This window comes from Diceros bicornis, chromosome 5, assembly GCF_020826845.1.
Source record: "Diceros bicornis minor isolate mBicDic1 chromosome 5, mDicBic1.mat.cur, whole genome shotgun sequence".
NCBI lineage: Eukaryota > Metazoa > Chordata > Mammalia > Perissodactyla > Rhinocerotidae > Diceros > Diceros bicornis.
In genome coordinates this window covers 95,452,324-95,524,412 of record NC_080744.1, presented here as the reverse complement: position 1 = coordinate 95,524,412, position 72,089 = coordinate 95,452,324, and the positions used below count along the sequence as shown (strand labels likewise).

General features: G+C 40.1%; 2 protein-coding genes across 2 annotated transcripts; both read left to right on the top strand.

Moving 5' to 3' along the window:
• The first annotated feature begins 12,244 nt into the window (after positions 1-12,244).
• On the top strand, positions 12,245-57,546 carry BTBD1 (BTB domain containing 1). The gene is made up of 8 exons (XM_058542552.1): positions 12,245-12,676; positions 22,567-22,723; positions 31,505-31,610; positions 37,343-37,540; positions 46,197-46,389; positions 52,704-52,791; positions 55,853-55,999; positions 56,493-57,546. Exons 1-8 carry the CDS (start codon positions 12,285-12,287, stop codon positions 56,649-56,651), a joined length of 1,440 nt encoding a protein of 479 aa, XP_058398535.1. The 5' UTR covers positions 12,245-12,284; the 3' UTR covers positions 56,652-57,546.
• Positions 57,547-62,342: 4,796 nt separating this feature from the next.
• Positions 62,343-68,940, top strand: C5H15orf40 (chromosome 5 C15orf40 homolog). The gene is made up of 5 exons (XM_058542549.1): positions 62,343-62,533; positions 63,543-63,669; positions 66,020-66,147; positions 67,543-67,634; positions 68,771-68,940. Exons 1-5 carry the CDS (start codon positions 62,420-62,422, stop codon positions 68,775-68,777), a joined length of 468 nt encoding a protein of 155 aa, XP_058398532.1. The 5' UTR covers positions 62,343-62,419; the 3' UTR covers positions 68,778-68,940.
• Positions 68,941-72,089: the final 3,149 nt, after the last annotated feature.

Below are 72,089 nucleotides of genomic sequence, written 5' to 3'. Positions count from 1 at the left end.
CAAACCTCCTCCTAGACCCTGGGAGGGGCCCTAGCAATATATTCACACCATGTTACATTTTTGTAAGATTTGCAAAATAAAGTATCTTAACTACAGTTGGTTAAGACTGCTCTTTCTGACAACCTTTCCTCCACAATTCCCCTATGTCATTGGGGGCAGTGGCGGGGCCTCTGGCGTTAAGGAGAAGCTGAGTGAGGGGAACATTTCATTAGGTTTAGTAGGATATCCTGATGTGGTTATCAGTCACTTTTGCTAGATGCCCATTATAGGAATAGCTTCCAGGAATACTCCTACTGCCCATTGTGCCAACTTATTCAGCATCATGACACAAAGGTACAGGGCCAGAACACTTATCATAACATAAATGGATCCTCTAGGACCCAGCCCCAGAAGTATGTGGGTAGTGGAGAAAAACAAGGTTAAAAATAAATAGCAACAAAAGCTAGTCTGTGGAAAATTTCTCCAATCCATCAAAGGATGAAGGATTTGGTTCTTATTAACACCTGGTCAAAAAAGAAGTCCTCTCTTGTCAGGAATATTCTTGATAATTCATTGATTACAATTATAGATAATCATACTGTTTTGTGATAGGAATCACACAAAGTAGAATTTATTGGAATTTCTGTGTTTGTAGGGGACAAATCTGTAGCAGTACTGTAAATGTCTCTTACAGCTTGTTCAGAAAAGAAATGTCAAAGTGGCTTTCCCAGATTTCACAGTAACCCCAAAAATGTACATATTATCAGTAACAAGTTCTGAAACTGAAGAGACTTCTCTAAATAGCCAATAATAAATTTTCTGATCCTGCTAGAGGAAAAACATAAATAATTTTTCTGTTCTCTCTCTAGAAAATGATGTTCCAAAATCATTTTCACGCAAAGAGAAAATCAAAGAGTATGATGCCAAAACTGCAGGGGAAAAGCATTCTAGAAGTGTTTCAGGCAGTTACTTAATAAAAAAGATTATGTTATTTTCTGGATTTGTGCTGTTTGTGATATTTATCAGATTTTTTAAAATGTGTGATTTGTTATAATTTTTTCTCATTTTAAATAAATACTCTTCTAACCAATTTATCTAATAATTTCAAACATATAGAAAAGTTTAAAAGACTTGTACTTTGTACTTGTAATGAAGACTCATATACCCTAATTTTCTATCTAGTTTTGCATTTTTTTCTTAAAAAGTACCCCCCTACACACACTTGTATAAGCTTCAAACCCATAAAACCTGGATCCACTCCTGACTCTATGATACTGCTTTTATTATGATCTGATAACAAATTTAGGGGTGAGGAAACTGAGGTAGAGAGAAGTCAAGGCCAAGAGTTGGATAATACATGTCACACAGGAGTATTGCTATCCACTGTAATGTCCTATTAAATTTTGTATGATTTCAGCTGTATAACTCATTTTATTTTTTTAATCTTCCTTTTTCACTGGACAATAAAATGTGAAGTGCTTCCATGTCAGTACATATAATACTACCTCATTCTTTCTAGTGGCTGTGTAGTGGTCCATTATATGAATATACCATAATTTAAGCGGTTCTCTCTTGATGGAAATTCCAATCTTTTATTATTACAAATGAAGCTCTCATGATATCCATGTACTTGTGTCATTTCACAAATATGTGAATATATTTGAATCAGATAAATATTCAAGAGGGAAACTATTGTGTCAAAGGATATGGACATGTCTTTTTTTGTTGTTTTTTTTTTAGTGAGGAAGATTTGCCCTGAACTAACATCTATTGCCAATCTTCCTCTTTTTGTTTGAGGAAGATTGTCCTTGAGCTAACATCTGTGCCAATCTTCCTCTATTTTGTATGTAGGATGCTGCCACAGCACGGCTAGATGAATCGTGCAAGGTCCACACCTGGGATCCGCCTGCAAACCCTGGGCTGCCAAAGCAGAGTGTGCAAACTTAACCACTATGCCACCAGGCCAGCCCTGGAGACGTCTTTTTGATACTTGGGTCAAGATGTCCATATTTGAAGTGGTAATTGCCAGTGCCATTTCTTTACATTGAACTACCTTCGAATTAACGTGAATAAATTTTACTTAGTTGTGGTTAATTATGCTTTTAATTAGTGCCAAACTGATTTGCTGTTACTTTATTTGAGATTTTCATATTATATTCATGTATGATATTGGCTGATAGTTTCCTTTCCTTGAGCTCTTTTGGTTAGGTTTTGGTATCAGAGTTAAGCTAACTTTGTGATATGAATTTGGAAATTCATCATCTAAGCTCTCAGTAGTGTATTTAGCATCTATTCTTTGAACATCTGAAGGCATTCCACTCCCAAATTTCTTGGCATGGAAGGATTTCCACAATGTATTAAGTGAAAAAAAGCAAGTTTCAGAACAATATGTGTAGTATGATACCATTTTTATTTTTAAAAAATTGTACTTAGGGGTATATGTGTTTATATGTATAGATAGATAGATAATGTTCTTAGGTATATAGGAAAAAGTTCAAGAGTGTAGGTATCAAACAGATAATGGTGGTGATCCCCGCAGTGTGGTTGTACAGGAAAGAAGGGCAAGAATTGTCAATCTTTACTTTCTGCATTAATCTCTATATATTCTTCTACAGGTTTTTCACATTTTATTTTCTTTCTATTGAGGTATAACTTACATATAGTAAAGGACACAAGTCTCAAGCATAAAGCTAAAAAATTGTTACATATGTAATACCTGTAGCCGACTGTATTTTCTAAAGATGATTTTACAATGTCTCTGATCCCATGTGGCTTTCTCACGATGTGACTTGCTGCTCCCCCATCAAGAGAAGAGTCTATATCCTCTCCTTTTGAACCTGGGCAGGCCTTTGTGACCACCTCAACAAGTGAAGTGTGGAGGTGATATGCTGTGTGACTGTGAAGGCTAGGTCATAAAAGGAGATAGCGCCTCTACCTGGCTCTCTCTCTCTCTCTCTCAGGCCACTTGCGCTTGGAGCTGCCATGCTGTGAGGAAGCCCAGTCTCATGGAGAGGCTCATGTGGAGAGAAACCAAGGTCCTGGGCCCTCAACTCCGACTGAGCTCCCAGCCAACAGCCAGAACCAATTTGCCAGCCACGTAAGTGAGCCTTCTTGGAAGTGGGTCCTCCAGCCCTCAGTCAAGCCACCCCAGCTGACTCTGGGTGGAGCAGCCATGAGCCTTCCCCACTAAGCCCTAACCACATTGCAGATCCATGAGAAAAATAAATAATTGTTGTTTTAAGCTGCTAAGTTTGGAGCTAGTTTGTTACACAGTAATACATAAACCAGAACAACACTCATGTAACTACCACCAGTTCTAGATATAGAACATTTCTGCTACCCCAGAATTTTCCCTCATGCGCCCTCCCAGTAAACAAGCCCCCAAAAGGTAACTGCTATTCTGATCTCTAGCACTGCATGTTAGTTTTGTCCATCGTGAAGTTTCACATACATGGAATCGTGATGTATTCTTTGTGTCTGGCTTCTTTTGCTCAACATGTTTATGAAATTAATTCATATTGTTACAGTATTAGGGTTAGTTCTTTTTCATCCATTGTAGGAATATACCACCATTTAGCCATTCTAAATTTGGTCACTTATCATGAGTAAAGCTGCTATGCACATCCACGTGCTTTCTCTTTTTTTTTTAATATATAAGAATCGTTATATTTATTTATTCCGCCCCCCCCCCAAAGCCCCAGTAGATAGTTGCACATCCTTCTAGCTGCTGTATGTGGGACGCGGCCTCAGCATGGCCGGAGAAGTGGTGTGTCGGTGCACGCCCGGGATCCGAACCCAGGCCGCCAGTAGGGGAGCGCGCGCACTCAACCGCCAAGCCACGGGGCCAGCCCCCATGTGCTTTCTTTTGGTGGGCATAAGTACTAGTTTCTGTTGGAAATACATCCAGGAGTGGAATGGCTGGGTCACAGACTATAGGTACGTTTAGCTTTAGTAGTGGGGTGGTTTTTAAATATGTCCACAAATTCTTTGATACTCCTCCATCAAGATGTGCTGTCTCTGGCCCCACCCACCCTTTGAATCTGGACTGGTCTTAGTGACTCATTTGTAACCAGTAGAATGCAGTGGATATGACCTTGCATGACTCCTGAGGCTAGGTCCAAAAAAGTTGAGTAGCTCCACCTGGTTTTCTTGGGACACTTGCCCTGGGAAATTTCCAGCCAGTATTTCTTCAAATACTGTTCTGTCTCATTCTCTGTTCTCCTTCTAGCACTCCACTATACATGTGTTAGTCCTTCTCATTTTGTCTCATATGATTAACAGACATATGTTCTTTTCTGTCCTTTTTTCTCTCTGTATTTCAATTTGGATATATTCTCCTGACATCTCCCAGCTATACTAATCATCTGCTCTGCTGTGTCTAATTTGCTATTAAAAACAAATTATTTAGGAGAGTGACGTCAGCATCATGGCGGAGTGAGCTTTCCCGTGAATTCTTCCCCCACAAAATACAACAAAAGTAACAGCCACAGACCAACAACGGAATCCCAGACAGTCAAAAGCTGGAGCGGAGGGATCCACACAGCCGCACATCTGAGAGCGGAACGTGCTGGGCCCCCGGAGGAAGTGGGGAGAGGTAAGGAGAATTCCGCTCCCTCCCCATCAGATCAGCGATCCGGTCCGCGCGGCTCCCAGAGAGGGGGGAGGGGCGGCCCTCGGCGGGAAACTGTAGCTCTTCGGGCGCTCTCAGCCAGTGGGAAACTCCCGCACAGAGGGCTCAGAGGAGCCACAGGGCTACCATCAACATCTGAGCAACCCAGAGAGCGGATAAAGAGGGGCAAACGAGAAGCCTCCCACGTCAGGGACCCAGAGGGCAAAAGAGAGAGCTCCCCCCTCCCCGCAACCCGGAGTCTGCAGCTCGACCAGATCTAGCGGTCCGAGGCAGACCTGAATAAACTGGACTGGACCCGTGGATCGCAGTGGGGAAAAGAAACAAAACAAAACAAAACAAAACAAAACAAAACTGCGGATCGCAGCAGAAAAACTGGGGCAGAGCGCAGGGGGCTTAGACTACACAGCCCTTTACCACCACACAGTGGCGGCAGGTGGAAATTGCAACCAGAGACTTCCAGGATGAGGAAAATCAAAACCAACACAGGAACCACAATGCAAAAATATATGAAATCACCAGACCAGAAACAAAATGACAAGCAACCAGAAATCAACCCCGAAGACACAGAAATCCATAAACTAAATGACAGAGATTTCAAAATAGCTATCATAAAAACACTCAACGAAATACGAGACAACACAGACAAACAATTCAATGAGATTAGGAGTTTCTTCACAAAAGAGATTGAAATCATAAAGAAAAACCTATCAGGGCTGATGGAGATGAAGAACACAATGGAGGAGATAAAGGAGAATCTGGAATCTTTAAAGAACAGAGCTGACAATATGGAGGAAAGAATTAGTACTTTAGAGGATAGGAATACAGATATACTCCAGATGGAAGAAGAGAGAGAACTAAGACTAAAAAGAAATGAAGAAAGACTCCGAGAAATATCGGACTCTATTAGAAAATGTAACATAAGAATTATAGGTATTCCTGAGGGAGAGGAGAGGGAAAGAGGAACAGAGAGCCTATTCAAGGAAATAATAGCTGAAAATTTCCCAAATCTGGGGAAGGAGCAGGAAATACCAGTAAGCGAAGCCAACAGGACTCCTATATATATTAACAGACAAAGGCCTTCACCACGACACCTAGTGGTAAGGCTAGCCAGGGTCAACGACAAAGAAACAATATTAAGGGCAGCTAGACAAAAACAAAAAATAACGTACAAAGGAACCCCCATCAGGCTCTCAGCGGATTTCTCAACAGAAACTTTTCAGGCTAGAAGAGACTGGAATGATATATTCAAAATACTAAAAGACAAAAACTTTCAGCCAAGAATAATCTATCCAGCAAAAATATCCTTCAAATATGATGGAGAAATAGTAACTCTCCCAGATAAACAAAAGCTAAGGGAGTTCATGGCCACGAGACCGCCACTACAAGAAATACTCAAGAAGGCCCTCAGGCCTGAAAACAAGAAGAGAAAGGGAACACAAAGCTTGGAGTAAGGAGAAAAGTAGGTAGACAAAATCAGAGAAATAGTAGATCTTTACCGGAATAGGTTAGCAACCACTTAAATACTAAACTCAAAGATCAAAGGAAGAAATTCACCAAAAATAAATTTAACCTCATCACTGTAAACACACAGCCACAACACAAGATAGAATAAGGTATAACAAGAGCAACTTAGAAGGGGAAGAGGAAAGTGACTGAATTGACTTAGTATAAGGAAATAGGAGGCTATCAGATAATGGACTATCTCATACAGAAGATTTTTCGCCCAAACCTCAAGGTAACCACTAAACAAATAATCAAATTAAAACCACATATGATAAACAAAGAGAAAACTAGAAGAATCATAAGACAGAACAACCAAACTGAATTGGCAGTCCAAAACAAATGGGACAAGAAACAAAGGAAATGCAAAAGAACCAGAAAATAAGTGACAAAACAGCAACATTCAACCCTCATATTTCAATAATTACCCTAAATGTAAATGGATTGAACTCTCCAATCAAAAGATACAGAGTGGCAGGATGGATTAAAAAGCAAGACCCAACAATATGCTGCCTTCAGGAAACACATCTTAGCACTAAAGACAAGCACAGGCTCAGAGTGAAAGGATGGAAGACAATACTCCAAGCTAATGACAAATAAAAACAAATTATTTAGGTATTAATTTGTTATAGTACTTTTCAGGTCAAGAATCTCCATTTGACCCTTCTTCACAGATTCCACTTCTCTGGTGAAATTTTTCATCTTTCTTCTATTTTCCTTATCATATTAACCACAGTTATTTTAAAGTCCTTGTCTGATAAATCTAATATCTGAATCATCCATAGAACTGATTCTATTCTCTATTCATTCTCCTTCTCTGACTCTCCTTTTTAGCATGATTCATAATTTTTATTTTTTCCCCACAACATTGTAAAATAAAAAATGTCGGGTCTCTGGATGATATAATTTTCTTCAAACAGGATTAAGTTTACTTACAGCAGCTTGTACAGATCACCTTGAACCTGTCAAGGACTGGTTTTAAGCTGGTTAATTTTGCTCTTACTACTAGCATGTAACCCTTACTTTTAGAGCATGTCTCTATGGGATCTCAACCAAAAGTCCTTTGTATTTACTAAGGCTTCTCTGTCTTGGTAGAGCTCGAACTACAACCTCCATCTCGCCAGCACCGTGCAGCACATGTGAAGTCTCTACTTGTCTCTCAGTCTCTCAGCTGCTGTTGTTTCTCCTTGTACATGTGCAGTTTAGAAGTTATCCAATAGCACGAAGTTAATTTGTACGAAGATTTTGGGGTTCATTTCTCTGTAGTTCCCTCTTTTCTAGGACTTTGCCCCAACTACTTTGGCAGTTTCATACTCTGTCTCCGGAGTTCTTTCTGCTTGAGAAACACCCAACAAAATAGAAAATTCCGGGGCTGGCCCCGTGGCTTAGCAGTTAAGTGCGCGTGCTCTGCTACTGGCGGCCCAGTGTCGGATCCTGGGCGTACACCGACACACCACTTGTCTGGCCATGCTGAGGCCGTGTCCCACATACAGCAACTAGAAAGATGTGCAACTATGACATACAACTGTCTACTGGGGCTTTGGGGAAAAGAAAGGAGGAGGATTGGCAATAGATGTTAGCTCAGAGCCAGTCTTCCTCAGCAAAAAGAGGAGGATTGGCATGGATGTTGGCTCAGAGCTGATCTTCCTCACAAAAAAAAAGAAAGAAAGAAAGAAAGAAAATTCCCTCAGGGAAAAAGCAAGAGTCAATCTCACATGCTTCCCTATTCTTAAGGACCATAGTCCCTCAAGTCTTGTCTGTATTGTTTATTCTTTAATACTGACAAAGACTCTCTTTGACCAAACTGTAGTCAGGCTCCCCTGAGTCTTCTAGGCCTTCAACTAGGCCTCAGCCTTGGCCCCAGGCCTATCTTTGACCTGCCTCACCCATCTTAGCAAGAATCCTGCTCAGTTAGTTTAGTGAGAATGCCCTCACTGTTTATCTGATTACCCTTGATATCTGATCAAGTTCCTCATACCCCACCCTTGATAACTGATCACCCTGGCTTGCCTTCAGCAAGAATTTGAAGTCAGTTTAGCAAGAATCCCCCTACCCTTGACATCTCCTCATAGTAATTTTCCATCTACTGACCCCCTCACTTTGCTTGTTGGCTATAAATCCCCAGCTGTCAGTGCTGTATTTGGAGTTGAGCTTGATTACTCTCACCTGTTGCAATGCCCCCATTCGATAGACTCGAATAAAGTCTTTCTTACTATTTCTTTTGTGTGTGTGTGAGGAAGATCAGCCCTGAGCTAACATTCATGCTAATCCTCCTCTTTTTGCTGAGGAAGACTGGCTCTGAGCTAACACCTATTGCCAATCCTCCTCCTTTTTTTTTTCCCCCAAAGCCCCAGTAGATAGTTGTATGTCATAGTTGCACATCCTTCTAGTTGCTGTATGTGGGACGCGGCCTCAGCATGGCTGGAGAAGCGGTGCCTCCGTGTGCGCCTGGGATCCGAACCTGGGCCGCCAGTAGCGGAGCACACTCAACTGCTAAGCCATGGGGCCAGCCCAAAGTCTTTCTTACTATTTTAACAAGTGTTTAAAATGTTTTTTGTTTAGGGCCGGCCCAGTGGTGTAGCGGTTAAGTTCGCGCATTCCTCTTCAGCAGCATGGGGTTTGCTGGTTCAGATCCTGGGTGTGGACCTACTCACCACTCATCAAGCCATGCGGAGGCAGTGTGCCACGTAAAAGAACTAGAAGGACCTATAACTAGGATATACAACTACGTACTGGGGCTTTGGAGAGAAAAAAATAAGTTTTTTTTTGCTTTTCTAGCAATTTGTCCATTTCAGCTGGGTTATCCAATTTTTTGGCATACAGTTGTTCATAGTACTCTCTTAGAACCCTTTTTATTTCTGTAGCATAGGTGGTAATGTCCCCACTGAGATTTCTGATTTTAGTAGTTTGAGTCTTCTCTCTTTTTTCCTTAGTCCATTTAGCTAAAGGTTTATCAATTTTGTTGATCTTTTCAAAGACCTAACTTTTGGTTTCATTGATTTTGTTTTGTTTTTCTAGTCTCTATTTTGTTTATCACTGCTCTAATCTTTATTATTTCCTTCCTTCTGCTAGCTTTGGGTTTAGTTTGTTCTTTTTCTAGTTCCTTAAGTGGTAAAGTTAGCTTGTTGATTTGAGATCTTGCATGTTTTTTAAGGTGAGCCTTTATAGCTATAAATTTCCCCCATAGCACTGCTTTCACTGTGTCCTATAAGTTTTGGTATATTGTGTTTTCATTTATCTCTAAGTATTTTATAATTTTCCTTGTGATTTCTTCTTTGATCCATTGGTTGTTTAAACGTGTGTTGTTTAATTTCCACAATTTTGTGACTTTTCCAGTTTTCCTTTTGTTATTGATTTCTAACTTCATCCTGTTGTGGTCAGAGAAGATACTTAGCATAATATCTGTTTTTTCAAATCTATTGAGACTTAATTTGTGTCCTAATATATGGTCTATCCTGGAAAACGTCCCATGTGCGCTTGAGAAGAATGTGTATGCTGCTGTTGTTGGGTGGACTGTGCTGTATATGTCTCTTAGATCTAGTTGGTTTATCGTATTGTTTAAGTCCTCTTTTTCCTTACTTATCTTCTGTCTGGTTGTTCTATCCACTATTGTGAGTGGGATACTGAAGTCTCCAACTATTATTGTAGAACTGTATATTTCTCTCTTCAATTCTATCAGTTTCTGCTTCATAAATTTTCAGCCGTTATTTCTTCAAATATTCTCTCTGCCCTCTTCTCTCTCTCTTTTCCTTCTAGGACTCCCACAATGTATATGTTGGTTCATTTTATGGTGTCCTATAGGTCCCTTAGGCTCTGTTTGCTTTTCTTCAATCTTTTTTATTTCTGTTCTTTGCCTTGATAATTTCTATTGTCTTCAAGTTTTCTGATTCTTTCTTCTGCCTGCTCAAATCTTCCTTTGAATTCCTCTAGTGAATTTTTCATTTCAATTATTGTACTTTTCAGCTCCAGAATTTCTTTTTGGTTTCTTTTTAGGTTTTCTATCTCTTTATTGATATTTCCATTTTGTTCACACATCATTTTCTTGACTTTCTCCACATCTTCCTTAAGTTCTTTGACCATCTTTAAGACAGTTGTTTTAAAGTCTGTGTGGTATATTTGCCATTAGGTCTTTTTCAGGGACAGTTTCTGTTGATTTTTTTTTCCTTCAAATGGGCCATACTTTCCTATTTCTTTGTACGCCTTATGATTATTTTGTTGAACACTGGACATTCGAATCTAGCAATGTGATCACTCTGGAAATCAGGTTCTCCGTCTTCCCCAAGATCTGCTGTTTTTTTGTTATTGTTTTTATATTTTTGATTGTTGTAGGCTGTCTCTGTGCCAAGGATAAGCCTGAAGTGTAAACTTAAGGTCTTCTCAGGTCTTTTTTCAGCCTTTCCCTGGGTGTGGATGGTCACTTTCTAATTTTCCCCATCTTATATGAGGTTGTTTTTAATCTACTAGTCTTTAAATGTCTGGTTCCCAAAAGATGAAAAAGTGAAAAATGAAGGAGGGGAAAAAGGGTGCTGGTCCTTTAAATCCCATGGAATTCACTTCAGCTGGGGGGAGGGAGGCTTGCAACAGCACCAAGAGGTGCAACAACAATGGTTACCCCTCTTTGTCTACACCTGTGTTCAGAAGCAGACATCAGAGCACAGATCCTTGATATCTAGAGGACAGGTTCCTTTTTGCCCACCCTGGCTCCCATAAGCTATGTGCAAGCTGCGCCAGGAACATGTGTACAGCTGCCTGCCATGGGGCTGGGGGTGAGGGACAGGTAACTGCCACTGTGCAAACTGAAAATCACAGCAATTGACTGTCCAAGTCTTCCTCTGGAAGTCACCAGCCTTCAACATACTCCACAGTTCCAAAATAGAATCAGACAGATTCTGCCAGTGCAATTGTTGTCTAGGTGGGAAGACAGATTCCTGGTGTGCTTCCTACTCTGCCATCTTCCCAGAATCCTCTATTTCATTATTTTTATTATTTCCAGTTTACTAAAGTGTTTTTGGCTTGTGCTTGAGCTCAGCTTTGACTGCATTCCATAAGTTTTGATATGTGTCCTCCTATTTTTTGCTACTAAATTATGATTTTATTGTTTTGTACCAGATAATGCCACCTGTACCATGTTTGCTTTGGTACATTTGAAGGTTTTTTTTGAGATTTAAAATATGGTCTGGGCTGCCCAGTGGCTTAGCAGTTAAGTGGGCGCACTCCGCTACCGGCAGCCCAGGTTCCCCGGGCCCGCACGGACACACCACTTTCCAGCCATGCTGGGGCCGTGACCCACATACAGCAACTAGAAGGATGTGCAACTTTGACATACAACTGTCTACTGGGGCTTTGGGGAAAAAAAAAAGGAGGAGGATTGGCAACAGATGTTAGCTCAGAGCCAGTCTTCCTCAGCAAAAAGAGGAGGATTAGGACGGATGTTAGCTCAGGGCTGATCTTCCTCACACACACAAAAATAAATAAATAAAATATGGTCAATTTTTGGTGACATTAAAAAAAAAGAATCCATGAGTCCACAATGATACTGGAAAACAGACAGAATAGAGGAAGGGGGAAAGAGAAGGGAGGGCTCTTTTTTTACAGAACATCAGCTGTTAGATGTAGGGGGTTCCAAGCTCAGATCCTGGGATTACACAAGAGCAGCGGCCCTCTGGAGTGGTGACTTGGACATCACTGGGGTTGGGGGGCTGTGAGGAATCATGCCCTCCAGCCCCCTCCACTTCCAGGCGAGAAACTCCTTGAGGCATAGTCTAGGGACCTGTCTTAGGCGCTGCAGCTGGCGATGAGTGCCTGAGGGAACAAAAGGGCAGAAGCTTCAAGGGCCCGCAGGTCTGAGGAGGAGCCTGGGGCTTGGGCCTGGCCGCATCCAGCTCGGGGCTCACACTTGCTCAGCGCGCCCGGCACGCGACTCATCGATGGAGCCCGCCTCCAGCCCCAGCTCGGGGGGCCGCGCGCGCCTCCGCACCCCGACCCGGCGGGGACGCGCCTGGCGCGGGGACGCGCTCCCCGCGACTCGGAGCAGGGCGGGGCAGGCGGCGGCGCGCGGCTCCGGAAACGCCTTTTCCGGAAGGCAGGGGGGCGGCGCCAGCCTCCGGGGCGGCTTCGGCTATGGCGGCTGGGTCGCTGGAGCTGTCTCCCTAGCCAGGCCCTGCGCCGCCAGAGGATGGCCTCGCTCGGGCCGGCCGCTCCGGGCGAGCAGGGCCCGGGGGCTGAGGCGGAGTCGGGCGCCGCGGCGCCGGCGTCGCCATCGTCTCTGGGGCCCCTGCTCCCCCTGCAGCGCGAGCCGCTCTACAACTGGCAGGCGACCAAGGCGTCGCTGAAGGAGCGCTTCGCCTTCCTCTTCAACTCGGAGCTGCTGAGCGATGTGCGCTTCGTGCTGGGCAAGGGCCGCGGCGCCGCGGCCGCCGGGGGCCCGCAGCGCATCCCCGCCCACCGCTTCGTGCTGGCGGCCGGCAGCGCCGTCTTCGACGCCATGTTCAACGGCGGCATGGCCACCACGTCGGCCGAGATCGAGCTGCCCGACGTGGAGCCCGCCGCCTTCCTGGCGCTGCTGAGGTGAGCGGCCCCGGCCGACGGGGCCCGGCCGCCCGGACTCCCCGGTGACCTTGAGCCGGGCTCTCCTGACCCGCCCCGGGCCTCTGTCCTCCCGAGCCGGTGATGCTCCGGAAGGTCGAAATCAGAATCCGTCAGGCGGGCGGCCGCCGCCGGGTGTTAGGGCGAAGGTTAAGGTCGGGGTCCCATTAGCGTGCGCTTTGCCGTTGAGAGGCGCCTTCGCGTTCCAACAGCGGATTATCGCCGAGGCTTCAGAGTTAGAGAAGTGGGAAGGATAGAGTGTGGGTCAGGTTGTCCTGATGGCCCGTTTGCCAAATTTTATGTTTTTTGAGGGGAGAGGGGAATAGTTGAAAAGTCTTGTAGGACCTAGGGCCTTTTTTTCTTTTAAACTCTTACTCCTATTTCATTAGCATAAGTATTAGTTGTCAAGACCCAGGAAAGTGAATACCAAAACAATAAGTGTGGCTTGACCTGCCTTGCGTTTCTGCAGGCAAGGTCACACTAGCCTAAAAACGAATCCCTCCATCGGTGTTCGAGTTTGCTTTTTGATTATTTGAGGATAGTAGATTGACTTCTGATTAATTTTATTTAATGGAAGGGAGCTAATAGTTTGCCATTATTAGCTTTTAGTCACAAAAGTCCAATTAGGGAGGTATAGGTCTTGTTTCCCACAATTTTACAAATGGGACTGAGGCCCAGAAGAGTCAGATAACTTGCCCAAGGTAACAGAGCCAACTCACACGGAAGACCGTTTGTGTTTCATTATACCAAAATGGTTTTAGCTGCCTGAGTAGAATGTGTTGTTATTAGTAGCAGAGTCTTGGGTGGTACTGAGGCAAAAACAGGTAGGTCAGGGAACAGATGACAGCCTGCAAAGGCTCACAGCTCAATCAGGAAGATAAATAGGAAATTGAATACAGAGTTAACCCAAGGAGGAAAGAAATGCTAAGATCCTGTTAATAAATGGATAAAGGACAAGATAGATAGCTTAGGGAAAGAAGAAAATACAACTAATTAACAAAGAATGTTTAATCTCGTTAGTAATTAGAGAAGTGCAAATTAAAAGTAAAGTACTTTGCGTCTTCTGTTAAACCATCAGAGGAGCCCTCTCTTGCAAAGGTGGTGGTAAAACACTTTGGCACCAAAGATTTTTTTTTACCACAGATAAGAAGTATTCAAGTACTGAAAAAACAGTCTACAAAAATTTTGCAGCAGGATTATTTATAGTAGTGATGAAGTAGTCAACTGGAGGGAATGGTTAGATATACAGTGATAGGTCAATTTGATGGAATGTCATGCAGCTACTAAGTATGATGCTTATCAAGACAAGGTAGTAACATTAACATGGAAAATGTGTATAATAAATAGTATTTGAAACTGTGCACACTGTGGTTAAAGAAACAGAACAAACATGTACCTAGAGATAAGGATAGAAGGAAACAGCAAAATGTGAACCGAAGTTGTGTTGGATTGTTAAGATGATATTGCCTTTTTTTTTTCTTCTTTTCTCTTTGATGCCCATATTTTCTGTAATTTAGTTCAATTACATTTATAAAAGGAGAAGAAAACAATTCAAAAGCTAGGATCTAGGTCATTTTGGTTTTTGGTTTGAAGTTGACCAGGAGGATTGGTTATAGCTTGTTTAGATTTTCTAGACTGGAAGTGTTTTAAAATGATCTGTTGGTCCATCTGCATTGTAATCTCCCAGAGTACTTCTTGAATTTGTAGATCCCTTCTTCCCTCCTTACAATATTGCAGTGTTTTGAGGTAGAACCTCAAGAGCATTTTTAATATTCTCCCAAAATACTAACTGGCTAAATTTGAGAGCCAGTGATCAAAAAATATTGTTGGGTAGCTTTTCCCTTTAAAAAATATTGAGATTGCTAGGATAAGAATGTAGAGGGAAAAATGCTTATTTCATATTTTCACTGAAGCTATTAATCAGTCTTTTCCCATCAATAGAAAATAAGTGAATTAATTCAGAGTCCCTGAAATTTTCCTATTTTCAGTGTAGTCATGGCATTTGTCCTTCTTCAGGTAGGTTCCAGTCGTTATTCTATTCTGAAAGTGATATCTGGACTGAGTTTAACCTAGATATTGGCTGGCTGTGAAACGTAGATGCTGAACCTACTATTGTGTGACAAAAAGATGTTAGCACTTGCTGAGTTGGAAAAGCAGATTAGCTTGGGCATACTTTTATTATGTGCGCAACTTGAATTAGTTAACATTAGTTACAGGCTTTTGAACGTGAGTTTGAAGCACTTTAAGAAACTGCTCAGGGCAGGCCCCGTGGCTTAGCGGTTAAGTGCCCGCGCTCTGCTGCTGGCGGCCTGGGTTCGGATCCCGGGCGCGCACCGACGCACCGCTTCTCCTGCCATGCTGAGGCCACGTCCCACATACAGCAGCTAGAAGGATGTGCAGCTATGACATACAACTATCTGCTGGGGCTCTGGGGGGAAAATAAATAAAATAAAATTATTAAAAAAAAAAAAAGAAACTGCTCATTTTTATCTGCCTGACCTTTAAGTGATGTTCATCAGCTGTTCATTTGAGAAATACTGTGTTCCTCCCTTGTGCCAGTCGCTGTTTTAGATGTTGGATATAGCAGTGAACAAGAAAAAGTCCCTGCCTTCATGGAGCTATAATCGAGTAAGGAGAAACCAAGATAGAATATAATGTCAATATAATATACTGTCGAGTTCTGATAAGTGTTTTGAAGAAAAATGATCAAGTCATGAGGGAAGGAGCATTCTAAGCAAGGAAAAGCATGTTTAAGGCCCTAAATTTCTCCTGTTGGAGGAGCTGCAGGAGTAAATCAGTGTGATTTGAGCAGAGTGAATAAGGGGGAAAGAAGGAGAAGATGAGGTCAGAAAGATAGGCTGATCAAGATCCTGCATGGCCATTGTGCCTGGGATGGCCTGTGTGTTTCTTGTGGTGTGTGGTGGGAAGCCTTTGGAGGGTTTTGAACAGGGGAGTGACATGATCTGATTTACATTTTAAAAACTCATTGTGGCAGTTGTTTGGAGATTAGACTGAAGAGGGAGTGAAATGGGCAGCAGGGAGTTGAAGTAAGAGGCTTTTGCAGTAGTCGAGGCAAGAGATGATGGTGGGTTATACCAGGGTGGTAGTGATGGCCTTGATGAGAATTGGTCCAATTCTGGATATGTTTTGAAGGTAGAGCCAAGATTTCCAAGATACCCAAGGAGGGATATTAGAGTAGTCAGTTAGAAATATGAACCTGGAGCTTAGGGAAGAGTTTCTTGCTGAATGTAAATTTGAAAGTTAAGGGTGAGTGGTATTTAAACCATGAGACCAAATGAGATTACCTAGGGAGGGAATGTAGATTGTGGAGAGAAGAGAGGTACAAGGATGTGCCCTGGGATCCTCCAACATGTAGACTTGTTGCAGAGGAGAAGGAGCATAAAATGAGACTGAGCTGTCAGTGGAATTAGAAGAGAAAGCAAGGCGTATGGTATCCTGAAAGTGAAGTTGAAGAAAGCATTCCAGTAAAGAGGGAGTTGTCAACTATGTTAAATGCTGCTGAGAGTTGGGTAAAATGAGGACCGTGACAAAATGGAGGCTATTGAAAACTCTGGCAACAGTGATTTCAGGAGCTGGATTAGAGTAGATTATGGAGAAAATAGGAGGTGAAGAACTGGAGACAGCCAGTATAAATAATCCCCTCAAGGAGTTTTCTTGCAAAGAGGAGCAGAGAAATGGAGTGGTGACTGGAAGGAAACATGGGGTAACTGTTCTTCAGGGTTCTGTCTTGAGCTGTCTCCTTTTCTTCCATTAACCCATGCCATTGTGTACTCCGCCAGCTATATTGCCAGTCTTCTACTCCGCTCCAGAACCCAATTTGCAACTGGACATTCACAAGTGAATGTCTAGTACCCGTGCAGATGGACATGTCACTAATAAAAATATCTTACATGTAAGGAGGACTTACTGTGTGCCACTTATTGTTCCTAACCACCTTGTGTGAACTCACTTAAATTTCAGAACAGTCTTTGAGTCAGGCACACTCATTATTATGCCCTGTATTAGTCAGCTTTTGCCACAATAATGCTGTAAAATACTCAAAACTCAGAGGCTTAAAAAAAACAATCATTTATTCTTGCTCATGAATATTCTTGCTCTGTGGGTCATTTGGGGATTGACTCAGATGGCCTTGATTCCAAGGCCATCTGTAGTTTGGTTCCAGTGTGTTCCACCTGTTTCTCATCCTTTTTGGACCAGTCATGAAGGTTCTACTCCCTTCTCTTAATTTTTTTTTGGCATTTCTTCAACCAGACCACTGCCTTTAGACTTAGCTGTGTCCATTCTTCACACGGTTAACAACGCTGTCTCTCTAATATCCATGTATTCTCATATGGTTCCCCTGAATCTTGTAATGACTTCTTTTTGCGTATAGGGTGCGGCTTAAACACTTTAGCAGGTACACAAGACCTTTATGATTTGATCTCCATTTCCTCTTCCTCTGCATCTACTCAGTGCCCTAACCCTCACTGCTGATGGCCGCCTTCTTATTTTAACACCTGCGTTTGTACTTCTCAGTCTTTCTGCCTTGAAGATCTCCACACTTAATTACTACGCTCCAGATAGACTTCAGGCTTTACCTCTTCTATAAAACATCACCGAATATTACCTGCAGGCAGAATTGTGCACTGCCTCATCTCATCTCTCATAGCAAGTTTTGTATCTATTGCTCTAGAACAAACTGCTCCAACACTTAGCGGCTTAACCACGGTTTTATTATCTTCCCCGTTGACTGAGGTCAGCTTGGTGGTTCTTTTTTTTTTTTGTGAGGAATATCAGCCCTGAGCTAACATCCATACCAATACTCCTCGTTTGGCTGAGGAAGACTGGCCCTGAGCTAACATCCGTGCCCATCTTCCTCCACTTTATATGGGACGCCGCCATAGCATGGCCTGACAAGTGGTGCATCAGTGCGCGCCGGGGATCCAGACCCGGGCGGCCAGCAGGGGAGCGCACGCACTTAACCACTACGCCCTGGGGCCGGCCCCAGCTGGGTGATTCTTATGGCCTCTCCTTCGGGTCTCCCGTGCAGTCGTAGTCTGAGAGCACTTGGCGCCAGAGTCATCTGGAGGTTTGATGCAGATTCTGGGATGGCTGAGCCTTTTCCCCTCTCTCCGTAGCTTCTCCAGCTGATCTTTCCAGCAGGGTAGCTGGACTTCTTGGATAGCTCATGGCTCCTGAGAGCACAAAAGCAGGCGCTGCGAGGCATCCTCAAAGTTTAGGCCCCAGACTGGTATAGTATCACTTCTGCCATGTTCTCTTGGTTAAAGAGAGTCACACAGGACCAGCCCGGATTCATTATGGGACAAATCTACATAAGGGCATGGATAATAGAAGGCATGATTTATTGGGGCCATTTTTAGAGATTAGTTATCACCTCATGCCTAATGTATAATTCTGTTATAATTATGACATTACTTTTGAATCATTTCATTGCCAAACCGTAAGCTTTTTATGGGCAGAATATGTTACCCATATTAGTATTTCTAGGACCTATCACAGTGCCCGGTATTATATAGTCCCTTTAAATTTTTTTATTTATTTATTTTTTTCCCCCAAAGCCCCAGTAGATAGTTGTATGTCATAGTTGCACATCCTTCTAGTTGCTGTATGTGGGAAGCGGCCTCAGCATGGCCGGAGAAGCGGTGCGTTGGTGCGCGCCCAGGATCTGAACCCGGGCCGCCAGTAGTGGAGTGCGCGCACTGAACCGCTAAGCCACGGGGCCGGCCCCAAATTCTTGGACTTTTAAGTAGCCTTTTTTCTTATTAGAAATGAAAATGATTTCTCTATCAGTGTTACACAGAAGACTGTACTAAATCGTCTAGTCAGTTAACATGTATTTATTAAGTTTTAGCCATGTGCCCACACTGTGCCTGGTGCTGTAGGAAAGATGTAGGAAAAAAAAAATATAAGAAACACAGAGTTCCTTTTCTTATGGTTTATAGTGCAGTATTTATTTATAACTTGCGTTGCTCCAAAAAGAAATTTAAAATGTCTTAAAAGAAGCACAAGGGTAAGAAATAAAAGAGAGCCAAGGTGAAGCTAATACAAAAATGCATGCTATAGCTAAGCTACAAGCTTAATTTTAATCTTTTCAGCAGCTAATGCAAAAAGAGAAACCTGGCTAGTCAGTTGTAATTCATAGTGTTCATCAGATTAAAAACAAACCAACTGCATAGGAGATGTACAACTCTATCTGATAATAAGACGAGTAAAAAACATTCCTGATGAGGTCCCCTCATAAAGAAGGCATTACTGAAATGAACAGTGTCCTCAATCTATGTCTTTAGATATAGATATAGATGTTTCTTTAAAATATTCCTTGATATAAGCCAAAGATATATTACCAAAGTATAATTTAATAAGAGCAATTTCAGTGGGGCTAGGTGTCTCATATAGAATAGTCTAAAAACACAGTTCTCTCTATTCCTGGAATGTTCTTCTGAACCTCTTTTCATCTTTTAGATCTCAAGTGGAAATTCGTCTAGGAAGCTTTTCCAGATCTCCCTGTCAGAGGCCCCACTTATAAATTTTATGGAACCATGTACTTCAACTTTATGGAACTTGTTTCCTTAAGATTTGAATCTACTCAGATACAAAGGCAAATGGTAATAAAGGCCCCACATTTCTGCTCTATATTTTATAACTCTAGTAATTTTGCCTGAAAAAAAATTAAGCAGATGTAAAGACTTCTTTCTACCTTGCCCTTGAAGCAAAAACTTCATAGGTTTCTAGTTGAGGAAGGGAACTGAGCATGATGTTAGCCTTCTCTCTCTCCCACTTAAAATGACTATAAGAAATACAAAAGAGAAGAAATGCATTACGGTGAAGAGAAAAAAGGGACAGGAGTTGGAAACCAACAATGTAGAAAAGAGACAAAGCAGTCAGAAGCATGTTGATGATGAAATGGAGTAGATGAATCTGGAGCCCAGAATCCAGAGCATGAGGAACCGCAGTGGAGGTGGGAGCCCACCTTTCCTGGCAGAATCCCAGCAAGGCTCTAGGCTGGGAGTTGGGAGTGAGGAGGGTGAAAATGAGAAGGTAGGGCTAAAACCATGGGAATTAACTTAACACCTGCTTATGGACCATCCCTCACCCAGCTCTTGCAGACTAACTCCCGGTGATAACTGACAGGCTCCTCTTTAAAGAAACTGAGCAAACTGCCTGGGGAGAACAAGGATGCTTATATGGCCTAGGGACTCCAAGGTAAAGGCATTGAGGGGGGTCCTTGACCCAAAGACTAATTTTCCACTCTAATGCAAAGTGCCAGGCAATAAGCCTCCCACATAAACAGAGCTCCCAGCCAACCTGTCCATTTTGGAAATGGTTTTAGCTGGAAAACAGACCTACCTACACAACAGCAAAGAAAACATACCAGCTACCAGAATACTGAACTAGAGACAATCATTAATCATTTGACATATAAGGAAAATTAGAACATGAATGACAAAGACCCAGAACAGCTGATTTTCAAGGAAATAGGTAATTCAGGGAACAGAAGGAACTTTTAAAACTTTGATTAATATCATCTTGGAGACTTGAGAACATTTTTGCATCCATAAAACTGGGACATGATGCTGTGAAGAAAAAAAAGGAACAACAAAGAAAGAAGCAAGAATTCTTAGAAATTTAAACATTTGATTCCTGGGGAGAAAAAGGGAACAGCTAGAAGATAATGGCAAGGAAATCTAAAACGCGGAGGAAAAGAGAAATAAAAAACGAGCAATGTAAAAATAAATAGCAACATTTACTGAGGCTAAGTATTTGTCAGGCACTTTTCAAAACACTTTATGTATTTTAATTTATATTAATCCTCACCAGAGCATTATGAAGTAGATACTCTTATCTCTTTTCAGAGAGGAACACAATGATAATAATTTGTTTAAAGTCACATAGCTGGCAAGTGGTGGAACAGGCTCAAACCCAAGCCATCTCTTCCTGCGTCTGCAAAAATTAGAATGGCCCTCACCTGCTTGGCCTGGTAGTACTGTAGCACTGGATGCAGTTGGAAGTCCAGAAATGACGTATTGTGGTAAACAGCTCCTGGGTTTCCTCACCCTCTGTCTCCACATCTGTAAATGCAGGGAACAGCACCTGCCTTCCTTGTGGGAGGATTAAATGAATTGGCATCAGTCACGTGGTAGACACTCAACAAGTGTTAATTTTCTCTTTTTTCTTTTTATTCATCCCCCTCCCCCTGACTAAAAGGGACTGTGCGTTACTTGGTTTTTAATTCCCTGTACTCATCACAAAGTGTGGCACATAACATTAAGTGAGTTTTTTGAGGGTGATACAGATGGCTGGCTTGAGTCTCTAAAAGGAGGTTTTGGAAAAAATATTTTGAAACAGTGTAATCCTGGAAAACAGCAACCTTCATTTTGAACCTGAGATATAGAGGAGGATGAGAATGAACAGCCTCCACTTGAGGTTATGGTAAGGACAGTGGTCATTATTAGAGGAATGCTAGCCTTTGGTTAGGTTGGGAAGTTAGGCGGGTGAACAGGCTCGGGTTTCATCTTGGGTGGTGATTATGGCCACAAGTATAAAAGAAGAGGAAGTTGAAAGGTAGAGGGTAGGAACATGAAATAGAACTTACTTTCCTCATGCACTTCACTGTAATACTGTGTTCTGAAAGAAGTTAATGAGTTTTCTTAAACACTTATTTTACCACTTGGGCCCTGGGAATATAAGTGTAACAAGTGTTCTAATGTCTTTAGTATTGCTAAAATGAAATACTTATTCTTAATGCCATACCTCTCCAGCACCCTTGGCTATCCTGAGTATAGTTGAGAACTGGGCTACTGAGGAGTGGGCCACTGGGCCACCTAGGGGTCTCTGAGGAGCCACAGAGGGGGCCTAAGGTTGATATGTAAAAGCCCCGGGATAGTTTAACAAGAACTGCCCAGGCCTTTGTTGAGAATCTTACACTTTATCTGCAGTTCTATGAAGCTGAATTATCTAGTGACATAGCAGTTAGAAACAGCGAACTGGAAGGAAGGCAATATTGGGCTGATGGTATTTTGAGAGAAAATTGGACTTAAATACCCAAAAGCACATAGCAGCGTGTGGTTATTCAAGATATTATTAAATCGGGGCCGGCCCGGTGGCATAGCGGTTATGTTTACAAGCTCCGCTTCGGTGGCCCAGGGTTTGCAGGTTCAGATCCCCGGCACAGACTGATGTACTACTTGTCAAGCCATGCTGTGGCGGCGTCCCATATAAAGTAGACGAAGATGGGCATGGATGTTAGCCCAGGGCCAGTCTTCCTCAGCAAAAAGAGGAGGATTGGCAATGGATGTTAGCTCAGGGCTAGTCTTCCTCACACACAAACAGATATTATTAAGTTGTTTTATTCTCCAAAGCCCCAGTACTCTGGTTTTTGGTCATAATGCTAATTCTGGGATAACAATGAAAGGTTAAAAGATTCTCAGAATAAGAAGACACCATTATCGGGAAATAAATGAATGTTTTGTCATTTAAAGATGTGAACTTCAGCCATCTGTAGATTTGCTTAAGTGAACATCCTTTGATGAAGGAGAGATAAGTGAACTATGTTGTCCTAAGTTGCCATAGGGTACTAAAAGACCCCTGCACACTTGGTCCAGAGACGTGGGTCTGTCTCATGATCTTCCCTTAACTTCAATTTCCTCTGTAAAATGGAGACCAACTACCTCTCAGGATTGAGTAAAGATGAGATGTTGTATGTGCAAGTGCCCTGGAAAGTCTGATGTGCATTTCAGGTTATTTTTCAATTTTCTCGTTATCTTTTAAAATATTCCTTAGAAGTTTAACTCTGATGAATTGCTTATCAAAAACATTACTGACCATCTCTGCAATTTCTAATTGCTTTACAGATTTCTGTATTCAGATGAAGTCCAGATCGGCCCCGAAACAGTTATGACCACTCTTTATACTGCTAAGAAATATGCAGTCCCAGCCTTGGAAGCACATTGTGTGGAATTTCTCACCAAACATCTTAGGGCAGATAATGCCTTTATGTTACTTACTCAGGTAAGTAAATGTAGCGAAGATATATATCATTGTAGTTTTAAAAATTGAGTGTAACTATATATGAATATTTAGTATTTCCTGGAGAATTAGTTCTAGATCATTATTTTAAAATATATGTAGAAATAAAAGGGATCCAAATTGGAAAGGAAGAAGTGAAACTCGCACTATTTGTAGATGACATGATTTTATATATAGAAAACCCTGGGGCCGGCCCCGTGGCTTAGCGGTTAAGTGCGCGCGCTCCGCTGCTGGCGGCCCGGGTTCGGATCCTGGGCACGCACTGACGCACCGCTTCTCCGGCCATGCTGAGGCCGCATCCCACATACAGCAACTAGAAGGCTGTGCACCTATGACATACAACTACCTACTGGGGTTTTGGGGGGGAAAAAAAAAAAGGAGGAGGATTGGCAATAGATGTTAGCTCAGAGCCAGTCTTCCTCAGCAAAAAGGGGAGGATTAGCATGGATGTTAGCTCAGGGCTGATCTTCCTCACAAAAAAAAAAAAGAAAAGAAAAGAAAACCCTAAAGAATCCACCAAAAAACTTTTAGAAGTAATAAATGAATATGGTAAAGTCACAGGATACAAAATCAACATACAAAAATCAGTTGCATTTCTATACACTAACAACGAAGTAGCAGAAAGAGAAATTAAGAATACAATCCCATTTACAATTGCAACAAAAAGAATAAAATACCTAGGAATAAACTTAACCAAAGAGGTGAAAGATCTGTACACTGAAAACTGTAAAACATTGCTGAAAGAAATTGAAGAAGACACAAAGAAATGGAAAGATATTCCATGCTCTTGGATTGGAAGAATTAACATAGTTAAAATGTCCATACTTCCTAAAGCAATCTATAGATTCAATGCAATCCCTTTCAAAGTTCCAACAACATTTTTCACAGAAATAGAACAAAGAATCCTAAAATTTGTATGGAACAACAAAAGACCCCGAATAGCTAAAGGAATCCTGAGAAAAAAGAACAAAGCTGGAGGTATCACACTCCCTGATTTCAAAATATACTACAAAGCTATAGTAACCAAAACAGCATGGTACTGGCACAAAAACAGACACACAGATCAATGGAATAGAATCGAAAGCCCAGAAATAAACCCGCACATCTATGGACAGCTAATCTTTGACAAAGGAGCCAAGAACATACAATGGGGAAAAGAAAGTCTCTTCAACAAATGGTGTTGGGAAAACTGGATAGCCATATGCAAAAAAATGAAAGTAGACCCTTACCTTACACCATACACAAAAATTAACTCCAAATGGATTAAAGACTTGAACGTAAGACCTGAAACTGTGAAACTTCTAGAAGAAAACATAGGCAGTACGCTCTTCGACATCGGTCTTAGCAACATCTTTTCAAACACCATGTCTGACCGGGCAAGAGAAACAATAGAAAAAATAAACAAATGGGACTACATCAAACTAAAAAGCTTCTGCACAGCAAAGGAAACCATCAACAAAACGAAAAGACAACCTAACAATTGGGAGAAGATATCTGCAAACCATACATCTGATAAGGGCTTAATCTCCAAAATATATAAAGAACTCATGTATCTCAACAACAAAAAATCTACCAACCCAATTAAAAAAATGGGCAAAAGACCTGAACAGACATTTCTCCAGAGAAGATATACAGATGGCCAACAGGCACATGAAAAGATGTTCAAAATCACTAACTATCAGGGAAATGCAAATCAAAACTACAATGAGATATGACCTCACACCCCTCAGAATGGCTATAATTAACAAGACAGGAAACAACATGTGTTGGAGAGGATGTGGAGAGAAGGGAACTCTCATACACTGCTGGTGGGAGTGCAAACTGGTGCAGCCACTATGGAAAACAGTATGGAGATTCCTCAAAAAATTAAGGATAGAACTACCATGTGATCCAGCTATTCCACTGTTGGGTATTTATGCAAAGAACTTGAAAACACCAATGCATAAAGGTACGTGCACCCCTGTGTTCATTGCAGCGTTATTCACAATAGCCAAGACTTGGAAGCCACCTAAGTGCCCATCAAGGGATGAATGGATAAAGAAGATGTGGTATATATACACGATGGAATACTACTCAGCCTTAAGAAACGATGAAATCCAGCCATTTGTGACAACATGGATGGACATTGAGGGTATAATGCAAAGTGAAATAAGTCAGAGGGAGAAGGTCAAATACCGTATGATCTCAGTCATTAAGTAGTAGATAATAACAACAACAAACAAACACATAGAGACAGAGATTGGATTGGTGGTTACCAGAGGAGAAGGGGGGAGGGAGGAGGGTGAAAGGGATAATTCGGCACATGTATGTGGTGATGGGTTGTAATTAGTATTTGGGTGGTGAACATGATGTAATCTATGCAGAAATAGAAGTATAATGATGTACGCCTGAAATTTATACAATGGTATAAACCAATGTTACTGCAATAAACAAAAAATTTAAAAAAATACATAAAATATATGTAATTATTCTTACGGTACCATTCAGGGAACCATATCAGGTTCATATGATTTTGGAATAGAAAAGCAAATTAGAGTCAATACAATATAACCTAGATAAAGAAACTGAAGCCTTCTGTAAGTAGGGTATTATGACTCCAAGTTCTATAGCTATTTAGGGTTGGAGTTGGGGTTAGGATCTCGAGTCATTACTGCTGTGATTGAGAGTGTGGAAGCAGGAAGTTTTCTGGACGTCTTTGTTCTCAATTTTTGTTGGATCTGAAATAAAGATTGAGTATTTCAAGTCCAAAAACGTTCTAAAATTTACTCTCTTTGGACTTGTATCTGTAAGCTTGCTGATCCACTTCTGGAGGAGTTAGAATTTAAGGTTTATATGAAATACTCTTTCTCTGACATTTAAAAAAGTTTTCACGAAGTACAGGATACATACAGAAAAGTACACATATCATAAGTATACAGTCTAATGAATTTTTACAAACTGAACACACCTATGGAACCATTAACCAGCCCTTAACATATACTATTTAGCATTTGTTAAATGCTTGTAATCTGAGCTTTATACTTTAGATATAAATAAATTGCTGCTTTTCTTTTTAGACAATATTTTAATACCCTTGTACAAGTTGTTGTAAAATTTCCAAGCTAGCCTATAACCATGTGTTATGGATTGAATTGTGTTTGCCAAAATTCATGTGTTGAAATCCGAATCCCCAGTACCTCAGAATGTGACTTTATTTGGAGATAGGGTCTTTATAGAGGTAAGCAAGTTCAAATGAGGGGGAAAAAAATTGTAAGCTGGTGATAAATAATCGTATTGAGTATTAGTACTGGAAATAATCATGGACGTCCCCTAGCTCAACCCTCTCATTTTCCAAATGGATAAACTAAACCCTGGGCTGATTAACTACCTGCCCAAAGTCTCACAAGAGGCTAGGTGAGGCCAGAGCCCAGCGCTCGTGTGTCCCAGTTCTGCGTCCATTCTGTCACATAGAAAATGTCTGATGGCACCGTTTTTTTTTTTTTTTTTTAAGTCTTCTATCATCAAGTATTTGTAGTTATAGAAGACAGAACATGCTGGTGTCGCCTTTTCTTGGACATAATCACAAAACTCCATGTCTGTATATGTAGTATGTCAGACACTAAGCTAGTCCCTTTTATGATTATCACATTTACTCCTCACTACAGCTCTGTGATGTTGCTTACTATTATCCCAATTTTATTTTTATTTTTAATTTTTTTTATTATCCCCATTTTAAAGATGAAGAAATAGAAGCTTAGAGAGGTAAATATATAACATTAGACAGCAAGTGGTAAAACTAAGGTCTCAACTGTAAACCACTAGTTCTTAAGGTGTGATGTTATTGATGATAATAATAGCAAAATGTAATGAGTGATTATTGTGTGCCAGGCACCATTCTAAGTACTTCGTACGCATTAGTTCATTTAATCTTCACAACAACTTTAGGAGGTGTAGGTGTTCTGGTAACGGTTTTCTTATTCCCCATTTTATAGATAAGGAAATTGAGGCACAGAGAGGTGAAATAACTTGACCAAGGTCATATAAGTAATGCAAGATAGCTCCCTGCATTTTTTTCCTCTTTTGAATTTGTGATGAAAATCGAATAAATAAGTTGATATTCCTAAGATTCTTTTTATTTATTTGTTGTTTTTTTCTCTTTTTTTTTTTTTTTGGTGAGGAAGATTGGCCCTGAGCTAACATCTGATGCCAATCCTCCTCTTTTTTGCTGAGGAAGATTGGCCCTGAGCTAACATCCGTGCTCACCTTCCACCACTTTATAGCCACCACAGCATGGCTTGACAAGCGGTGCGTCGGTGCGCGCCTGGGATCTGAACCTGCAAACCCCGGGCCGCCAAAGCAGAGCTCATGCACTTAACTGCTCGCACCACCAGGCTGACCCGTCATAAGATTCTTTATTGTCCAAGGGGTTTTATTATGTGTAGAGAGGATCACTTCACTCCTGTTATTTAAAAAGTTCTGTCATAAAATTCAGAAACCAATAAATTAAACTTTGACAATATACACTTTCTAGTTCAGTAGGTCCAAGGTGGGCCTGAGAGTCTGCATTTCTAACAGGCTTTCAGATGATGCCGGTGCTTCTGGACCACACTCTGAGTAGCATGGGTTAACAGGTGTCACTGTGAGAAAAAAAGGAAATTTCAGGACCTTATGTGTCTGAGAACCCAATATTACCCCACATTTTTCATTGGTAGGATCATGTGAATTAGCCCACAAATTATCTTGTGAACTTCTTGTTCCTACCCAGTGACTCATTTGAACTGAGCTTGTTCATTTACGTGAAAGGACCTATGCCAGCTTCACTGTAAAACAAAGAGCCAGTAGACTGTACCAGCATGATTTATAGAGGGAAAAACACTTCATGAAGTAATACAATCTTAGCGATATTTTATCAGAGATAATGGTAGACTCAAACTAAATTTTGAGAAAATTGATTTTATTTTAAGTAGCAGCAACAGATTCCATAGGAAACTTGATATTGCATATATAATCTGAGTGACTGAATGTTGCTACTCTGAATAAAATAATTTTTATAAAAAATGATTTTTGTTAGAGTGAAAGATCAATGTTTACATGAACACTAACTAAAAATATAGTTGAGTTGGCCAATTAAAATATATGCTGATATTAGAATTTCACTTGTTAAAAATGTAGTATTTTTCATGTTTTAAAAAATACATTAACTGTGATCCTAGACTAGATCCTAGACTAGATCCTATGCTAGAAGAAAAAGTGTTATGAAAAACATCATTGGGTCAATTGAGAAAAGTGAAATACAGACAATAGATTACAGAAAAATATTGCATTGTTATTTATCAAAGTTAATCACTATGGTTATGTAAGAGAATATCCTTATTCTTAGGAAATATACACTGACGTATTTAAGGGTAAGGGCTATATGATGCATGTAATTCTCAAATGGTTGAGGGCCCTCCCCCACACACACATTATTGCCGTTTTCTTATATGTTACTTATTTTTTTTTAAACATTTATTTTATTTATTTATTTATTTATTTTTGTGAGGAGATCAGCCCTGTGCTAACATCTGACAATCATCCTCTTTTTTTGCTGAGGAGGACTGCCCGGCGCTAACATCCGTGCCCATCTTCCTCCATTTTATATGGGAGGCCGCCACAGCATGGCTTGCCAAGCAGTGCATCAGTGTGTGCCTGGGATCTGACCCTGCGAACCCCGGGCTGCCGCAGTGGAGCGTGCACACTTAACCGCTTGCGCCACCGGGCTGGCCCCTATGTTACTTATTTTTGATCCTTAACGAAACCTCTAGGTTAGATAAGGCAGACATTATTATCTCATTTATATATATATGTGTGTGTACAAAGAGAGCAAATGGTAAAAAAACAAATGAGGCAAAATGTTAGATAAATAACATTTGGATAGATAAATCTGGGTAAAGGGTATATGGGTGTTCTTTTTACCTCCAACTTCTGTAAATTTGAAATTATTTCTTTTTTTTCCTTAACTTTTTTTTTTATAATTTTATTTATTTATTTTTTCCCCCAAAGCCCCAGTAGATAGCTGTATGCCATAGCTGCACATCCTTCCAGTCACTGTACGTGGGACGCGGCCTCAGCATGGCTGTAGAAGCAGTGTGTCGGTGCGCGCCAGGGATCCAAACCTGGGCCACCAGCGGCAGAGTGCGCACACTTAACCACTAAGCCACGGGGCCGGCCCTGAAATTATTTCTAAATAAAGAAATTTTAAGGGAAAATTGCATGAGAGTTAATATTTATTCTATTTTTTTTTTTAAGATTTTATTTATTTTAATTTTCCCCCCAAAGCCCCAGTAGATAGTTCTATGTCATAGCTGCACATCCTTCTAGTTGCTGTATGTGGGACGCGGCCTCAGCATGGCCGGAGAAGCGGTGCTTCTGTGCGCGCCCGGGATCCGAACCCGGGCCGCCAGTAGCGGAGCGCGCGTACTTAACCACTAAGCCACGGGGCCGGCCCAATATTTATTCTATTAGTACAGATTTTGTATTATTATTTAGGGCTAAAGTTTACTGAAAATTTGATTAAACAAATTAATATAAACAAGCTCAGTATATAATCTAAGAAGAGCATTTTCAAATGTATTTGAGTATTCTATACTTTTGTGTGTGTGTGTATGTGTGAGGAAGATTGGCCCTGAGCTAACATCTGTTGCCACTTCTTCTCTTTTTGTTTGGGGAAGATTAGCCCTGAGCTAACATCTGTGCTAATCTTCCTCCACTTTGTATATGGGATGCCACCACAGTATGGCTCGATGAGTAGTGCGTAGGTCCGTGCTTGGGATCCGAACCTGTGAACCCTGGGCTGCCAAAGCAGAGTGCACGAACTTAACCACTATGCTACTGGGCCGGCCCCCCTGAGTATTATATAATTTTAAGAAGTTTTCTACTAATTAAAAAATATATTTTTATATAGTAAATATAATTATATATCATATATGATATATATTTTGAATTTAAGTTGGTGTGTTTAATGCTCTCTTCTATCCCCCATAAAACACAAGATAACCATTTAGGTTAGGGATGTTTATCATTTTTTCAGTAGTTTCTGAGTTATTGAATCCTTTGAAAATGAATTTTACTTTAAAATTAAATGAAGAGTCATCAGCCATGCCAAATAATGGTGTCTTTTATGGTATGGTTAATTAATTGGGAGTATTCTCAGCAGGTTTCTGTACAGCCCAGCATGAATACCTCTGTGCATTTCGTCCCTGCTGTTAAATGTAAACAGAACTGACCCTAGGCCAGAATGAAAAATTGGTCATTGGCATACCTGTCATCACTTCTCCTTTTTCAATGTTATGGTTTTTTAAAATCTCATTTGAGTTTGGATTCCACTTTCTTCCTCTCCCCACCCCTTGGCTTTTTAAACTTGTTTTTTTTTGAATTATAATATGCATGCTGATAAAGCACATATTATAAGCTCAACTTTGACTTCTAACTTCTTAAAGCTTAGATTAGCTTTGCTGAAGTCATACAGTATATACTCTTTTGTGCAGTATGTACTGTGGCTTCTTTTGCTTTTCATTAAGTTTGTGGGATTCATCCATGTTGTTGTGTATAGTTGTAGGTATTTCATTCTCATTGTTGTATAATATTCCATTGTGTGAATTTATTTATTTGCTCTTCTGTTGTTAGACATAGTTTTTGCTTAGGTTCCCAGAGCGTTCATGCTCTAAAATTCTTTTTTTTTTTTTTTGATGAGCAAGATCAGCCCTGAGCTAACATCTGTGCTAATCCTCCTCTTTTTTCTGCTGAGGAAGACCGGCTCTGAGCTAACATCCACTGCCAATCCTCCTCCCCTTTCTTCCCCAAAGCCCCAGTAGATAGTTGCTTGCCATAGTTGCACATCCTTCTAGTTGCTGTATGTGGGACGCGGCCTCAGCATGGCCGGAGAAGTGGTGCGTCGGTGCATGCCCGGGATCCAAACCCGGGCCGCCAGTAGTGGAGCGCACGCACTTAACCACTAAGCCACGGGGCCGGCCCCCATGTTCTAAAATTCTTTTACTTCATTCTCTCTCCCTAATCAAAACAAGAAATGGAAAAAAAAATCTGATCTGTTTGTACTGGTATGCTTGACAATTGATATTTTCTTTCAGTGAAAAGGTCATAAGACGTAGATTTAAGTATTGACTTTGCAACATAACTAGCTAGGTGATATTAGGCAAATCAGTACACCTCTCTGAGCCTCTGTTTCTTCATCTGGAAAATGGGAAAATAATGTCTGCCTTATCTAACCTAGAGTGTTCCTTAAGGATCAAAATAAGTAATGTATAAGAAACTAGACAATGTACAGTTATGTGTTGCTTAACGATGGGGATACATTCTGAGAAATGCATCGTTAGGCGATTCTGTCATCGTGTGAACATCATAGAGTGTATGGTATAGCCTAGATGTACAGCCTGCTATATGGTACTGATCTTATGGGACCACTGTTATATATGTGGTCTGTCGTTGACCGAAACGTCATCATACGACGTGTGACTGTATATAAAAGCATATCAAAATAAAAATAACAGGGTTGTTAGTGGTGATGTGAATTTGTCATTATCTCAGCAGGGCATTTGTGCCTTTTTGGCTTTTCATTTCTGATTGTGGAATGAAAAGTTTTAAGACTGTATAGACATTATAATTGTATTTTAAGTAAATGTTTTTACATAGTTAGCAATTATAACTCTTTACAGTATTGACTTTGAATATGTACAGCCTCAAGGTAAAATAACTATGAAAATAAAATAACTATCTTTTTATGTTTAGGCTCGATTATTTGATGAGCCTCAGCTTGCTAGTCTTTGTCTAGACACAATAGACAAAAGCACAATGGATGCAATAAGCGCAGAAGGGTTTACTGATATTGATATAGGTAAGTTCATTGTGAATTGAAATTTTGTCTTTTAAGTACAGTAACACCTTACTAGTCAGCCTTGTTGGTGGATGAACTGTTTTTAAGTTAGTGGTTTTTCCAAATGTTTTAAGTCTGCTTCTTTAAGAGTTTTCTTTCTTTATTTTGGTGAAATATTCCTAAAAGTCTTAACTACCTCATTGCCTTTTAAAAGATGTCAAATCAAATAAATACTCATTGAATGCTCACCATATGCATGACACTATACTAGGGTCCTATAAGAAATACAAAGAAGGGTAAGATGTGATTTTTCTTAAGGAAACCATCATCTTATTAGAGAATCAAGGAACAAATTTGTGAAAGTTAAGATTTAAGACGCTAATAGAAGAGATGGCATAGGGCAAAATGTGATTTTTGCCTTTTCTAAACTAAATACATAGAAAATAATTACCATGCAAATCCAAAACGTGGAGAGATTACCTCAAATTGGAGTAGTGTTAGGAAAATCTTGACAGAGAGGTTCTGACATTGGGCTTAAAGAATGGATCGTATTTGAATAATTAAAAGGGGAGGGCATTAGAGGCAAGTGGACCTGCGTGAAGAAGTGTATGTAGAGGAAGGGAAGTGCAAGGCAGTTTTGAACCAGATTGTGGAGGACCATCTAATGACAGGAAGGAGTTTGAATTTTGTCTTGTAGGAGAATAGAGAGAGCTGATCCAGGCCTATGGCTTTAAATATTATCTTCGTTGTAATGAACCCAAAATGTTTATCTTCAACCCTCTCTTCTTCTGGGCTCCAAATTTATACACCCAGCTATTTACTTAACATCTTCATTTGGAGGCATTTCAAACAACACAGCCAAAAGAGAGCCATTGAGTCAGATCTTTTCTGTTCCTTTCCAATTTTTTTCACTCTCAGTGATACCACCATGCATCTGATTACTCAAGCCAAAAACCTAAAAGTTAATCCTAATTATTCTCGTTCTTTCATATCCCACAGGCAGTTTATCAGCAAGTGCTCCCAGCTCTGCTTTCAAAATGTATCCTAAATCTGACCATTTCTTACCATATCCACTGCTACCACCTGGTCTTAGCCACTCTTCTCTTTCACCTGGATAACATCTGTGGTCTCCTGTTGTCGCCTTGTTTCCATCCACTCTTGCTTTCATACAGTCCATTCTCTACCCGGCAGCAGATTTAAATCCTAAATCAGATTGTATCACCTCTTTGCTTCCAATGTCTTCCCCCTGCAGTTATAATAAAATTCAAACTCCTTACAAAGCTTACAAGACCCTACATGACCAGGCCTTGTATTAGTCAGGGTAGGCTAGGTTTGGCTGTGATAACAAATAGACCCCAAAAATGCATGCTCAACACATTTGCACAGATAAACCCAAAAATGCATACTGTTTCAAACACAATAAAAGTTTATTTCACACTCACATAACAATCCCAAGATAGCTAAGTTCCTGGCTAGCGAGTAGCTCTCTTCTGTCTGTGGCTCTGCCATTCCCTAGGGCCTAGTTATTATCTGTATCTTGCTGGTAGATGGGAAAAAGCATGTGCATGAAAAACACCTCCGTGTTAAAAGCTTTGGCCTTAAAATGGCGCCCTCATTTTGGCTCTTATTTTATTGTTTGGAATTCAGTCACGTGATCCCACGTAACTTCAGAGGAGGCTAGGAGATGCAGACTAATCACATCCAAAGAAGAGAAAACAGACTTTTTGTAAACAGTTGGCAATCACTACCTGCCTCCATCTGACTATCTCCTACCATTCTCCCTCTCATTCACTATGTTCCGTATAGACTGGCCAGGGTTATTTCTATTAAGCCTTTGTATTTACTGTTCCCTCTGATTGGAATCCTTTTCTCTCTGAATCCTTGCGTGGCTACTTCCTTTTGATCATTCAGATCTCAGGTTACATGAGACCTGAGACAGGCCATCTCAGACCTACTTAGTTACAGTAGATACCATGTTCTCCTAAATAATCCCTGTTCTGTTACTCTGATTTATTTTCCTCATAATACCTATCACTATCTGAAATTCTCATTTATCTCTGTGTTTGTGTTGATTGTCTACCTTCCCCGCCTCAATTGTAGCGCTTTGATGGCAGGGACTTTGTCTAGTTTACCACTATATCTCTAGCATCAAAGACAGTAGAACATAGTACATGTTCAGTTAATGTTTGTTGACCAGCTGGACTGACTGACTGTCTAGAATGTTGCCTTTCCTTCCCACCTTGGCTAGTTCTCACTCAGTCTTAATGTCTTAGCTCCAGTTGTACTTCTGCAGTGACTCCTTAAGAACTAACACCCCACCCTCTTCCATGACAGTTCGTCTGTTTCTCTGTTCAAATAACATCCCATTGTTAGTTTGCCTGTCTGTTGCACGGTACCTTGGGAAGGATTTATACTCATCTTGCATTGTCCTGAAGGGCAGGCACTAGATCGGGGTCCTCCCCAGTAGACATCATGTGCCACTGAATGTCTGTTGAGTTACTGGATGTTTGAAGTATTATTTAATCCTAATTTCCTTCCCTTTAAGGGGTTGTCAAGTGCTACATGTATACTTCAGTCTGCTCTCATTTGAAATAATACCGCCTGCATCTGGGTGACTTACTCCTGAAAGTTGTTTTCTAAATAGCTCTTACATTAGGCATGCCATTGGAGCCTGGGAATTTTGAAGTAGGTGCCTTGCACAGAGTAAATACCTATAAATATTGGTTGATTTGATTTGACTCACAGTTGTTTATATTAAAGTCCAGTATTATATTTATAAAACATAATCTTAGGTGTTTTTATGATCTTTATTAGGCTCTCAGCTATAATTTCTTATTATAACATATCTGCCAATAGAAGACCTGTGTATTTCCACCCCATAGTCTAGTTTGCCTCAAATGTGCTTGGTAAAAATTAGGAATGAAAGAGAAGTCTAGGAGCTGAGAGAAAGAAGGGCCTGGCTTCAGGAGCTTTTTTTAAAGCTATCTTAGATTCTGGGGGTGCTTTTTCTACTCTGGGATTTGAATATGTGTTCTGGAGGGATGTGCTTACCGTTTTCCAAGTAGAGAGAGACTCTTTTTCTCTTAAGCTTTTTGCTAAAGAAGAAGATAATATGTCACACTGATAGAACAGAATGAATTTACATTGTGCCAAGGGCAGTGTAATGTGCCCTTTTTTGGTCATATTTTAAATTTCTATGTTTGCTGAAGTTATTAGCATACAAAGTAGAGACATGTAGGTCCAAAGTTGTCTGTTTTTCCATTGAATGATTAAATGTTATGCTTGTTGTGTATTCCTAATCCTACAAGTATTGAGGTATAGTGATTTACATTCATTTACCTGTGAAAAAGCTTCATGGAGCCTTAGTTTATACTCATCTGCTCAGCCACAAGAGAAGGAAAAAAAGCTTGAGGATTTTTTTTAAAATCATGTTTTTGTTTTTGTTTTTTAATTTTTATTTATTTATTTTTCCCCCAAAACCCCAGTAGATGGTTGCATGTCATAGCTGCACATCCCTCCAGCTGCTGTATGTGGGACGTGGCCTCAGCATGGCGGGAGAAGCAGTGCGTAGGTGCACGCCCGGGATCCGAACCCGGGCCGCCAGCAGCGGAGCGCGCGCACCCAACCGCTAAGCCACGGGGCCGGCCCTAAAAAATTATGTTTAACCTATTCATTTTTAACATATTGTTGACCCCCTGCTATGTTCTGGGGACTGTGCTATCTTTGCTGGAGTGATAGCTATGTTTGATATTGGCCAAATACTTGGTTCTAGTATGAACGTGTAGACCATTGCAGAACAGAATTTTTTTAAATACATTTTTCTTAGATATGTATTTCTGGGTAATTCGATCATATTTAATGTTTTCATTGATTTCTGCTATGTATAAGTATGGCATCCTCATTTTTATTTAAATTTAATTTAAAGTATAACTGTTGGATATTTTATAATGATGCCTATTTTATCAAGATTCTTTAGAAAATAAGGTTCCATAAAAGTAATTTTCCCATATATCTAGAACAATCTTTTTTAAGAACCAAGGTATTTATTTTGGCCATTTGAGAAAGATATCTAAAACATATTTTACTTCACCTGCCTTTGTTAAACAATATGTGTTGCCTATAATTTAGGATTCTTGTGATTATTAGTACTCATTATCATGAGTCTCAGTTATTGTACAGTGAAGCCCTCAGGCCTCTGTGGTGGTGGTGGTGGTTTTTTATCTCTTTCTCTTTGTATGAAGGACTTGCTTGTGGTGCTCTCAAGTACTTAGGTCTGCTTGTCACAAATTTCCTCTCTTCTCTGTCCCTGTTAGGTTGCACCCTGTTATTTCATTCTAGTATGTTGGCCTCTAAAGCCTGTTTCTCTGAACTTACTGCTTCTGGTCTACCAGAGCTTAAAAATAACTGGGCTTATTTTAATTTTGCCTATGATAAGAGAAAAAGGATTCTGAGTGAGGGCCTGAGTTATAGGCATGACATTTATACTTGGATGTCAAATGGGGATTTCAGACTTTGTATGTCCAGATTTAAACTTGAGAACTCCCCTCCCCCCCCAAACCTGTTCCTCATCTCAGTCCCTCCATTGCTTAAACTATAAACTTTGAAATTATCCTTGACTCCTGTCTATCACCACCTATATCCAGTCTGTTAGGAAATCTTATTGAGTCTTCCTTCAGAATACATCCTGAATCTGGTCATTTTTCACCACTTCCTCCTGGTCCAGACCACCATCACCTCTGACCTGGATCAGTGCAAGAGCCTCCTGACTGATCTTGTTTCCACTCTTGTCTCCACTACACTTTCTTCTCAACACAGCTGCCAGGGTGATCCTTTTAGAACATAAAGTGTCACAGCTCACAACCTTCCAGGGGTTCCCTTTTTCACTCAAAGTAAAAGTGGAATGATCTACTGGGTGCTTCATGATTGTAGCCTACTTCCCCCCATGTTTCCAGCCTCATCGCCTGCTACTTTTCCCCTCTTGCTCTCCACCCTATCCACGCTGGCCTCCTGGCTGTTCCTCAGATATGCCTTGCACACTTTCATATGAGAGCCTTCGCACTGGCAGTCCTGGAATGCTCTTTCTCTCTAGGTGTCTATTTGGCTTATTCTACCCCTCCCCCACCTTCTTCAAGTCTTAGCTCACTCGAGGCCCACCTGAACCATCCTATTTTAAACTGCACTTCTGGTTCCCCTACCTTGCTATTGTTTCCTAGATTTGTCGTCTAACATAATTTACTTGTGTTTCTTTAATCTGTTTCCCCCCATTAGAATGTAAGCTCCCTGAAGGCAAGGGATTTTTTACTTCCTGTTCGATGATGTATCCTCAGTATTTAGAATATTTCTTAGTAAGAAATATTTGCTGAATGAATGAATGAATTGTAATCTGCAGACTTTATGAATTTGTGTATGTTACGAATTTGGAGGCTTTTTCTCTGACTTATTATTAATCTTGTTCTGGACATTTGAGTTTGTTTGATAAATGGCATGAATATGTAAGGAGACAATATATCTAAGCTTCCATGTATCGTAAGTAATAAGTTGAATGTTAACCTTATAGTGATTTTTTAAAGAAAACTTTGCAGTTTAATTCTTTTAATTCCTTAATATTTTTAAGTATAGAGTCTCTAGTTTTAAGTATCTAACCTATTTTTTATTGAGATTTGAAAACTTAATATGTATAAGCATGTTTGTCAGTTGTTTTGTTAAAGAGCAAAATATTCCTAATTTGATTTATTTTTACGTTTTACCTGTAGACACGCTCTGTGCAGTTTTAGAAAGAGACACACTTAGCATTAGAGAAAGTCGACTTTTTGGAGCTGTTGTACGATGGGCAGAAGCAGAATGTCAAAGACAACAATTGCCGGTGACTTTTGGAAACAAACAGAAAGTTCTAGGAAAGGCACTGTCCTTGATCCGGTTCCCACTGATGACCATTGAGGAGTTTGCAGCAGGTACGGCTATAACTTCACCAGAGTCTATTTGAAACTATTTTAATGGGCAGTCAGTCAGTCTCCCTGTGCGAGAGAAGAAAAGAAGCTGTTATTTATTGAGTGCTAGTCATTCTTCTAATCTCATGACATATGAATGTGTTTGTGTATATAATTTCATTTAATTCTCCTATTAGCCCTTTAAGATGCTATTATAGGTTATATATATTATATATTTAAAAATTATATATATATTTTATTTTAAAAATATTTTATATATTATAAATATATAAAAATTATACATTTTATAGGTTAGAGAATTGAACCTGAGAGAGGTCAAGTGCCTTGCCCAAGGTTATAATGACAGATCTTTCTGATTCCTAGAGTTGATGCTTCTGATTTAAAATCAGACAGACTTGGTTTTGAATCTTAGGTCTATCACCAGTTCTCATTACTCATATCAGCATTGAGTGTTACCTGCTTTTAAGTCATGGCCAATTTGATTTAAAAGAAAAAAAATCTCATGATTGCTTAAAATTATATTTCTTTATGTTTATTGTCCATTTGTATTTTTTTTCTTAACATTCATGACTTTTGTTGTTCTGTTGGGGTATTCAGGTTTTTTTAATTGATTTATCATATATGTTTCAATTTTCTCCCAAGTTGTTTTTGTTTTTGCTGGTCAGACTCAATGTTTGTTTTTTCTTTTTATAAACTTGTTTTATTGAAATATACATATAGTAAAGTGAGCAAATACAGTGAACACACCTATTTAACCACACTTATATCAATTTATAGTATATTGCCAGTACCCCAGAGGCCTCTGTCATGTTCCTCCAAGTCATTAATCTCCCTCCTGAAGGTGACTACTTTCTGGCCTCTATAAATTAGTTTTGTCTGTTTTTGAACTTAAGATAGAGGAAATCATACATACGTGTGTTCTTTTGTGTGTGGCTTCTTTCTCTTAACCTCATGTCTGTTAGATTCAACCACGGGTGTGTGTGATAGTAGCTCATTCTTTTCATTGCTGTATAATCTGTTGTATGAATGTGTTGTTGGACATTTGGGTTGTTTCTATTTGGGCACCATTAAGAACATTCTTGTACGTGTCACTTGGTGTACATATGTGAACATTTCTGTTGAGTATATAGGAGTGGAGTTGCTAAGTCATAGAGTGTGCGTACGTTCAGCATTGGTAGATCCTGCCAAACAGTTGCCCTAAGTGGTTGTAACAGTTCACACTCAACTGCCAAGTTAAGAGAGTTAAGAGTTTCTTCTAGTTGCCCCATATCCTATTCAAAGCTTAGTATTATCAGTTTTTTAGTTTTAGTCATTTGGAAGTATAAGGACATATTTCATTGTGGTTTTAATTTTGTGTCCCTGATGATTAATAATGTCAAATATACCAATAATTGGATATCCTCATTCATGAGATGTTTATTAGGTCTTTTGTTGTTTCTTTGTTAATTTGGAGGAGTTTTTGTATATTCTGGATACAAGTCAGATATATGTATTGCTAATATCCCAATCTATGGATTGCCTTTTTATTGTCTTAATGCTATCTGTTGATAAATAGATCTTAATTTTACTGATGTTAATTTATCAATCTTTTCCTTTAAGGTGAAGGCTTTTTGTGTCCTCTTTAAGAAATTTTGCCTGCCACAAAGTCATAAAAATATTCTCTTAGGTTTTCTTCTAGGAGCTTTATTGTTTTACGTTTAACATTTAGGTCTATAATCCAGTGCGGTTTTGTTTTTTGTGTTGTTTTTCACACGTGTATGGTGTGAGGTGTAGAGGTCAAGGTTCATTTTTTCCCATATAGCTATATATTAAAAAACTATCCTTGCCCTCACACATTGCAGTGCCAACTTTGTTATAAATCACATGACTATATGAATGAATCTATTTCTGGAATGTCTATATTGTTCCACTGTTACATTTGTTTATTCTTGTACCAATTCTGCATAGTTTTAATTTCTGTAGTTTTATACTAAATCTTGAAATTTGGTAGTGAAAGTCCTCCATTTTTGTTCTTGTTCAAGATTAATCTTGGCTATTCTTGGTCTTTTGCATTTTCGTGTAAATAAATTTTTTAATCAGCATGTCAGTTTTCACCAAAAAAAAGTCACGTGGGATTTTGATTGGAATTGCATTGAATCTGTAGACTGCTGTGGAGATAATTGACATTTTTATAATATTGAGTCTTCCAATTCATGAACATTTATTTAAATCTCTTAAAACTTTTCTTAGTAATATTTTGAGTTTTCTGGTAGAGGTCTTGTACATTTTTTGGTAGGTTTATTCCCTAGGTATTTTATTTTTTAAGTGCTATTATAAATGATTGTTTTTTTAATTTCCGTGTCCTAATTGATTGTTTGCTGGTAGAAATCCAGTTGATTTTCCTATGTTGACCTTGTATCTAGTGACCTTGCTAAATTCACTAATTCTAGTAATTTATTTGTAGATCATTGTACATAGTCTATCTATACAGTCATGACATCTGCAAATAGTAATAATTCCACTTGTTCTTTTCTTTTTTTTTTGGTGAGGAAGATCAGCCCTGAGCTAACATCTGTCAGTCTTCCTCTTTCTGCTGAGGAAGACTGGCCCTGGGCTAACATGCATGCCCATCTTCCTCCACTTTATATGGGACACCTCCACAGCATGGCTTGACGGGCGTTGCGTCGGTGTGCACCCTGGATCCAAATCCCGGGCCGCCGCAGCAGAGCACGTGCACTTAACCGCTACGCCACCGGGCCAGCCCCACACTTCTTCTTTTCTAATCCTTAGACATTTTCTTTCTTTTTCTTGCCTGTTGTATGGCCTTGGGCCTCCGGCATATTCGTGAATAGAATAGCTGATACTGAACATCCTTGCCTTATCCCAGTCTTAGGCAGGAAGCTTCCAGTATTCCCCACAGAGTGTGCTTGCTGTGGATGTTTGTAGATACCTTTTATTGGATTAAAAAAGTTCCCTTAGTCTCCAAGAGTTTTATCATGAATTTTATCAAATGCTTCTCTTCTTCTTTTGAGAGAACGATTTAGTTTTCTTCTTTATTCTCTTAATATGGTTAACTACATTGACTGATTTTCCAAATTAAACCTATTTTGGATTCCTTACATAAACCAGATTTGGTTGTCATGCATTATCCTTTTTTTGTGTGTGTGAGGAAGACCAGCCCTGAGCTAACATCTGCCAATCCTCCTCCTTTTTTTGCTGAGGAAGACTGGCCCTGGGCTAACCTCCGTGCCCATCTTCCTCTACTTTATATGGGACGCCACCACAGCATGGCTTGACAAGCGGTGCATCAGTGCGCACTGGGGATCCGAACCGGTGAACTTAACCGCTTGCGCCAGCGCCCCTGAGATTGTCAGATTTTGATTATCAAGTTTATGCTGGTCTCATACAAAAGTTAGGGATATTTCCTTTTTCGGTGTTCAAGAGTCTGTGTACGATTGGTGGTGTTCTTCCTTAAATGTTTAGGGGAATTCGCCAGTGAAGCTATCTGGATCTAGAGTTTTCTTTATGAAAAGTTTTTAATTAGAGATTCAATTTCTTTTTTTTTTTTTAATTTTTTGTTTATTGCAGTAACATTGGTTTATAACATTGTAAAAATTTCAGGTGTACATCATTATACTTCTATTTTTGCATAGATTACATCATGTTAGCCACCAAAATACTGATTACAACCCATCACCACACACATGTACCGAATTATCCCTTTCACCCTCCTCCATCCCCCCTTCCCCTCTGGTAACCACAAATCCAATCTCTGGCCCTATGTGTTTGTTTATTGTTGTTATTATCTACTACTTAATGAAGGAAATCATACGGTATTTGACCTTCTCCCTCTGACTTATTTCACTTTGCATTATACCCTCAATGTCCATCCATGTTGTCACAAATGGCTGGATTTCATCGTTTCTTATGGCTGAGTAGTATTTCATTGTGTATATATACCACATCTTCTTTATCCATTCGTCCCCTGATGGGCACTTAGGTTGCTTCCAAGTCTTGGCTATTGTGAATAACGCTGCAATGAACACAGGGGTGCATGTACCTTTACAAATTGGTGTTTTCAAGTTCTTTGGATAAATACCCAGCAGTGGAATAGCTGGATCATATGGTAGTTCTATGCTTGATTTTTTGAGGAATCTCCATACTGTTTTCCATAGTGGCTGCACCAGTTTGCACTCCCACCAGCAGTGTATGAGAGTTCCCTTCTCTCCACATCCTCTCCAACACATGTTGTTTCCTGTCTTGTTAATTATAGCCATTCTGAGGGGTGTGAGGTCATATCTCATTGTAGTTTTGATTTGCATTTCCCTGATAGTTAGTGATTTTGAACATCTTTTCATGTGCCTGTTGGCCATCTGTATATCTTCTCTGGAGAAATGTCTGTTCAGGTCTTTTGCCCATTTTTTAATTGGGTTGGTAGATTTTTTGTTGTTGAGATACATGAGTTCTTTATATATTTTGGAGATTAAGCCCTTATCAGATGTATGGTTTGCAGATATCTTCTCCCAATTGTTAGGTTGTCTTTTCGTTTTGTTGATGGTTTCCTTTGCTGTGCAGAAGCTTTTTAGTTTGATGTAGTCCCATTTGTTTATTTTTTCTATTGTTTCTCTTGCCCGGTCAGACATGGTGTTTGAAAAGATGTTGCTAAGACCGATGTCGAAGAGCGTACTGCCTATGTTTTCTTCTAGAAGTTTCACAGTTTCAGGTCTTACGTTCAAGTCTTTAATCCATTTGGAGTTAATTTTTGTGTATGGTGTAAGGTAAGGGTCTACTTTCATTTTTTTGCATATGGCTATCCAGTTTTCCCAACACCATTTGTTGAAGAGACTTTCTTTTCCCCATTGTATGTTCTTGGCTCCTTTGTCAAAGATTAGCTGTCCATAGATGTGCGGGTTTATTTCTGGGCTTTCGATTCTATTCCATTGATCTGTGTGTCTGTTTTTGTGCCAGTACCATGCTGTTTTGGTTACTATAGCTTTGTAGTATATTTTGAAATCAGGGAGTGTGATACCTCCAGCTTTGTTCTTTTTTCTCAGGATTCCTTTAGCTATTCGGGGTCTTTTGTTGTTCCATACAAATTTTAGGATTCTTTGTTCTATTTCTGTGAAAAATGTTGTTGGAACTTTGATGGGGATTGCATTGAATCTATAGATGGCTTTAGGAAGTATGGACAAAAGAGATTCAATTTCTTGAATAAAGTAGGAATATTCTGATTTTCTATTTCTTTTTGTAACAGTTTCATCTAGACTTTTCATTTGTAACATGAATTTCATAATATCTTCTTATTATCTCTGTCTGTGGAATCTAATTACATCCCCTTTTTCATTTCTGATGTTGGTATATTGTGCTTTCTTTGATTAGCCTTCCCAGGGGTTTATCAGTTTTATTAATTTTTTCCAAGAATCACCTTCTTGCTTTACTAATTTTGTCTATTTTATGTATATTTTCCATTTCATTAATTTCTGCTTTTTCCTTCCTCCCTTCCTTCCTCCCTCCCTCCCTTTCTCCCTTCCTCCCTTCCTTCCTTCCTTCCTTCCTTCCCTTCTCGCCCTGAGCTAACATCTCTTGTCAATCCTCTTCTTTTTGCTGAGGAAGATTGGCCCTGAGCCAACATCTGTGCCCATCTTCCTCCATTTTGTATATGGCATGCTGCCACAGCATGGCTTGATGAGTGGTGCATCGGTCCACACCCTGGATTCAAACCGGTGAACCCCCGGGCTGCCAAAGCAGAGTGGATGAACTTAACCTCTATGCCACCGGGCCGGCCCCTCTGCTTTTTTCTTTGTTATTTCTTTCCTTTGATTTTAATTTGCTGGGGGTTATTTATTTAGTCAGTCATTGTGGCTTTTTGAGATGAATGCTCAGAAGAGTGATTTTCAGCTGTATTTGTTTTTAGTGTACAGTCATGTGTCACTCAACGATGGGGATACATTGTGAGAAATGCGTCCTTAGGCAATTTTGTCATTGTGCAAACATCATATTATGTACTTACACAAACCTAGATGGTATATCTACTACACACCTAGGCTGTATGGTACTAATCTTATGGGACCACTGTTGTGTATGTGGTCTGTCACTGACAGAAATGTTGTTATGTGGCGCATGACTGTATACATTTAAGTCTGTAATTTTTCCTCTAAGCATCCTTTTTTCCCCCACAAGTTTTGATATGTTGTATTTTCATTATCATTCAATAAAAAACATTTTCTAATTTTCATGGTGATTTTTCTTCTTGACCCATGGGCTATAAGTATATAGCTTAATTTTCAAATATTTGGGGATTTTTCTCCCCAGCATTATAAGACAACTGAAATGTCTGCTTAACTCTTTAAGCAGTTCTCTTTCTTAGCAGCTCCTTTCTGCTTGGTTTCTTGGTCTCATAGTTTTCTCTTGCTTGTGCAAAGCTTAAGAATCAGCAAATACTTCAAGGAGAAATTGTGCCCAAAATGTTGATCTTATTTCTTTATTAGTCCCTTTCTGCAGGATCATAATTCCAGCTTTTGTCTCCTCAATCAAGTGAGGACTACCACAATTTCTAGGTTGCCAGTTTCTGTTTGGCACTTATGCCCTGTGAAGCAAATCAACAAGTATCCCAAGGGGAAAAAGTAGTGACAAATATAGGGCTTCATCTCAATACATTTCCCTTCTCAAGCACTGACTGCCTCAGTTGTTCTCTGTTAACCTGAGATTGCTATTTTAGGGATTTCGTCCATTGTTGTTCTCTGACATAGGCTATTCCATCCTAAACTTCTTAATATTTTTATGTAGTCAAATACTGTTTCTTCTTTTGCTGTTATACATATTCGTTTCCCTGTAGTATCTCTGTATAGTGCTTTTAAGAAATGTTTTTATGGAGTGTTCCCTTTATTTTCTCTATTTTGCTATTGAGTATGTTTTCTTTGCTTTTTTTTTTTCTGTCTAGAGATTTGGCAATTACAAGTCTTGTATTTACTTTTTGCCCCCCTCAATTTTCTTAATTCTCCATATCACAATGAAACAATATTTACTGACCTTTCCTATTTAAGACAAGAAGGTTAACATGGTGCATTCTTCCTTTCAACCTTTCCAGACCACTTCATGGTAACTGATTTTATACACGCATACACACCCACACGCACACGTGCCATGTTACAGTAATACAACTGTATGAGACTTAATTCTGGGTTGTGTTGGTTTTAGTGCTTATCATCAGTTCTTTTATGACACGCTTTCCTGAATTCTTTTTTTTTTGGTGAGGAAGATCAGCTCTGAGCTAACATCCATGCCAATCTTCCTCTTTTTGCTGAGGAAGACTGGCCCTGGGCTAACATCCGTGCCCATCTCCCTCTACTTTATGTGGAACACCGCCACAGCATGGCCTGACAAGTGGTGCATCTGGTGCACACCCGGGATTCAAACCCGGGCTGCCAGCAGCAGAGCACGTGCACTTAACCGCTACACCATGGGGCCGGCCCCCTGAATTCTTTATTTTGATGCACCCCTCTGTTAAGTGGAGCATATCTTTGATTGCTTTCTTTAGGTATGTGTATGGTACATGTCTGAGAATGTTTTTCATGATGCGAAGACTTCTTTTTTCAACTAAGAAATTTTATTACAGTCTTGAATTATTGCATCATCCTATTTCTTATTGCTAGTTCTTCAGGAGCACTAGTTACCTGTATGTTGGTCTTGCTTTTTATCTTTTTTCATCACCTTAAACATTTTAGTTCTTTTGTCTTATTCATTGTCATTCTGAGAAAGTTACGTGAGTTTTTATCCCCATCTCTTTGTTGATCTTATGCAGTTCCAGTTCTGTTCTTTTTTGCTAAAATGCAAGTTTTAAGTTTGTAATTGTGTTTTTCCTTCTTTACAATCTTTCCTTATCCAGAGACTGCATATGAACCTTGGGGCCAGGTCTCGCACGCTTTTTATATTTTGTGTTTGATATTTTAAGGGGGTTTTATGTTAAAATCTGAATTTATTATGCCTTCCTAAACCAGATTTCTAGTGTTTTGCAATCTCTTATTTAGATTGTTTTTACCAGCCTTGGAAGGGATCTCCTGGCATCTTTTATGAGGAACAGAATTTATTCCTAGATAAGTTTAAGCTACCTGGAAATTTTCTCTTCTCAGAAACAGTGGGATGGGAAAACTATAACATATGATATGCTGCTTCCACAGCTCTTCCAGTCTTAGCTCCTGCCCTCTGCTAATTCCTAAACCCCAGAATGAAAGCACTATCGCATCTATTTCCGCCTGTAATTATATTCCCTTGTTTGGATTCTAACCTCCAACAGGTATTAGTTGGGGAACAGAGAAGTAAGGATAGCTCTGGCTGCCGTTGTAAGCATTTCCCCACCACAGGGAATGACTCTCCTCTTTCTGGTGACCAAAAGTCTCTGGTACTAAGAGTGGGTATGTGGATAGAAAAATCCAGAGATCTTTCTGTGATCTCAGGGTCTCATCGAAGCTTTGAGCTATTAATGATTTTAGTTCTTACCTTAAATGGATTTAGAAAAATGTTTTAATTAAATATATGCTAAAATTATATATGCTAAGATTTTTCTACCTCATTGTTACTTTACATCTTCCAGATTTGAATTCACATTATTATGTGGAGTATTACAAAGTTAGGAATTGAAATCAAGTTGCTTTTTTTGAGGTTTATATTTTTATTTCTACAGGTCCTGCTCAGTCTGGAATTTTGTCAGATCGTGAAGTGGTAAATCTCTTTCTTCATTTTACTGTCAATCCTAAACCCCGAGTTGAATATATTGATCGACCAAGATGCTGCCTCAGAGGGAAGGAATGCTGCATCAATAGATTCCAGCAAGTAGAGAGCCGCTGGGGTTACAGTGGAACCAGTGACCGAATCAGGTATGTGGCATATTGCAGGCTTGGGAGTGGTGTGGGGCAGTGGTTAGCGTTTGGCTTTTATTCTCATACTGTGGGAGATAATTAACCAACATTTTATTTTATACTTTGTTTAATACATTTCTAAGTTAATACAAGAGTCAAGAAGTCCATGAGATATACTGGTCTCCTCATTGAATTATGAGTGAGAGGACCTCTTAGGAAACAAGTAAATTAAGAAAGGATTGGGTTGGGCTTTCTATTGCATGTATTCTGTTTGGATTGCCACTGCTGGTGAGCTGCGGCCTAGACCTTACTTGATCAAACACTATTTTTACAGTCTTAGTGCTACAATTTAATACATTCAATCTTCCTATGTTTAGTGTGAATTTTTCCTTTGCATAGATATTGCATGGAAAATATCTCAGCATACATTTATAAAAGCTCACATGAGAAGAAAAATCAAGAATCTTGAAAGATACATGCATATAATCCTGTTGAGGAATTTATCTTTGCTCCACTGTGTTAGGTTAAATGTCAAAATAGAATAAGTTTCCATAAAACATGCCTTTTGGATTTTCCACTTATTTAATTGCACTTTGGAATAAAACTAGAAACTAATAACAAGTTTGTTAAAAAATAGAACTCCGAGGGAGAGAGGACTTGTAAATATTGGGTTTAAATGGAAATAAAAAATGCAGTTGTGGACTATTTAGTAATCATTTACAATGAGAATACTATATATGAAAACTTATAGGATGAGACCAAAGCATCACACAAAGAAACATTAATAATTAACTACTTTTACTAAATAAATTAGAGTAGAAATAAATGATTTAAGCGTTCAACCCAAGTAGCTAGAAAATGAATAGCAAAAGAACCATAAGAAAAGAGAAAGGAAATAGATAAATGTAGAAATTAATGAATTAAAAATAGTAGAATTGATAAATCCATAAGCTGGTTCCTTAAAAAGATCAATAAATAAGTAAACCTCTGGCAAAGGTAATAGAGAAAACATACTCACATTTAGAAATAATGGGAATATAATCATATACTGAGGAAATTTTTATTTTAATTCTGGGTTTACTCTGTGCTAATAAATTGAACATCTTGATGGAATGAATCATTTTATAGGCAAATATAAATTATCAAAATTGACTGAAGAAGAAAGCCTGAATAGACCAATTACCATGGAAGGAATTAAAAGTTATCAAAGAACTGTCCCTTCACAAGGTGGTTTTTACAGGTGAGTTTTATCAAACCATCAAGGAACAGGTCGTTTCCTTGAGCATTAAAAGAAGAAAGTACTTCTCGGTAAATTATTGGAGGAAGCATAACTCTTATACAGGAATCTAACAAGACAAAAAATTTTCTAGATCAGTCTCGCTCATATAGAAGAAGAAATTCTACATAAAATATCAGCATATTGAATCTAGCGGTACCTTAGAAGAATAAATACTATATGAGCAAATAGAATGTATTTGGAGATTGAGAAGAATGGCCCAATATTAGGAAGTGTATTAATATAATTCACTACAGTAGCAGGTCAAAGAAAAACAATTTGATTATTTCAATAGATGTCAAAAAGACTTTTGATAAAATTTCACCTTCATTCCAGATGTAACCATTAATAGACTAGGTCTAGAAGAATACTTCTTTAACATGATAGACTATTGAAACGTTAACACAGGGATACCTGCTAACCTTGCTATTTTTCAGCAGTGTTCTTATAATTCCGATTGATGTAGTCATAAGGGTAAAGAAATTAGAGCCTTGAATGTTGGAAAGGAAGAGGTCTTTTTTATTATCTGCAGATAACATTACCTACATTAGTAGTTCTCAACTCCATAAAACCCAGTTGTCCTTTTTTATAATAAATATTTTGTATTCCCCCTTTACTAACCTGAAATGAAATGCATAGATAATATGCTTCACACATTTATTTTCTTTTAATCAATATAATGGCCTAGTGTTGTAATGTTAAGGAGAAATAAATGTAACTGACAGTAAAATAAAATATGTACTTCGGTATGTAGACCCTTGGACAAACCACACTAGAGGACAAACTGAAGCAGTAGGATGCAGTATGTGTCTCAGCGTGCTGAGACAGCTACAGTTGCAGGGGACAGCCGTGTTATATTAATGTCTCAAATACCATGAGCAGCGTTGCTACCAGTTACATTATTTTCTTTAAAGGTTCCAAATAAAACAAAGTACAGTCAGTCCTATTTATTCAGTTTCTGTATTTGTGAGCTCGCCTACTCACTAAAATTTATTTATAACCCCCAAATCAATACTTGGAGTGCTTTTTTAGTCATTCAAGGGAAAAGATTCTAGTATGTTCCCAGCTGAGGTCAAACAATGCGATGCTCGGCCTCCTTGTTTCAGTTCTCTTACAGAGATGGAGACGGTAGGGCGCACTGCAGGCTAGTGCAGGACACTGGCTCTGGGCCATTGGGACGTTAGAATCCCAGCTCTGGCACCTTTTAGTAGGGTGGCCTCAGGCAAGTCATTTAACACTTCTGAACTCTGTTTCCGCTTTTGTAAAATAAAGTAAATGGAATCTACTAGGATGCGTTGTTTTTAGGATTTAAGATTATAATCTATGTTGGGGGGAGGTGTACATATTCCCCCTAGGAGCAGTGGTTTAGTATTTGCTAATTCTGTGTTTGCAGCAACTTTATAGAATATAACTACCACAGATAACAAGAACTGACTGCATAATTTTCCTCTGTTTATATGGTAGTTGCCTCTTATGAAAGTCAGCAAGGGGCCGGCTCGGTGGTGCAGTGGTTAAGTGTGCGCCCTCCACTTCAGTGGCCTGGGGTTCACAGGTTCGGATCCTGGGTGTGCACCGACGCACCGCTTGTCCAGCCATGGTGTGGCAGCATCCCATATAAAGTAGAGGAATATGGGCACGGATGTTAGCCCCGGGCCAATCTTCCTCTGTGAAAAAGAGGAGGATTGGCATTGGATGTTAGCTCAGGGCCAGTCTTCCTCACTAAATAAATGAATGAATGAATGAATGAATGAATGAATGTCAGCAAATATTAAAATTGCCATAAAAAACTTTGGTTTCTAAATAAAATGGAATTAGGTTCAAGTCTCATAGTTATAAACAAGTTTTTCACCTACGTGAATTCTGACAGGACACTTGAAGTTGGTTGGGATTCTTTGTCTTGGGAGACTTTTCTCAGCATTGCAGGAAATCTAGTGTCCTTGGCTCCCTGCCAGTAGGGCCCCTAAACCTTCATGAAAACAGAACATGCCTCCCTGGGGATAGGACTTCTTTTGAGAACCACTGATCCACCTGAATAACCTCAGGATCAGCTAAAAATCTATTAGAACCAATAGAAAATGTATATGCAGAAACCAGTAATGTTCGTGTATGTCATCAAAGTTCAGTTACAGAGATGGATGATGTCGATGGTTCACAATAATGTGAATGTACTAATGCCACTGAATTATACACTCAAAAATGGTTAAGATGGTACATTTTGTTATATATTTTGCCAAAATAAAACATTTTTAAAGTGTTGACGTTTTCAGTTATAATACTGAGTAAAAATAGATCCATCCCATTTACAAGAGTAACAAATAACATAAAGTAGCAGGATTGAATCCTATAAGAAATGTACAGTATAGTACCTTTATGAAGAACCGGAGAACTTCAACTGGAATCAGACAGAGTCTTTCCAAATTAACCGATGTATGTTATGCAGTTCCTTTCAGAAGTCAAATTTTGGTAGGGAAGAGTGGCTTGGCAAAATTATTCTGAAGTTAATCTAGAAGATTAAATGTTTCTTTTTTAAAAAGAATAGTAGGGATCAAACATGAAAAGTATTGTAAAGCTATAATAAGTTAGTGTCATATGGAACATACTACAGAGTTCAGAAACTCACCTAACATAGGTGAGAATATGAGGAATGGATTTAGAAGGTGAGGGAAAGATTAATGACTGGGAAAATAAAGTTAGAGCCATCTACCAATATTTGTATTTTTAACATTAAAACAACGAGGGGCCAGCCTGGCCGTGCAGCGGTTAAGTGCGTGCACTCTGCTGCGGCGGCCTGGAGTTCGCAGGTTCGGATTCCAGGCGTGCACTGACGCACCGCTTGTTAGGCCGTGCTGTGGCGGCGTCCCATATAAAGTAGAGGAAGATGGGCACGGATGTTAGCCCAGGGCCAGTCTTCCTCAAGAAAAAAGGCAAGGATTGGCATCGGTTGTTAGCTCAGGGCTAGTCCTCCTCACCAAAAAAAAAAACATTAAAACAATGAAAAAGTGCTGGAACAGGTAAGTGTTTGTTTATTATAAGGATGAGCTAGGCCTCTCTAAACTTGGCATAGATCATAATTGGGCTACAGATAATCCAAAATTTTTATGTCCAAATCCACTACAAGAGATAAATGACAGGAAATGTTTTGTAATGGATATTACTGACAAAGTATAACTATGTAACATGGTCCTTCAAATTCACATGAAAAAGACACTCATCAACAGGGAGAAATGGGAAAAGAACATGAGTGAGTATTTCATTAAAGAGAAAATAGTATGCGTATGAGCAAATATTTTAACTCATTAATAATCAAAGAAATATAAATAGAATTTGTCTGTTTCTCAATGGCAAAAAGAAATGAAAATGCTTGTGGTTGTTCAGAGTGACATAGAAGAGATCTTCGTTTCTCATGGGTGTAAAGTGTCGTCTCCCCAGAAAGCAGTTGATAATATGTATGTGAAGCCTTGAGAATCTGCTTTTCATTTTCACCAACAATTCTACTTCTAGGAATTTATTCTAAGGAAATAATTAAGGCTCTATGAAATGATTTAGCTATAACATTGTTCATCATGGCCTTGTTATATAATAACAAAAAATGCAAATAACCTAGATTATCCAACAACTAGGGATTAGTTAAATTTGGTGAATCAGTAATAATCTTTTACCTTTTTACATGAAAAAAAGTTACAAAAATATATACATTCTGACATGATTTTTAAATACTACATGTTCATAGAAAACAGTCTATTTTCCCATTGTTAAAAAAATAGAACTAAAAGTCTGAAAAGGAAGTGTCCCAAAGGGTAAACGGGTTATCTCTGCATGGTGGATTTAGAGATGCTTTAAATTTTTCCCCTTGTTTGTTTAGCTACATTTTCTAATTTTTTTTTTACAGAGAATATGTTGGTTTTTTATAATAAGAAAAAACTACATTATAAATAATGCATTTAAAAAATTTAAGGTGGTTTTCATACTGTCCTGGGAATGTAATGTGGTGGTTGAGAGTGTGGGCTTTTGATCCAAGCATACCTGGAGTTGTGTCCCAGTGCTGCCACACTTTTCGATCTAGGCAAGTTAATTTCTGTAAACCTCAGTTTCTTCAACTATAAAAACTGAGGATAATAAAGATAATACTGTGTTACTTAGTTTATAGAGCTGTTGTGATGATTAAAGGAAATAATCCATGTAAAGAACTGAAGCTCAGTGCCCAGCACAGGAGGTACTCATAAAGTGGTAGATTTGTGGTAGTAATAGTAATAATAATTGAAGTTGTTACCTAAAATGTTGAGGATCACTGCTTTATATTATAGATTATCTCTGATTATACAGTCTTTCCGTGCCGTTTGTACTTGATGTCAGTTTTTATACATTTATAAAGTGGAGTAAGGTGGGTCCATTTGTTAACTGTTATGACCAAACTGGACTTGCCAGTTGTTCCAGAATGAAATCTCATTCTGATCCACTTGGGGTCCTGTCCCCAGCCTTCCACCACAGATATTCTGTTACAGCAGCCTGCTTCCTTCACAACTCTTATCAGTTTATAATTATTGGTTTATTCCTTTGTTTACTTGTTTATCAGTGTCCTCCGTTAGGCTGTAAGTGCAGTAGGGGTAGAGACTGCCTTGTTGACCATTATTTCCCCAGTGCCAAACCCAGGCCCTTAGTAAGTGTTCATTGAGCTGATGAATCATCATACTTGGGGATGCTGGGCTTCAGGCCTAATAGGTGACACCTCTGTGTTCATGAAGGAGATGTGCAAACATATTTGGACTAAAATTATCATTACAACAAAAGTGGGTATTTAGGTTAAATTCTTTTGATTCTCAAAAAATGTACAGTATAGAACATAAATTCTGCTTAAGTTTCCATTAAGTTAAAATTTACTCTAGAAAGTTTTTTTTGCAAACAGATGACATTTCCAAGGATATCTAATTTGTGATAGTTTTCCTTTTTATTAGCAAAATTAGATGTTCCAGGTAACACTTAAAAAAATTTATAAGCCTTCAGAATACGAACGCTTACTGAATTATGTATGTTATTTTATATTTGGCTTTATTCTCAGGTTCACAGTTAATAGAAGAATCTCTGTAGTTGGATTTGGTTTATATGGATCTATTCATGGTCCCACGGATTATCAAGTGAATATACAGGTACACTTTTTTCCCACTATATATCATCTTGAACTATAACAAACATGTAATTTTATAATAAGATATTGTAACTTGACAAAAGGTATTGTAATTTGACAGAATCCAAATTTTAATATAATTATCAAAGGCATTAGAAAGCTTATTAGTAGCATTTTAAGCCTAGAGAGTTCTGTTTTACAACTGATCAAAAAAATGTGGTTTCCGAGAATTGGGGTCCTTGGGTCCTTCACAGAGGCACTAGCATATGAGGTGCTCTCCTTTGTTCAGGAAGCCCCTCTGTTAGTCCTTCCTGCTGTGCATTGACTGTCTTAAAAATCACCTGCTTTTTTCATGGTATTTGAACTCTAGGGCTTGAAACTAATTTCTTATAACTACTGTGAACACCTTCTGATTCTCATTGTCTGACTGTACCTTACCTTATCTTTAGATCTACTCCACCTCATTTTTTAATCTGGAAGAAAGTGAAATACCTCTCTCTTTCCCTCCCAATAAACCAGTGTCTGCACACTTTTGATTGTACACCCCAGTTGGTAAAATTATGTTTGAAACACATCTTCATTGTACTTTTATTTACAAACTATACATATACAATACTGTACTTACACATAGATTAAAACACAAAAAATAGAAATGAGAAAAGAAAGAAAACAATGTTTCAAACTTTTATCAGCATAAAAAACTGCCCTCTCTAAAATGTTATTAATATATTGTTTTTAAAAGTAAAAACATTGGTGAGCTTTGTGATCAAAATGCATCATTAGTTTTCAAAATATACAGCAGTTCAAAGACCTCGTTTGATGATAGCCGAGAAAAATACCTCACTACCTCACAAAAATACCTTGTCCCAAATGGAAGAATCTCGTTATTGGCTCTGCTACATGAAATCATGCTCATTTTCTAATCCTGTCCACTAAAGTTTATAGTGAAATCCAGCTGATAAATTTACATCACTCATGTCAACTTAGCATTCTTACAAACCAATTAGAAAATTACGTTGTTAATATTTTTAACAAATAGGTTCAAAACCCACTGAAATTCTTTATTTGAAAGATTTTAAAGCAAGTTAGAAAATTTTGTTTCTATGTTTGTTTGTTTGTTTTTTGTGAGGAAGATCAGCCCTGAGCTAACATCCATGCCAATCCTCCTCTTTTTGCTGAGGAAGACTGGCCCTGGGCTAACATCCGTGCCGATCTTCCTTCACTTTATATGGGATGCTGCCACAGCATGGCCTGACACGCAGTGTGTCGGTGTATGTCCGGGATCTGAACCGGCGAACCCAGGGCCGCCACAGTGGAGCACATGCACTTGACCGCTACACCACAGGGCCAGCCCCTCTATGTATTTTAAGTGCAGAAAAACCACAGTAAACCTCTGAGAGGTGTAAAAGATTTTCTTGATCACAACCCATTTCACTTTATATGCTTTATAAAGTATCGTTAAGATCCTGTCCAGTGGGATCCACGAACCCACTTAAGCAGGCTGTGTAATCTGCAGGCCTGAGAAGGAGCTAGGGCCCCGCTGTCAGCCTTTTCTATTGTGGAACCCCACTCTTCCTTCAGTGCACCTTATGTATTACATAAGACACCAGACTCCTTGTGTACAAACTGAGGGAGGGCAGCAGGGTTATAGGGATAGTAAAGTGATAAACTATAAATACTCTGAGTAAAATGAACAGAAATAGGACTTCTCTGTATTTTCTTCCCCCAATGGCTAGTCTCATGCACCCTCCAGATAGACTACAGATGGACCCGCCCGGGTGGGTGTCATCTCCACCACCTCCAGGTGTGACTGTGGGCACATGATGTAAGCGCTCTAAGCTGTAGTTTCCCCGTCTGCTGTGACAGTAGCGGTACCTGCCTTGTAGTTTGTGAGGACCGACTGAGATGATGCGTGGAAAGTGTTTGAAACATAGTCTGTTGCTGTCGTCTTATAATTTGATTCTCATAAGAGCCTTAGGAAGAAGGTAGAGCAAGGTTTTTCCCCAAATTAAAAGATAAAACTGAGGCTCCGAGAATTGAAGTGGTTTGCTCTAGATTACACGACCACAACCAAATCTTGTGTCTTACTACTCTTTTACAGGGCGCCATCATGTCTTTTTTATTTTGATTTTTTATTAAACTGTGATAAACTACAGAAAAGTGCACATATTTATAAGTGGTCCTTGGCTCCCTTTTCACAAACTAATCACACTTGTGCAACCAGTAGCCAGATCAAGGCATAGGACATTATAGCACCCCCGGAACCCCCTTGTGATCTTTTCCGGTCACTATCCCTGCAGAGTTGGGACCACTGTCCTGACCTCTCACTGCATGTGTTGGTTTGGCCTGTTTTACCTAACGTATGCAAAAAGGCAGGTTTGTGAGCCTCAGCCTCCGCACACGGTGTTCTCTTGCCCGGAAGATCTTTCTCTTGGTACCCAGTAAGCTCTGACTTGAGCTTTTAAAACCCTCCTCTGTGGCGCCGCACTGCATCTTATGCATAGCTCTCCCACTGGAGGCACTGGACTGAACTCTTTGTTTACGTGTCTTCTCTCATGACTGGAAGCTCCTTGGGGGTGTTCCTCAGTGCCTGGCACCGATTATGGAACTAAATTGAAGACAGAATTTTCACATTTTGAATATCCACATACCTGAATACTGCATTTAAGGTTATTTCAATTTCAGTAAATAACAATTAGATATAGGAAATGCTACGGGAATTCCCAAGCAACAAGACATAGGCTACCAAGGAGTAGAGGCTCATTTCTCTTGGGAATCTAAAATCTGAACATTCTCAAAAACCAGTTCTGAAGCCATGTGTGTTAATATAGAATCTCCTCTCTCCTACAGCAAAGCCCCAGTTATTTGACATGCTCCCCATCTTTCCTGCAATGAATGATAAATAGCCATTTTCTGACAGCATGTTCAAAGCCATCTTTTGTGGTTAGAGATAAGTAGAGAAAAATTACAACACAGAGATGTAGTAGTCTATTCTTACATTCCTAAGGGCTTTATATTCTTTTCTATGAAATTTTATTTCTGTTGGTTTAACTTAAATGTAACTTCTCTTTAAAAAATTACAGATCATTGAATATGAAAAAAAACAAACCCTGGGACAGAATGATACCGGATTTAGTTGTGATGGGACTGCTAACACATTCAGGGTCATGTTCAAAGAACCTATAGAGATCCTGCCCAACGTGTGCTACACAGCATGCGCAACACTCAAAGTAAGAGGTGTCTAGAATGTTCCACATAGTGAACTTGTGGGGCCCAAGGTTTCCTCTTGCGTGTTACAGAGAGTCACTGACAGTAAAGCCTTTTAGGAAAAGGGGAAAGAAGGAAGCTGGGAGCTAAAACATCCCACTGCTTTGAGAAAAGAAGTGCCTCTCAGCATAGCTCTGCTCTGAAAGAAATGATTCCTCATAAGAAGTAGCCCTTTGTTTGAGTAGGAGACTGAATGTTTGACAGAAGATAAAATAATTATTTTCTTAAAACCATTTCACTGTTTTCTAATAGCTGAGTTCTACATTCAGTATTTTTAATCATTAATTAGTGTTGCATCAGAAACTTCATTTCTCATTAAATGACTTGGCATAAAATTTTATACAGGAGCTATAATGAACTATAATATATAATAGATCATCAATCTAATTAAAACACTGCTTTAAGTTGAGTGCTTATTAAATGAAAATTACTAATGAACCTTTTGTTTTCATTTAGGGTCCAGATTCCCACTATGGCACAAAAGGACTGAAGAAAGTAGTGCATGAAATACCTACTGCTAGCAAGACTGTTTTTTTCTTTTTTAGTTCCCCTGGCAATAATAATGGCACTTCAATAGAAGATGGACAAATACCAGAAATAATATTTTATACATAATGTAGCATTATAACACCTCTTGGCTAAATAGTAGCATACAGTCTAGTCTCAAAGGCATAAAAAACTGGCCACAAAAAGGAGTTCGAGTGTTATGAATATTTATAATTGTAAGATAAGAAACATTTTAGTTTCTTAGAGGAGACAGAAAAATGTTGATTTAAATCTCTGCATGATTTAAAGGCAGATTTCCATTTTCTTATAACCTTAATTAAGGGAAAAGAGAACTGGGTTTAATTATTAAAAAAACACAGCGGTTTCAGCTTTATCTTGTATAATTTCATAGATCAGCTGACTCATGGTCTTTCAACAGTTTTATAATTGAAAGATTCTTGTTATATATAGCTAGTTTGTTTTTGTTTTAACTATTTTGAAGGTTAGCTGAGATGGGCATATAGGCTTAACTATTTTGAAGGATACATGAGATCAGATGGGTCAGTTTTCCTACAGATTTCTTATCAACTCAAATAACTAATTTCAGAAAATTAAGAAAACTGACTTTATTTTTGCAGTTTTGAAATATCTGGTTGTTAGCATTTGGAATAGTGCTAGAAATAGGCCTAATAAATGCTCGAGAAAATTTTCAATGCATTTACAGAAAAGGATATTTTGTAATAGTATAGTAACGTCTTACATAGTACAGTTTTAAACTATAGATGGAGTTTATACAAATTCACAATAATGTGATATATAAACAAAGATCTAAAGGTATAGTCTAAGACTGGATTCTTTATCATTAAACTGCACCACTATAGCTGTCTATCTGTATGGGGGATGCTGCCAAGAATTCCCAAGAGTGAGATGATGATGGTGACCGGGTAAACAGACATCAGTTCAACACTGTGGTGATAATCTTACACAGCAAGTAACGGAATAAAGTATTAAAATTTCTCACAACTGCTTTGAAATTTTAAAGATATCCAACAGAATCACTCTTGCTGAAAGGTATACTTTCTGTCACCTACACAGTGCTATCCAAGAAGTAAAATATGTTTAATATTCATGACCTCACTGTTGTCCACAGCTACAGCTGTATTGGGAGGGGATAGGAAGTATATCTGACAGAATGACATTTATACACTTTTTTATAAAACAAAATTTTATATAAATAACATTCTTTTTTTCCCTTGAAAGTGATTATCTTACAAAAAACTCACGTGTAATTAAGTTTAAGGTATATTAAATAGTTGTGGAAGATGGTTAAAAATCACAATTCTTTAAGTATCAACTTAAAAAGAATTAATTTTTTCTAAATAATGGTATTTAGGATTTAAATTTCTTCATCTAAAGTAGTATTTCATTTTATATTTTCAAGAAGGTAGTGAGGTATGTTGGTGGCAGATGTCTCTTAAAATTGCTGAAGGAAAGGGAAATATTTCTATCTCTGGTAACATGACCTTGGGAGTATAAACCTCAGTTAACTGGAATATCTATGGAATGTGTAGTTCTGGTTGACTAAAGATTGACCAGCAAATATGCTGTAGCAACCATTATAGGAAAAAACAATACTTCTGCCTTAAACTTTATGGTATGCCAGAGATAAGTTAATATTTTTTGATGTTTGAGGCATTTCAAATGCTTCAAGTACATTGCACTAAACAATTGTAATTGAAGGTAGCTGTAGAAGGTGAAACAGAACTGTTTACTGATATGGGACATTCCCTGAAATTTTAAAAAAATAAATGGCTATTATCCTTTTTTTTTTTTTTTTTTTTTTTGTCAGTTGTCCTAAAAATTGAGTGTAAGACAGCATTTTGGAATAAGGGTTCTAGTTAATTGAGGTTTAACCTTATTTTTAATTTGTGGAAGTAATGCAACACAAAATAAGAATGTTTTGCTGCTGCCTTAAAGCAATTCATAGGAACTATAGCAACAATAACTACTGCTCCATCTGCTGCTTGATCAGTGTTCCGTGGTCTCGGGTTTCTCTCTCTTGTTCTGATCTCAGGAGGTAGGGGAATGAAGACAGTTCTTGTTATTTACTCTGTTACAGTGTGACGACCATCTCACCATTGTTTAGTATTATTAATAGCTACCTGAGTGATTACTGTATACTGGGCTCTGCACTGAGTAGTTTACACACATTCTCATTTGTCTCTCACAACATCAGTATGAGGTAAGTACTATTATAATACCCATTTCACAGTCAAAGAAATTCATGTTTAAAAAGGTCAATAAGTGATGGGAGGCAGAATTTAAACCCAAGTCTATCTCCCAAGCTAAGAGTTGGGAAAATACTATTTTGCTGGGTCCCAAAATAACATTTCTGTCACTATTCTCAAACTTGACAATAAGACCCAAAAAGATACTTGGCTAACCTGTATTTACTGTAGAATATAAGTATTTTCTATTTTTTAAAAGTGTGATTAGTCTAGTATCTGCTCAACAAATTGAGATTGTTGATTTGCATTATCAAAGTGTTTTTTCTTTTAGGTCCACATAAGTAGTATCTTTAGTTTTCAAGAAAAAAAATTACCTGAGAATAGACGACCTTGTATGACATTAGAGAGAGCCAGGTCTTCGACTTCAGTGTATTAAATGCAACATGTCTAAAACTTATTGTTCCACCTCCCTTTCTAGTCTCATCTCCTTTAAATCACTTGCTTCTTTATGCTTCTCTCTTCTAGTCATTCAGATTCAAAACCTAGGATGTGCCCCTTGAATTAGACAAAACGCATCCTTCATCAGAGGGGCTGGTGCCATCGTGATCCCAGCCCCAGTCACCTCCAGCACCCCAGCTACACGGCTCATTTACTCTCTTGTCTAGTGTGTACATTTTAAAAATCCATTTTCCATTTTCCCCATTGGCAAAGCTAAGATAAGATGGAGTTTTTAAATGCAACTTTACTAAAAACTGAAAGAAGATAAAAAATAAAATACAAACCAGTATAAACATGTTTATAATGGGTTTTCTGCCATTTGAATCACAGCCCCTGTTCCTTCCCACACCATTGGGCAACATATCTTCCCACTCTGCGTCTTTCCCTTCCAAAGGCAGAGATTTGGGGCAGGAGCAAGTCAGGTGCACAGTTTCTGGTGGCAAATGGAGCTGATGGCTTTTCCTCCCCCCTCCCTGCTCCCCACTCCTGAGTCACCTGTGGAAAGGCTGAATGGTTCTTTGCAAGGCACCTCTTCCCCCTCTCTCTGCCTTCACCCATCTAGTCACCTGCCACGCACCATTAATAATTCACCACCGCAACTGTCAAGGCTCCAATTGAGGCTGTCATGACTTAACCCAAAACAAATTCTATATGATGCTGATTCAGCTTTTGTGCCTCAATTCTGAAGTGATTTCAAACAAGGAAAATATGGCTTTGGTTTAACGCCTGGTTCACTTTCTTTTACCAAAGCCTACATACGGAGTGGCCTCAGAGTCCATGTGGGGTGGACAACCCATCTACACCTAGCTTTCCATTCCTTCCTTACCTCCAGTAACCCCTTCACCATTTCATGTCAGCCATTCCTCATGCCTGCACCGTGCACCTTGTCATGTGGAATTGTACTACTCCTGAAATAGTAAATTCAGACATACCACTCTCTGACCACAACCTTCGATGCTTCTTCAGCTCTCATCTGTACTCCAATTACATCTGTTCTTGAATCTCAAGACTGCCATCCCCTGACCTCTGTTCTGTCAGCTGTCTTCCTTCCCTACCCAGTTAGACTCCACCTTTGATCCTTTTTTTTTTTTCCTTTTCCACTTTTGATCTTTGATCCTTAGCCACTTCAGTAACGCTCAAACCCACCTGGGTGAATCCAGTTGTCTGCATTATCTTCAACGTTCTGGCTACTGAGTCCAGGCATTTAAAGTGATGTAACTTGGGGCGGGCCCCGTGGTGTAGTGGTTGAGTGCACGCGCTCTGCTGCTGGTGGCCTGGGTTCAGATCCCGGGCATGCACCGATACACCGCTTGTCAAGCCATGCTGTGGCGGCATCCCATATAAAGTAGAGGAAGATGGGCACAGATGTTAGCCCAGGGCCAATCTTCCTCAGCAAAAAGAGGAGGATTGGCATGGGTGTTAGCTCAGGGCTGATCTTCCTCACACAAAAAAATAAATAAAGTGATGTAACTATAGATTGGGGCCATGATGATTTCATGGTCTCCAGCTTCAACTAGACCATCTGTGCTGCCAGGTGAGAGTTTCAATAATCAGCTCTTTGCCATTCTCCAGAGTATTTAAATCTCTTCCACTCTCTTCACATCTTCAACACCTCCTTTCCTTTAGCTAATGAAAGAAAATCCAGCTCCCACCAAACCTATAAACACACCTGCATGTGCACCTAAGCTTTCCCTTCTCTTATGAAGGAAGGGGTGTCTAAGACTTCCTCTTGACAGGTCAGCCTCTCCACCTGTGCTCAGAACCCCAGCACCTCCCTCTGTCATAACCTCTTCTCTCCTGGCTGATTCCTGTCCACATTCATATATGGTTCTCTCTCATCCAGTTTAAAAATGAAAAATAAGTCTTGATGCCATGTGCTCCTCCAGATACCAGTTACTCCTTCACAGTGAAGTTGAATTACTCTCTACATGTGTTACCTCTACTTCCTCCTCTCCACTGAAGCTGCTCCTGCCTGGGTCACCAACACCACTCATTTCTGTTTTACATGTCCTCTCTGGCATTCGTCACTATTAACCACTCCCTCTTTAAGTCCTTTCTTGGCTGCCATGTACTCCTACATCTGGCCAGTGTCCTTTGGTGGCCTCTCTTCTTTACTTCCTCTTAGGGTTCTGTCCTGAGCCCTCGTGCTCTGTACTCTCTGAGCCGGTCTCTCATCAGCTTCCATGGCTTCAACTACCATCTATTTTCAGAGGGCTCCAGAATCTATCACAAGCCCAGATCTCTCAAGCTTCAGTCACAGACTTGCAGTTACCCCCTTAGTATTTCTACTTAGATGTCCTACGGGTATCTCAAACTCATTATGTCCCAAACCGAACAACTCACCTCAGACACCCAAACCTGCTCCTCCGCCCATAAACCCAGGCATCTTCGTTGACCCCTCTCATTCCCACATCCAGGCCTTCCCCAAACTCGGATCATTCCAGTTCCCAAATATCCTTGAAATAATCAGCTCTCAGTTCTCCGTCTCCACTGCCACTACTCTGGTTCAGGCCACCAACTTCCATTTACATGGCATATCTCCCTACCTCTATTCCTCCCTACCTCTATTCCTCCATGGGCCACACTGCAGCCAGTGATCTTTTTAAAACAACAAATTGAACTGTACCAATCTTTTGCCTCAAACCCTTCAATGACACTACGATCTTGCCTCTGCTGACTTCTCCAGTTTCATCTCTTGCTACATCACTGTATTTCCTCCTCTTTTACATTGTGGGACCCTCAGCACCTGGCGCAAGGTGGGTGCTCGGTCAATACCTGGAATGCGCCCAAAGGCTAAGGCAGCTGGAGGTTCTACCTCACTTGCGGCCATGGGCAGCAGTGGGGCTCCGTCCGCACCTCTGGTCGGCTGCAGGAGCGAGAAGACGCCTGGCCCTGGGCACTCCTTGCCGCTCACTCCAAACCATTCTTCCCATGAGGGGACAGAAGACTAGAGGTAACAGCCCTCCCACCTGCTGTTGGGGAGGCGGGTCATGACAGGGTCAGAGCCCAGCTCCCCGTCTCTCTGGTCCTGGAGGAACGAGAGGTCCTGCTCCCGCCGGCCGGGAAGTGGCGCGCTCCGATCGCAGGCGAGGTGGCGGCGGCGGGCCGCGCCCTCCCGCTGTGCGCAGGCGCAGAGGGCTTTTCCGGCTCCGGGCCGCCTCCCCGGTGGGAATGTTGCGGCTTGGCGGCCGGCTGAGGCTTCTTGGGGCCAGACTTGCTGCTCGGCCTTCCGCCCGGCTCGCTCTGGGGGCCGAGATGCCGAAGAAAGCTGGTGCGACCACCAAGGCCAGTGCAAGTCCGGTGGCGGCGGGAGGGCGGGCCGCAGGGACAGAAGAGGGACCGCCGGCGGGACAGAGGTGGTCACAGCCCTGGGCTCCTGCTGCCGCCTCCCCGCCTCGGCTGCGTCCCGTCCACCCGGGCGATCCGAGCGCGGCCCCTGACCTCTGGCCTCATCTGCCCGCTCGCAGGCCTGCGCTTATCGGAGGCTTTGTGCTGCTTCTGCCTCCCGACCGGGCTAATGGCGACCCCCTATGGAGAATACACCGCTTCCACCCCCCTTCCGCGTCTCGGCAGGGCGAACTCCAGCCCTGAGACCCAGCTCAGGCACCGCCTCCCCGCAGCATCTCCCTTGAGCCCCAAGGCTGGACTGCTTCCCCCTCTTTGCGCAGGGAGCCCTTCGCAGGGGATTACAGTGATATTGTGCCTTCTCCCTCGCTGCAGTGCCAGCTCCTTGAGGGCAGGAACCATGCGTCCTTATTCGTCTTTCCGTATCCTTTGCCTGCATACTGCCCCGGTCCTTAGTTCATGTTTGTTGAGTCGAAAAGTTCCTAGTACAGCTTCTGTCACAAAGTAGGCCTTTAAATATCACTGTCATTCCTTCCTCTCCCCCTTCCCCCCAAATACACAAACATATACACTTCCAGCCACGGCTGTTCACAGAGATTTATTAGCTCGTGCTATTCACGAAGGTGAATAATAAATGGTCTCTGCCATGAAGAATGGGAAATAACAGAGCAGAAGGTAGGAGCCAGAACGAAGGTATGGAAGTCAGAGTCAGGTCTCCCAGGGCAGGAAAAAATGGTTTGTGGGGTCAATGGGAAGGCTTCATGGAAGACTTTGTTTGAGCCATGAAAGATGCTGGAAAATCATTCCAGGTAGTCAGAAATTCCTGGACAGGACTGATTAGCTTCATTTGTCTTGGTTAAGGGTGCAAGGGTGTAGTGGAAGGATCAAGTGTGTGGGAAAATATTTTGTAAGCTGTAAAGTTGTAGCGTGGTTGTTGTTGTTGTTTCAGGGTAAAAGCCAGAGCAAGGAACCAGAGACACCACTTCCTCCCTTAGGTCCTGTGGCAGCTGATCCTAAAGGTTGTGTCACCATAGCCATCCATGCCAAACCTGGTTCCAAACAAAATGCTATAACAGGTATATCTGGACTCTGAGGCGGGAGTCATGTATGAATCAGGTGTCCCCTCCACCCTCCCTTTACCTGGGTAGCTGAAAGTTTACCCTATATGGTCAAGGATATTTTCACATCTGCAGTTAGAGGCTTCTCCATTTTTAAATTCTAGATTCTAATGTAAAGGTGTAAATCCAGTGTTTAAAAGTGAATATACAATATTTAAAGAATACTAAGCTAGATTAAAAACCATTGAATATTTTCTTTTTGAAAAATAAGGTATTTTAGAAAGGACATACACAAAAACGTGTAGCCTAGATTATTTTCAGTTTGTCCTATTCCAAACTGCAGACATTGGCCAGAGAAAGAAAGATGTTTTGGTCAAGTTTAATGACCATTAGCCCAAGGAGGGAGCGAAAACCTGAGATCTTGAAGTCCTGGTCATCAAGTTCTGTATGAACTTGTTTTAAATCAAAACAATACAAAACATGTCTGGGTTCAGTTCTTTCATCTGTCAGAGGAGATCACTGGACTAAGTTAGACTTTCAAGCTATTCCCTGGAGCTCAAAAGGTGCCTAGGGAATCTCTGAGGTGGGCAAGGGGAGGCCCGCAGACAGGGGTCCTGAGTGGCTGTGTTTGCATTTGTTTTAAGTGTTGGGATTCCAGGGGAAATTGGGGGGAGGGGATTCTGAGTGGGAAAAAGGTTTGAAAATTGTTGATCTGAATTATCTTGAAGGTTTTTTTCAACTCTAAAGCTCTGTATTCCAATTTTTTAAAAATATATTTTGAGGGGGCCGACCCCGTGGCTTAGCAGTTAAGTGCATGCGCTCCGCTACTGGCGGCCCGGGTTCGGATCCCGGGCGCGCACGGATGCACGCACCGCTTTTCCGGCCATGCTGAGGCTGCGTCCCACATACAGCAACTAGAAGGATGTGCAACTATGACATACAACTATCTCCTGGGGCTTTGGGGGAAAAAAAGGAGGAGGATTAGCAATAGACGTTAGCTCAGAGCCGGTCTCCCTCAGCAAAAAGAGGAGGATTGGCATGGATGTTAGCTCAGGGCTGATCTTCCTCATAAAAATATATATATGTATATTTTGAAAACAAGACCTCAGAATTGGGGTGGTAGGTCTGGTTTGTGCTAAGGGCCATGTTAACTTGGCTGTTTGTTGGCTCTACCCTCCTTGGTCAGCATTTTCTAAGTAGTCCCTGTGGGCACTGTCTACTGTTGGATACCATGTTGCATCAAATCTAAGATGCCATCAACTATAAGGTACACAAGTATTTTATGTACCAGTAAGACAAAATCCATATCAACTAAACACTTTTCCCCCCATCTATTCTAAGACATCTGGATTTCAAAGATAATAAAACGTGAAAAACTGTGCATTTTAGAATCAGTGACAGGATAGGAGGAGAGTTGTTTTACCACCTCATTCTTGTGGATTCTGTGGCCATGTTGTTTCCACAGGCAAGGACTAAGTGTGTGTGGAAATGCCTGAGTAACCCCAGATGTAGGACCAGCTCAAGCTCGCTTGCAAACTGCTCTGAGTAAATACTTTCTCTCAGAGACAGTGGAGACGACAGGCAGGTTTCTCTTTATAAAGGCTGTATTGATGAGGGAGTCAGGACCACTCTTCAGAAGCAATGTTCTTTGTTCCTGGATTTCAAACCATGAGTTCAAATTTATTTTTGAATCACAACATCACTTTCTAGCCATGTGACTTTCCACACATTACTTCCAATTCCAATTTCCTCATTTGTAAAATGGAGATAATGGTATAAATATTTTTTCATAAAGTTGTTATGAGGATTAAAGTTAATTTTTATAAAGCACTAAAGTACATGTTTGTGTGCTCTTAAATTATACATAGTGTATATAAGTGCTGTGTAAATGTTTAAGTAAATATTACATTTTAAAAACATTAAAGAGGCATTTCACATAAGAGATGAGTCTAGCCCAGTGCCCTCATTTTCCTGATGAGGAAACCCTGAACGACCTGTACAATCCAGTGCGCTGCCTCGGGGACATTGCTGGGGCTAATGCCCAGCTCCTGACTCCCTGCCTGGGGCTCCTCCTGTCATTGGTTTCCAGTTGCCTAAATCCAGGATACTGACCAGGACTCTGTTGGCCCATCTTGGTCAGCAGGGTGGGGTAAATAGCAATTTTCTTGAGATTTCTTTTCTGTAATGGTAGAGGCATATTTATCATGTTTATGTTGCCTTAAGTGTGATTAGTTTAATCATTTCTTCATTCAACAGTTATTAATTGAAAACTTACTATGTGCCAGGCAAATGCAAACGCTTTCACAAAATAGCCTCCCTTCATGAAGAAAAAGAACTCAAGGATAAAGTCCACCTGTTTTCCTTCCAGATTTGACAGCCACGGCTGTGAGCGTAGCTATTGCAGCACCTCCGGCAGAAGGAGAGGCGAACGCCGAGCTCTGTCGGTACCTTTCCAAGGTCTTAGAACTTAGGAAGAGTGACGTGGTTTTGGATAAGGTAGGTCTCTCTCTCTTTCTACATGTTTGGTTATTACACATCAGTCATTATTTTTAAAAGTGATTTTTCTTTTCCAAATAATTGAAAAACCAGTTGTTTTTAACTCTCATATTCATTTAATCACTAAAATCTGTGAATTCTTCCCACTCTCCTTCATTCGTACTGCCTCAATCCTTATTCAGACTGTCCACACTCTTTAATTATATTCCTTAGTTACCACCATTTCCAGCATTTTCTCCTTTCTAAATTCATTCCTGTACCTGCTCTGTCAGATTAATCTTGCTCATCTCTTCCTTCAAGTCATCACCATACTAAAAAATGTAAAAGGGTTCCTATTGTTTGTCATCTCCATTAGTGAGTCCATCAACTATTTCTAGTCCCCCACGTTATCCTTGATCACTAAGAAAAGCTCATTAGGAAGAGAGAAAGCTCATATGAAGTCATTAATACCACAGGTTTGCACTAGGGGTGAGTATTAAAATCACTGGGGAACAATTTCTAAAACACAAGATCCTGGGCATCACCCTAGACTTAATGATATAGAATCTGCAGGAGTGAGACCCAGCCATGTGTATATTTCTTAAAGCTCTTCTTGTTTTCCACACTCTGTAGCTCCCATCTGGGTTCCAGCTGGCACTCAGACTCATTGATTAATAGGTTGTACCTAAAAATCCATCTGATCAGGCCACTTCCCTCAACATCCCCTGCCTATGGCAGGTCATTTCTGATTTTCTGCCAGTGCACTTGCTCTGACATTTCCCTGAAAGGCACTGCTCACTCTTCTACCTGTGCAACTTCTCCCCATCTGGATAGATCCCTGCTCAAGTTTTACCTTAAAGGATGTGTTTCAAAACAAATCCTTTTTATACTTGTCTTAAGTAGTTGTGGAACTACAGCACTTGGATATGTGGTTGCTTTTTGTTTGGAATTTTCAGAAATGTGTAACAGTATAGAGAATAGCAATTTTTTTCTATATTTGAAACTATTTTTATATAAAGTTCATATAAAACTGCAATATGTTTTAGGAATTTAAGAAATTTTCACTTTTAATTTAAACAGAAGAGTTACTTGAAACCAGAATATTGCACATCTGGATTCCACATTCATTTTGACATTTTAATGCCCAGCTTTTATTATTACAGAAATTGATGTATGAAGGTAAAAACCCTAGAGGGCTGTAAAAACTTGTAGTAAGGTGGAATCTAAGACAGTCTTTGGTTAGACCAGAAATGACCAGGAAAAAGTGGCAGCTAAGCTGACAGGAAAGCTCCAGCCCACCTGTAACAACCTCATGAGGACACAGCTGTGATGGGTACACCTGAAGTCTGCTGTCTCTAGTAGTAGCATTAGAAAGTTTAGTATGTTATCTTGACACGTTTTTTCCTTTTGGTCCAGGGTGGTAAATCTCGTGAAAAAGTGGTGAAGCTTTTGGCCTCCACGACTCCAGAAGAGATCCTGGAGAAATTAAAAAAGGAACTCGAAAAAAAGTAAAAGCAAGAAATGAAAAATACATCCTTGAGAAACTTTTTGATTGCTAATGATGAAAAAGCTATTAAATAGGAAAATATCTTTAAATGCACAGAACATGGAAAAAAAAATATATATATATATTTAAATAAGAACAGGACTCAATAAAGAAGTAAGAATTTTATGGAGCCGGCCTGGTGGTGTAGTGGTTAAGTTCGCATGCTCAGCTTCAGCAGCACGGGGTTCGCAGGTTCGAATCCCAAGCGCAGACCGATGCACCACTCATCAAGCCATGCTGTGGTGGTGTCCCACATACAAAAATAGAGAAAGACTGGCAACAGATGTTAGCTCAGGGCCAATCTCCCTCACCAAAAAAAAAAAAAAAAAGTAGGAATTTTAAAAGTACTATACATTGACTATAGGTTCTAAAACCCCTGACCCCAAACAGCTTGGAACATGTTACTCAGATTTCATTGCATCACAAAATAACAGAGCTGTAAAGGATATTCAAGATGACCTGATTCAGCCCATTTCATCTGATACCCAGAAGTTGAGAGACTTATTCAAGATCAAGATGACAACTAGAACCCAGATCTCTTGACTCCTAGTTGAGTTCTGTTTATCCTGATTGTAAATTAAAATGCTAATATTTCCACAACACTTCTGGAATTCTAGGGACTGCCTTCTAATCCAGTTTACAAGTGACAGAGGAAAACCTGTCACACTGCTTTGTAGTCTTACTGTATATATATATTTTTTTGGTGAGGAAGATTAGCCCTGAGCTAACATCTGTTGCCAATCCTCCTCTTTTTTGGCTGAGGAAGATTGGCCCTGAGCTAACATCTGTGCCCATCTTCCTCTGTTTTATGTGGGACACCTGCCATAGCATGGCTTGATAAGCGGTGTGTATTGTAGGTCCACACTCGGGATCTGAACCTGCAAATCCCAGGCCACTGAAGCAGAGCATGTGAACCCAACAACTACACCACTGGGCCGGCCCCAAATATTTTAAAATGCTTACCTAAATGCAAAAACGTTTTCTGTGTCTTTTTAAAACTCTATTGAGCATCTTCTGACAAAGTTAAGAATAATCAAGACTTGTAATTTAATGTTAATTATCATTTTTGAGAAGTCACTGAATTTTCTTCCTCTTTAGATGGTAACTGCAATCATCAAATCTAGTAGTTCTTATGAATCTCCAAAGATCCTTAAAAGAAGAAAGAGGACCTGGAAGCTATTTTCAGTATTTGTAAAAGCCTATCAGAAATCATATCTGTATTAAAGCTTCAAAAGCTAATAATAAATATCTTGTTTTTAAATATTCAATGCAAATTATAGTAATTTGGTAAGGTAAATAACTTGATTACCTTTGCTGTCAGAAGAACTGATTTGCAGTTGTGTCCTTTGTCTAAGTACATGAGAAAATGTCTCTATAGACAAAATCTTTAAAAGTAAATCCACAAGAAAGACCAACAGTAACAATTATGGTTGTTAAAAGAGCTGGGAACCACTCATCTAGGACAACTCTTATTCTGTTGATAGGAACCAAGGACAAGAAATGTTAGGTGGCTTATCTAAGATCACAGTAAACTCTAATGGCAGAGCATGGGGGACGCTCAGCTGCCTTCTCTTCTAAAGCATTATGCCACACTGCCTCCAGATGTGCTTCTGTTTTATATGGTCTTGGCTTAAGAACTTTTCCTACTCTTTTTCAACACTGTTCCAGTGTGTGCTCTAAAGGCATTTTACTTGTGGGTTTTACAAGGATCACTGTTAGGATGCTTTCCTGGACAAGTAACAGAAACGCAACTCCATCAGGCTTAAACAATAAAAGGATTATTAGCTCACATACCTGGACACTCCTGAAGCAGGGTTTACTTAGGGGTGGGTTTGAGTCAACAGCTCGAGTGATGTCATAAAGGACCCTTCTTTCCCTTCCCTGACTCACTTCAGCGGTGCCAGCTTCATCCGCAGGTCTGCTTCCTTCATGGAGGCAAGAAGGCAGCAGTTTTCAGGCTTCATGTCCACACATCACCCCCTCCAGTGGGAAAAAATGCCACTCAGAAGAGCCATGGTATTTCTTTTCCAAAAGCTCTCAATCAGCTTCTTGTATCTCAGCCCAAATTAAGTCACATGAAGTGTCTAAACCAGCCCCCGTTGTCAGGGAATGCCATGCCATGACACCAGTTACCTAAACCAGTGACTAGAGAGGAGAATTACCCTAACTGTTTTAGACTAATCAAGGCCTATCCTAGAGCTGGAGATGGAGTCAGCCTGCTCAGAAGCAAATGAGTGAGTAGAGAGAGGTAGATACCCGAATAAAAATTGGGAAAAGTTATGAAGAAAGGAATAGACGCTGGATAGGAATCAACAAATATCCATTACAATAATCTATTTATTTTAAATGGCCATATTTTAACATAGGCACTTTCTTGCCTGATCAGTGTTTTTTCTTTTTTTGAGAAATATACAGTATCTTGTAATAAGGAGGATACATCCAGTGACACTTTGTCATCAAAAACTGTTGCCAGAGGAACTAGCTCAGGAGCTGTGTTCAAAGATAGGAATTCCCTTTCTTCCTCAGCAAACGAGGTTGCCTTTAGCAGTCTAACGCCATCTTGTCCCACACAGGGCCATTCCCTACTAGTGAAAATCACAGCTAAGGCCTGGGCACCTTGACCTGCTGTGGAAGTTTAGTTACTGCAGCTTTCTTCGGCTGGGCCTTGGTCTTCCAAGAATATTGAGGCAGGCCCAGTGACCTAGGACCAAGGACACGAAATCTCCAACCCCTATAACATTTATTTGTCTAATAACATGATTCTAGTCCTGCCTACCCCTGTTAATTTTAAGTGAATAGCAGCTAGACAGTGTGTCAAGTGACCTGATTATACTGCCTTTTTTGTCCTGTGCTGAGACAGCCTCTGAGGCAGCCCAGGAATGAGGTTTGAAAGACAGTTATCCAACTCTGGTGACTAGTATCATGGTGATATTCTAGCACTGCATCTGCCATCTATCACCCCTACCTTAATAAATCATAATTACTCCTGCTAAAATGATTTCTGAATAATTTATTAATAACTTGGGTGCCTACTACTTGCCAGACGCTGCTAGGTGCTTTGCCTACAATGTACACTGACAGAACCTGGGAAAAGAAAAACCTGGCTCAGCCTTCCTCTGGAGGCAGGAACAGAGAACTTGGACTCCTGTGGGCCATTCCTCACTCCTCTGCCAGCCAGGGGATGGAGAGAGAACCAGAGGATGTAGGTGGCACCTCTGCAGTGTTTAAAGTTCCAAACAGCTAAAAATGCACCACGTTCAGGAAGCAGTTCTTTCTGGGCTGTGGGCTACCAGCATTCCCCCTCTTAACAGACTTGAGGGGTTTGGTTATGTAGTTCCTTAACTATAATGCAGAATATAAAGTTTAGAACCTACCATGGCCTCCACTTCAGATTTTTTTTTTAAGTTTTTTTTTTTTTATTTATTTTTTCCCCCAAAGCCCCAGTAGATAGTTGTATTTCATAGCTGCACATCCTTCTAGTTGCTGTATGTGGGACACGGCCTCAGCACGGCTGGAGAAGCGGTGCGTCTGTGCGCACCTGGGATCCGAACCCGGGCGGCCAGCAGCGGAGCGCGCGCACTTAAGGAGCGCGCGTACTTAACCGCTAAGCCACTGGGCCAGCCCTACTTCAGATTTTTTTAATGCACATGACTAGAGACTAAAAATTTAGTCTCGATTTTTCAGTTGACATCCAGGAGGTGGCACCATAATGCCATAGCAGAAAGCCACATATAATCTGAAGAAGGGAACTGACTCCTAATTCCTTTTGAAGTGAGCTGTACTATTAGGAAATCCCTTCTGTAGTGCCCAACTACCAACATCACACACTCTGAGCCTTCTTGGCTGGTCTTCTTGGAGACGTTCCTTAGGCTTATCCCCTCACAGGCGTTTAGGTCAGGCCAGAGTGTGGGGCTGACCACCCCAGTACTCAGCTACTCAGCTGGGTGCCCAGGAGTCCAGTGTCAGTGCTTCGGTGGCGTCAGCATGGTCCTAGGTGCCTCTCTTAATTCTGCAGCTTTCAGAAATCCCCTTTAGTCAGTGTTCTTGAAAATTGAATTGGGCTGGGCAATTGGCAAGGAACTAATTTCTAAACAAGATACCATTTGATTCATTTGAGTGAAGAACACATCTGCCTCACTCACTACAGAATGTAGTGAGTACATTCTGTCCCTTTGGGAAATCTCTCCAAGAAGCCAGCCATCAATTGAAGGCTGCTTAGAGAGGTTGGGATCAGAGCCAAGGAAATTAGGGGCCAGGGGCAGGGAGCTCTGACCAGCTGGAGCTCCCATTTCTGCTGCAGGGATAGACACATCATATCAGCCCCTCTCTTGGGACAACACTGGACACTGGTGCTTCATGGCACAGGAGCTCCCTTTTCCTAGGCTCCAGGAAGACCACCTACTTCTGCCCACGTTGG

Coding starts and splice junctions, on each gene's coding strand:
- BTBD1 (XM_058542552.1), top strand. CDS start 12,285: ATGGCCTCGCTCGGGCCGGCCGCTCCGGGCGAGCAGGGCCCGGGGGCT. Junction 46,390..52,703: donor GGAACCAGTGACCGAATCAG/GTATGTGGCATA, acceptor CTTTATTCTCAG/GTTCACAGTTAATAGAAGAA. Junction 52,792..55,852: donor ATTATCAAGTGAATATACAG/GTACACTTTTTT, acceptor AAAAAATTACAG/ATCATTGAATATGAAAAAAA.
- C5H15orf40 (XM_058542549.1), top strand. CDS start 62,420: ATGTTGCGGCTTGGCGGCCGGCTGAGGCTTCTTGGGGCCAGACTTGCT. Junction 63,670..66,019: donor CAAACAAAATGCTATAACAG/GTATATCTGGAC, acceptor TTTTCCTTCCAG/ATTTGACAGCCACGGCTGTG. Junction 66,148..67,542: donor GTGACGTGGTTTTGGATAAG/GTAGGTCTCTCT, acceptor CTTTTGGTCCAG/GGTGGTAAATCTCGTGAAAA.